Source organism: Homo sapiens, chromosome 6 (assembly GCF_000001405.40).
Source record: "Homo sapiens chromosome 6, GRCh38.p14 Primary Assembly".
Taxonomy (NCBI): Eukaryota; Metazoa; Chordata; class Mammalia; order Primates; family Hominidae; genus Homo; species Homo sapiens.
Window position 1 is genome coordinate 137,395,578 of NC_000006.12, and position 72,089 is coordinate 137,467,666.

General features: G+C 38.4%; 1 long non-coding RNA gene across 7 annotated transcripts, besides 2 other annotated features; it reads left to right on the forward strand.

The window, feature by feature from the left end:
* Nucleotides 1-19,523: 19,523 nt before the first annotated feature.
* Nucleotides 19,524-55,369, forward strand: LOC102723633 (uncharacterized). Of its 7 annotated transcripts, none has more exons than XR_943047.1 (5): nucleotides 19,524-20,321; nucleotides 22,668-22,873; nucleotides 34,646-34,754; nucleotides 53,818-53,904; nucleotides 55,320-55,369. It is a non-coding gene; the product is annotated as an uncharacterized LOC102723633 (long non-coding RNA). The 7 variants fall into 7 exon arrangements; XR_943053.1 differs by having other exon boundaries at nucleotides 22,679-22,873; XR_007059787.1 differs by lacking the exons at nucleotides 53,818-53,904; nucleotides 55,320-55,369 and adding an exon at nucleotides 35,036-35,143.
* Nucleotides 27,757-28,602: an enhancer, noted in NCBI's record as "OCT4-NANOG hESC enhancer chr6:137744471-137745316 (GRCh37/hg19 assembly coordinates)". NCBI's record gives its function as "activates a minimal SCP1, AML or CMV promoter by ChIP-STARR-seq in naive and primed H9 embryonic stem cells {active_cell/tissue: H9 hESC(naive and primed)}" and the evidence as "EXISTENCE:reporter gene assay evidence [ECO:0000049][PMID:30033119]".
* Nucleotides 35,394-35,483: an enhancer, noted in NCBI's record as "active region_25140". NCBI's record gives its function as "activates an Ori minimal core promoter by ATAC-STARR-seq in GM12878 lymphoblastoid cells {active_cell/tissue: GM12878}" and the evidence as "EXISTENCE:reporter gene assay evidence [ECO:0000049][PMID:35858748]".
* Nucleotides 55,370-72,089: the final 16,720 nt, after the last annotated feature.

The following is a 72,089-nucleotide window of genomic DNA, read 5'->3' on the forward strand; positions in this document are numbered from 1 at the left end:
ACCATCTGACCCACGTTATTATCCTGAGCCTAGTCTGGCTGGCTTTTGCTGTCTGTTCTTGACTGTAAGTGTCTTCAGGATGAAGATTGTTTGCTTCATTCTCGTATTGCCAGAGGCCATAGCAAATGCTCAGTCCATATATTTTTAAAAAATAAATTAAGCCACCTAGTTTTAGCTTGACATCATCCCTCTTGGGCTCTGGCTTGACTTTCCCTTTTTCCATGATCCACAGCATCTATGAGGCCTGGCTACATTCTCCCAGTAGTACTCATGCCTTCAGAGGGACTTTCCCAGCAAATGGTTGCAATTCTCTGCAGCCCTCCTTCCATTCTACTTTTTAAAGAGTTGATGGTGTAACAGTATTTTCCTCTAATTCTGGAATTCAGAACAAGTTCAGGATTCAGGGGATGATGAAGAAGCCCAGACTCAAGTGAGCATAAGTTGTAGTCATTATGTCAACAATTTCCATTTTAAAATCCAGACCCAGTTAAAGGATATCTACTGCTCCACTCTTCACAGAGGAAAAATTTCTTTTCTTTTTTTTTTAGAGACAGGGTTTTGTTTTGTCACCCAGACTGGAGTGCAGTGAGTGGTGGGATCATAGGTCACTGCAGACTTGACCTCCCAGGCTCCAGCGATCCTACCACCTCAGCCTCCCAAGTAGCTGGGACTACAGTTATGTGCCACTACGCCCAACTAATTTTTGTATTTTTGGTAGAGACAGGGTTTCACCATGTTGCCCAGGCTGGTTTCGAACTCCTGAGCTCAAGCAATACACTGCCTCTGCCTCCCAAAGTGTTGGGATTACAGGCGTGAGTCACTGCATCTGGCCAAAATTTCTTGTTTTTTTGTCTTTTTTTCCCTGCCCCACAAGAGTGCTCCACCACTTCATGGTGTGAGATGACAAGCTATCCCAGCATTGTGGCATGGTGAATTCTCACCCACTGGTGATATACAATAAAGTCAATGGGAATTTTCTTTAAAGAAAGATCAGATTTTGGTTGATATGTAAATTTTCAGATTTCAATTCAGGTTTCAGCAAACTTGTAGAGACCAGAGTCCTGTCGATCTACAATTCCTTGTGAAATTCCATGGACAAGTTTATAATATTAAATTTAAAAAAAGATTTTCAGAGCCTAAGAGTCCACAAAGAATAATGCATAGTTCTCTTACTTAAAATGTAAAAGATATTAAAATTGGAATCATTTTATCTTCTCCTGCATGCTTGTTTCTTCAGAGGGTAGAAATAGAGAAAATATCTGTATATTCAATGTCATTCCTTTGGAAATTCAACTTGGAAGCATGTAACAACCCACAAGTCACTTAATTTCAAATTCTGGTTCCAGTTCAGCCTTGATGGCTTGCCCAGACTCGTATAACTTTATGGACTCTCGTTTGTTCCACATTGTGTCCTCTTCTTGTCTTTGGAGAAAATCAGAAGTAAAAGGAAGATATGGTCTCAAGAAGTGGCAAGCTTTAATGGAGAACGCCACCTCTCCATGCTGCTGCAGACAGTAAGAGACAAAAGCAATTATCTTTCCAAATTCTGATTGCAACTAGTGTTCATAACCTTCTTTCCCTTTAAGTCTGTTACTAAATCTAAATATAGCAAAACTGGTTTCCTTAATTCTAGTCTACTCTTAGTTCCCCCTGACCTTAAAAGGCAACTGGAATAGGAGAATTCATCTAATTATTATTTGTGAAAGTGAATAATGGAGGGGAAAGTAAATAAATGGAAGGGAATGAGGTGGCCGAGGAGCACAGAGTTCAGGCACTAACAGGAGAGGCCATTTCACAAATAATTATCTGCAATTTCATGTTAAAATTCCATGGGCAATTTCATAACATTAAATTTAAAAAAGAATTTCAGATTCTAGGAGTCTAGAAAGAGTAATGCATAGCTCCGTCAATTGTTTGTAAAAGTGAATAATTATTTGTGAAAGTAAGTAATGAGAAAATAAGACATCCCCTTTTCCATTAACAGAAAATTCACCAAATATGAGTTTTGGCTATTATTTAATGCTACTAAAAAATATGACTTATTTCCCTAGGTCCTGCCACTGAAGGTGACTGTAAGAATTTTTTTTTTTCGAGACAGAGTCTCTGTTGCCCAGGCTGGAGTGCAGTGGTGCAATCTCGGCTCACTACAACCTTCACCTCCTGGATTCAAATGATTCTCCTACCTCAGCCTCCTGAGTAGCTGGGACTACAGGCATGTGCCACCACGCCCAGCTAATTTTTTTTATTTTTAGTAGAGACAGGGTTTCACTGTGTTACCCAGGATGGTCTCGATCTCCTGACCAGGAGGCCTGCCCTGGCCTCCCAAAGTGCTGGGATTACAGGCATGAGCCACCACACCCGGCCAACTGTAAGATATCTTTAACATCTGACCTCATCTTGCATCACACTGTCCATCACTCAGGGTGCTTCAGTCATGTTGGTCTTCCTTAGGTCACTTTAACATGCTGCACTTGTGCTACCCACAGCCTTTGCATCTGCTCTTCCCTTGCTTGGGACACCATCCCCCAACATTGTCACACGGTTGCTTCTTCCTCACCATTCTGATATCTCTCAGAGAGGCCTTCCCTAACAACCTACGTAAGGTATCTCGTCCCCTTCAACCCCTTCCCAGCAATCTCGTTAACTTTCTACACTCTCTTCACAGCATTTGCTTTTCTGAAATGACTTCATATGTATGTTTATGTATAAGCTGCATTGTCTGGGTCCTGCCTTTATAATATGTTATCTGGGGTCAGAGCCTTGGTCAGCTTTGTCCACCTCTCTATCCCCAGTGCTTGGTAAAACCATGCAACAGGGAGCAGGCTCTGGATCAATACTCGTGAATAAACTAACAAAAGAATGAATGAATAAAACCCTGGGCAGGTTGCTTAAGCTTCTTCAGTTTCTTCATTGGTAAAACAAGGATAAATAGCACTGACTTCATGGTGGTATCGTACAAATGAAAGAAGAAAATGGCTATAAGATCTAGAACAGTGTCTAGCACATAACAGCTGTTCAATAAATGTTTGTTTCTTTCCCACCTTCTCTCTTGATTTTTCCCACAGTGAACCTCATAGCTTAGCATGGAATGGAAGTATTCCTCCCTCACCACAGCCCAAAGTTGCTCTTGTAGTAAATATAAACCTCATTCCACAAGTTTCAGTATGCAAGGATATAACCGTAGTTTTTACAATTCAATTTAATTTTTGCTGTGAGCCTAGATTTCTGCTAGGTAACAGATTTATCTCAGTCAACTGAGGTTTTAAACTCTCCTTTTCCCCTTGGCTGTCTGTAAATTCCGAAGGACTTACAGAGTGCAAAAACTGGCAGAGGGCAGTCAGTCGCTGGTGATGTTGATGTATACTCTGACACTCAAATCAAATAACGTAAAGATTGCTATAATTTTTACATGCCAAATTACTGAAGTCTGTTATGCTAGGCCCTCTTCAAAGGGGTAAATCAGGAATTATCCTCCACACATGTTCTCTGAAGGTCAAAGTGAGAAGAAAATGGAGGGAACCTCTAAACCCCCAGGGCCTGGCTCCCCTCAAGAGTTAAACTCAGAAAAATCCTCCCGACAGCCCACAGCACAAGGTCAAAAACTGTCCCACTCAGTTGAAACCTGTAGGTCAAAGAAATGGGCAGGTTGTGCATAAACTAAGAAACATGCATATATGATGGGTGGCCTAAGAGTCTCTGGATCATAACAAACTGGGTCCTCAGACAAAGCCATCATGGCCTTTTCCAGGTCATATGACCCTGCCCCTTTCTAAAAGAAGTGATACCACCTTCCTGGACTTACTTGGGACACTAGAGTGACCCAGGTTTGTGCCCTGGTAAGTACTACAAATGGAATCCTGGTGCCAAGAGTACATAGGTGAGCATTTGTCTTCTAATTTGTCCCAGCAGATAAAACTAAGATGAAAATTATAAAAAATGGAAGACAAAATACATTGGTTTACAGTCAATTCAGATGCAATCTGTTAGTATAAATAATGGCTACAATGTGGTGGAAAAGCCATCTGTCACTTTAAGGCAAAAATGCAGTTACTTTTAAGAAAAGAAGCTCAGGAAGAGTAAATTTATCCCAAGGCTCTTGAGCTTGGAATGCATTTGAAGAAAAGTGGATGAGTTTTTCTCACCCAGAAAATAAATCACGTTGTCATGATTCCAGGTTTTCACTTTGTTTTGTTTTTTATATCACGCAGCATCGTTCTGTTTAGGGCTTACATCCTGGTGATTTTTCTGGTTCCACCAGGATATTTGAGCAAGTATCATTTTTAGTGAGGCAGCATATGGCAAGGCACTTAGTTTGCTGTTGTGCACCTATGCATATGTGTGTTTGCTATACGTAATACACACGCGCGCACGCACACACTCATCTCTTCAGTTCTAAATCCAAACCTTCTTTGTAAATTAAGTGAGCCTAGAGAGTTGGAAACACAACAGCAGCAAAAGGCTGGGGCTGGCAGCCACTGCTAAAAGCTGCGTATGACACAAAACTGGATTATAATGTCATTCACTAAATGACAGATCATTTAGTGTCTTGGAAGAGACTGTTTTCACACTGCTGAAGCTCTCACAGGGGAATTCCATGTGGGCTCCTTATTGTCAGAGCTATTTTTCACCCAATTTGTTTCCAAATGATGTCTAACCTGAGGTCTCCCCACTGAGAGAGGTTTAAGCCATGATTAATGAGGAGTGCTTGGCCAGGCCCACCTGGGAAATGGCCCATCTGCAAACTCAGGTAAGACGCAGAGGCCTACAAGGCATCAGCTTGTGAACGGCAGGCAGCTTCCTGCAGCTCGAGGCTCCCACACTGCAAAGGCAAGGTGTTCAGAATTAGCAGGATAATGTTTCAGGAGGCGCTGGAGACGTGTCGCTCCTGCTGTTTTTTCCCTGAGATGTTCATGGGCGAGGTGCTCTCCATCTTGGTATTAAAAGATATATTTTCTGTTCCTCAAGCTTATTTACTCTCTTCAAAGCTTTCACACATATGTGTGGCAAAACAAGCAAATAGACTTACACATGTACACAGAGACTTGGCTTTGTCTCAAAGGACGAGATCACTGAGCAAGCAGGAATTAGATTTATAACACCATGGTCTGTTTTGACTTTGTACATGAACCTATATGATCATTTTTATTTCCAGTGCCTAAACTGCTGTTTGTTATATTCAAATGTATCCATATTTCCATGCATAAAATGTATGTTAAAATAAATTCTCTTTTCTGTAAATTAAATGTTGGAAATATTGGAATACACTTTTTTAAATACCAGGTCAGTGAGTAGTATAGGTCTTCTAATAATTTGAAATCTTTGGAAATGGATAGCCTTTCACTAAAGGAATAGAACATTTAAAATAAGCAGAATAGAATGCCACATTTGTTCCAAGATAAAATTATATAAGCACAAATTGGATAAGGAATTCCATGTTCTTTTAAAATACCTAGCTGGAAAACAAAAACAAAAACAAAAACAAACAAACAAACAAAAAAACGAGGAAATAGGTCATTCTTCATAGCAAAGTCCATTCCTTCCCTTATTCAAGATGCACATTCTAGGCTTTCTCTCTAGGCTGCCATTAACGATGACATCCCACAATTCCGTCTGTCAGGACTAAAACCTAACAGATCCAACTGTCTCCAAATAAAACAGATTGTTTGCTGGGAACATTTATGACCCATAAAGAGTGAGAGTTTATCCTGGCGAAACATTTCTTCTTGTAAACAACCAACATTCCCTGAATCTCACCAGCTGACTTTGAATCCATCCATTTCTCACTTGGCATTTGGCTTCATCCGAAGCTTCTTTGATGGCATTTTGTTCCCAACTGTTGTGCAAAAGATGCTTTCCATTGAATTGCTTCTGTATCCAGACACCAAAATGATCCCACACTTTCTTTAACTACTCTGTTGCCAGCAACATGTTTACCATGATTTAGATGTCTATTATACGCATGAATGACTTGTCTACTTAATTTCATCAAAAAATGAACCCTCATAAGTGGCACAGATGCTGGTATGATGGTAATCAAATTAGTTTTTGGACAGGTTTATGGCCACTTGCTGTCAGTTAAGCTCTCTTTGGCTATCTTCACTCCTAATACAGTTTTGATGGTGATTAATGGCTCCATTAATACACAGTTTGTGTTATGATAGACCTAATATTATAGTCTTGTTTGCTGACCACAGATGACAATACACTTGGTAAGATTCAGGTCCGCAAAGTATTAGCTGTACATCTAGTGTTAGATTTTTACTTCCTTGGTCCTAGTGTATGTATATTTAGACCCAACCACAGTGAACACTCTATTTGTGCCAAAACTTTGTTTTAAGTTAAAGTTCCTTTCATGATCCCTTTCTTTGTTACAGGAATGTTGTTGCCTTAAATTATTCTTGTTAATGCTATGTTTCATTCACAGTCTTTTCAGTCCTAGTCTTATTTGCTTCCACCTCTAAATTCTTGAAATCTTTGCTGTATACAAAGTTTTTCTGTTTTTTTCTTAAATTTTTCATTTATTTGACTGCTTGAATAATTTTCAAAAAAAATCTCTAATTATATCTTCTTATAATCCTTGTCTTTATTTTTTTCTTCCAAATGGTGCACATCATTCCATTCATGGCTATTCTATCCTATTTCTTAGACTTCTCTGGGAGTAAATTTTTAATTGAAATCTCTTGTGAGCAGCACACATTTATTTGCGTTCATTCAACAGGGCTGCTAAAAGGATGAGAACAAAATGGGAGCCTTGTAGGCTAAACTATGGTAAACACATTTGGATTGTTTACACAGCTTTTTTTATGTTTAAACAAACACGGTTTTTTTTAATAATGAAATTGAGTTTCCTCCTGCACATATTTGATTTTTATGTTCATCTGTGCACTTGCCTAAACTCCACCCACTTACTGCTATGCAAATACAGATTATGCAAATTTTTGTTTTGAATTGGGTGAGCTGAGCAGATGCCCATTTTAGCATAAACAGTTCAGAAAAAAAGGTTTGAATAGACAAGCACTATTGTAAAAATACCTAAATGGACATAAAGATGAATGTTTGTTTTCACACAAACAAAAATGTTAAAGACATCTTTTCACTCTTATGAGAAAAATCTAAGGTCATTTTCTAATAAGGGTAAATGCTGAAATTCAATTCCTCATTTAATAGCAAGACTCCAGACTAGACCCAATCTACTGTGGTGGATCTTTGAACCTATTAATTTATTGTAATCCTCCCTTCACTTAAGTCAATATGATCCCAGCTGTCTAGTAAATTATCTTTATCTAAGGCTGGCATCTCTGCTGACTGGTTTTTCTTTTATTTTCTTGGATTTTTTTTTTATTTTTAGTTGTTACCACATAAATTTACTAATACATAAATGGTTTTATCTGTGTGTGTTGTTAACACAACCCCATAAAAAGGGAAGCTTTACAAAAAGCTTAGCAAAACTTAAGGCATGCAGGAGAAACCTAAATGAAAGGGAGTTTAAAATCTGATTCTTACATACAGTTACCATTTTTCCTCGAAATTTTTAAGGAAGGCATCTGATTAAGTTGTGTCTTTGCCATCTGCTGAGCAATCTCTCTGAGAAGCAGTGCTGATTCAATATTGTGAGCGTTGCAGCCTCAAGAGTTGGTTAGAGGATTATGAGTGACTTAACAGTCAGCCGCAGTGCATCAGAAAGAAGCATCTCAGCATACTATGGCAAACTTTACTTACTATATACTATGAATCATGACGTTTTCCTTTTTTTCTAATTTGTTAAGGTTATTAACAAGTTCCTGAAAAATTCTGGAAGATTGGTGCCTTTGGCACTTTCCTGATTTGGATGGCGCATTTGGATGCCTCTGTGACAATGGGCCTGTATCTCTTGTATATCCATGTACAGTAGTGGACCACAGTAGATGCTCAGTGAGTGTTTTGGGGTAATTCTCCAAAGGATATTTGAATATCAGAAAACACATTTGATGCACAAGGTAAAGTCTCCAGCGGGTGGAGGTCCAGGGTCCACGTCACTAACAGCAGCGACTGTTGCCATGCCAAAGATCCCTCAGGCTGTTAATATCATAGAATAGGGTGTGACACGGTCCTTGCTCATGGTCACTCAAGAGCCTCTAAGACTTTCATGACTGCTTCAGGTGGTCGATCTGGTTTGGGTACATCTTCTAGTGCCCTATTGGTCTGGAGCCAAAAGTTCTTCTCCAGGGTGACCTGGCCCTGGTTTAAGAACTTGGTCATTTATCAAGCGGAACCTATTCTGGTTTCCTGAGGATCCTTACAAATACATCTTCAGTCTCATGTTCATTCAGTCATTTAGTCATCCATTTAACTAATAACCAAGCATTAGGCACTGTGCTATGGACTGGGGATTTAAAAAGGAACAGGGCACAGTTTCTGTCCTACCAGGATTCCGTGCTGGGAGGAAACTTAACAAGCAAGCAAATATTGTAATGGGGTCAATGTTGTACCGGAGTTGTGTGCCAGGTGCTAGGGGAAGGGAAAAACAAATAAATTCAACTCTCTTTGGCAGACAAGGTACTTTTCCTGGGGGAGGTACCTTTGGGTGGAGAGTGAGTAGGGTAGGAGTTCTCCAAGTAAGAAAGGCAAAAAAGGATATTCCATTCCTCAGCACTCCTTTCCCCTAAACAAACTTGAAGATCTGAATTCATTCAGTCAAACAGTTGGAGATTCTGGGGAAGTGAGGGACTTGATCCAATATTAACATGTGTTCTTTACGTTGCACGATATGGTCAAAACCCACTTTTTATAGACTGCTCTTGCCTGCATCTATCTCTCTGGCCTGCCTGGGGAGTATAAGCTGATGATGCTTCACAAGCTGAGAGCAATGCTGCAAAGTGAACCAGGGAAGTGCTTGCTTACAGGCTTGCTGCCATACCATGAACCAGGTAACAACTCAAGGATGGGAACTGTGGCTTCAGTGTCTCACTTACCCTACAAATCCCTTTACTATGCCTTAATAGGAACTCGCTGATTTGACTAAGAGTTCCCAATGCTTCACGATTAGAATAAGCCTATTAAAACAACTGAACAATAGTTTACTAAATGATATCTTAGTGGCCTGAAATTGATAATGCATTTTCCAGTTTTGTTTCTCTTAAATTATACAGAAGGCATAATTAAAGTAGACCCAGTGAGAATAAATTGAAAACTGAAGTGAAAAATTTCTTTTCATTTTAGAAGCCCATTTATTTAAAGTACTATGGTTACAAGTAAGAGGTCTAATAACCTAGGGAAAAAATCATGCTAGAAGAGTTAGTAGGTTGTGAATCAGTGGGTTATGAAGAAACTGCTGCTTCCTTTTTAAATAAAGGGATAAATGCCATAACTTATAATATATGTGATTAACTCCGTATGTTTCATCAAAAGATACAATCATCAGGGTTAAAATAATATACCACATTTTCATCTCACCTGGACATCAAATTGAATTCTTCTTTTCTATTTTATTTTTCTGAGATGGAGTTTCACTCTTGTCCCCCAGGCTGTAGTGCAGTGGCGCAATCTCTGCTCACTGCAACCTCCGCCTCCCAGGTTCAAGCCATTCTCCTACCTCAGCCTCCCAAGTAACTGGGATTAGAGGCATGCACCACCATGCCCAGCTAATTTTTTTTTTTTTTTGTATTTTTAGTAGAGACTGGTCTCACCATGTTGGCCAGGCTGGTCTCAAACTCCTGACCTCAGGTGATCTGCCTGCCTCGGTCTCCTGAATTCTTCTTAAAATCTGTAGTGCAGTAGAACAATCTGTCAAGATGTCATAAAAATTGACTTTAGACCAATTATTCTAAGGAAAGTTGGGCAAGAGTCAGTACCAATCAAGAATGAGAAAACCTTGCCATCTTCTGATACATTCACTGGTTCCAAACACTCTAATGAGATAGCTACACTATGAAATATTAAGGGACTGCCACTGTTGTAATCTGATGTCTCACTTAAGCTAAGGCAACGGTGAATAATGGATTAAATAATGGACTCTCATGCATTGTGCCTTTAATGATCTAATCCAATATTTACCACTGCCTTAGCTTAAGTGAGACATCAGATTAATCTCTAACAGTGGCAGTTCCTCAACACTTTATAGTGTAGCTACCTCAGTGAGGTTTTTGGAATCAGTGAATAGCTGTGCCTGCAGGTGGTATGCAAATGTGATAAAGCTAATCTAATAATAACCTGAAAAATAAACCAACTCAGCAAGACTCCTAGGATTTCCTTGAAGAATAATCAGCAACCATCTTAAAGATGGGTGTCTAGCCTACAGGAACATAAAGGTGGCAAAGGGGTTCTCTGGCCCCTAAGAGAAGCAAATAGCATCTTGCAATCTCTCAAGCACACAAGAAAGGCTTTGTGATGACAGAGCAAATATGACACTATCATGGCCTAAGATTAGAGGACAAAAAAGAGGAAATTTCCCTTATCAACAAGGAAGTGGAGAGTTCATGAGAAGCTAAAGCCTCTAAGAGGTGATGTTTCCTTTAGTTCTTCATACTTGTGGTAGTTCACCCACACCTGTGACCACCCAGTAAGGAAATCTAAGTGAAAGTAACTGGAGTAAGATAAATTTTTTTAAAACTTTTATTTTAGGTTTGGGGGTACATGTGAAGGTTTGTTATGCAGGTACACTCATGTCATGGGAGTTTGTTGTACAGATTATTTCATCACCCAGATATTAAGCCTGGTACCCAATAGTTATTTTTTCTCCTCCTCTCCCTCCTCCCACCCCCCATCCTCAAGTAGACCCCAGTGTCTGTAGTTCCTTTCTTTGTGTTCATGAGTTCTCATCAATTAGCTCCCACTTATAAGTGAGAACATGCTGTATTTGATTTTTTGTTCCTGAATTAGTTTGCTAAGGATAATGGCCTGCAGCTCCATCCACGTTCCCACAGAAGACATGATCTCATTCTTTTTTTGAGCTGCATAGTATTCCATCATGTACATATACCACATTTTCTTTATTCAATCCATCATTTACGGGCATTTAGGTTGATTCCATGTCTTTGCTACTGTGAACAGTATTGCAATGAATATTCGCATTTATGGTAGAATGATTTATATTCCTCTGGGTATATACCCAGTAATGGGATTGCTGGATCAAATGGTAGTTCTGCTTTTAGCTCTTTGAGGAATTGCCATACTGCTTTTCACAATGGTTGAACTAATTTACACTCCTGCCAACATTGTATAAGTGTTCCCTTTTCTCTGCAACCTCAGAAGCATCTGTTATTTTTTGACTTTTTAGTAATAGCCATTGTGACTGGTTTGAGATTGCGGTTTTGATTTGCATTTCTCATTGTGGTTTTGATTGGCATTTCTCTAATGATCAGTGATATTGAGCTTTTTTTCATATGATTGTTAGCCACATGTATGTCTTCTTTTGAGAAGTGTCTGTTCATGTCCTTTGCCCATTTTTTAATGGGGTTGTTTTTCTCTTGAAAATTTGTTTAAGTTCCTTATGGATGCTGGGTATTGGACCTTTGTCAGATGCATAGTAGGCAAATATTTTCTCCCATTCTGTATGTTATCTGTTCACTTTGTTGATAGCTTCTTTTGCTGAGCAGAAGCTCTTAAGTTTAATTAAACCTTATTTGTCAATTTTTTGCTTTTGTTGCTATTGCTTTTGGTGTCTTTGTCATGAAATCTTTGCTCATTCATATGTCCAGGATGGTATTGCCTAGGTTATCTTCCAGGGTTTTTATAGTTTGGGGTTTTACATTTAAGTCTTTAATCCATCATGAGTTGATTTTTGTATATGGTGTGAAGAAGGGGCCCAACCTCAATCTTCTGCATATGGCTAGCCAGTTATCTCAGCACCATCTATTGAATAGAGCCTTTTCCCCATTGCTTGTTTTTGTCAGCTTTGTCAAAGAGCAGACGGTTATAGGTGTGTGGCCTTCTTTCTGGGCTCTCTATTCTGTTCCATTGGTCTATGTGTCTGTTTTTGTACCATGCTCTTTTGGTTACTATAGCCCTGTAGTATAGTTTGAAGTCAGGTACCTTGATGACTTCAGCTTTGTTCTTTTTGCTAAGGATTGCCTTGGCTGTTTGGGCTCTTTTTTGGTTTCGTATCAATTTTAAAATAGCCTTTTCTAGTTCTGTGAAGAATATTGTTGGTAGTTTGATAGGAATAGCCCTTGAATCTGTAGATTGCTTTGGGCAGTATGATCATTTTAATAATATTGATTCTTTCTATCAATGAGCATGGGCTGTTTTTCCAATTGTTTGTTTCTTCTCTGATTTCTTTGAGTAGTGTTTTGTAACTCTCATTGTAGAGATCTTTCACCTCCCTGGTTAGCTGTATTCCTAGGTAATTTATTCTTTCTGTGGCAGTTGTAAAGGGGGTTGCCTTCCTGATTTGGTTCTTGTCTCGGCTGTTGTTGTTGTATAGGAACTAGTAATTTTTGCACATTGATTTTGAATCTGAAACTTTGCTGAAGTTGTTTATCAGCTGGAGGAGCATTTGAGTCAAGGCTATGGGATTTTCTAGACACAGAATCATGTTGTCTGCAAACAGGGTTAATTTAACTTCCTCTCTTTCTGTTTGGATGCCCTTTCTTTCTCTTGCCTGGAGTAAGATAAATGTTTAATTCATTATAACTTATATCAATACTCCTTCCTTGATGATGGAATAGTCCTGTCATGCTTACCACCACTCTATTTTAAAGACATCAGGATCATTATCTTTCCCAGAAGAATGATAGAGGACTGAACATAGTCACCTCAAAATAATCATACTCTTGTATCAAGGGCAGCAGCTCAACCCATCTAAGAGTCTGCTTCCAAATCCCAAGACATGGCACATGGTACAGGCACAAGCTTTATTATTCATGGGTACCTAGGGTATTGCAGAGAAATAACTCTAGTATCTTGACAGTTGGAAAGGATCTAGAATAAAAAGCAGCAAGAGTTGTTCAATTAAAAGATGCATGGATTCTAATTCACACAGTTCTTTTTTTTATTATTATACTTTAAGTTCTAGGGTACATGTGCACAACGTGCAGGTTTGTTACATACGTATACATGTGCCATGTTGGTGTGCTGCACCCGTTAACTCTTCATTTACATTAGGTATATCGCTTAATGCTATCCCTCCCCCCTCCCCCCACCCCATGACAGTCCCCAGTGTGTGATGTTCCCCACCCTGTGTCCAAGTGTTCTCATTGTTCAATTCCTACCTATGAGTGTGAACATGCGGTGTTTGGTTTTCTGTCCTTGTGATAGTTTGCTCAGAATGATGATTTCCAGCTTCATCCATGTCCCTACAAAGGACATGAACTCATCCTTTTTTATGGCTGCATAGTATTCCGTGGTGTATATGTGCCACATTTTCTTAATCCAGTCTATCACTGATGGACATTTGGGTTGGTTCCAAGTCTTTGCTATTGTGAATAGTGCCACAATACACATATGTGTGCATGTGTCTTTATAGCAGCATGATTTATAATCCTTTGGGTATATACCCAGTAATGGGATGGCTGGGTCACTTAAGGCCAGAGAGCAACCAAAACTAGGTTGTTTCTGCCAATTAGCATCCCATGTAGGTAGATAGCAGTGGATCTGCTTTGGAGTTGGCAAGTCCTGTGTCTTAATCCTTAGTTCTCTGCCCTTCTCTCTATATCTTGCCTATCATCTTCCAAACAGCTCTACTCTTTCACCAGCAGGGCCCTCTATATTCCTCTACCTACCAAATCCCTTCCACCATTCAGGACCCAATTGAAACCTCACCTATTCTGTGAAGATTTCCTTGGCCTCTCTCACTAGACCTCTCACCTTTCAGAACTCATGACATGTTGTTTCTGTGCTACCATTTGATGCTTATCATACAACCTTTGACCATTTTTATGATTTATGGTTTCTAGAGTGCTTTATGTTTTGTGCTTATTCTTCTCAACAATATGGTGAATTTTTTGAGGTCGAGACTAAATCTACTGTATCTTTTTTCCATGAGCAATGATTATCTCTTGCCACAGAACTTCCACCCTAGGCAAAGTTCAAACTACATGTTGATTGGCATTTTCTATGGCCACATGTGTATAGTTCAACTTCCAAAAGCATTTAATAACATTAGTAGGTTGGTCTCTGGCAGCTTTTAAGGAAATTTGGCAGCCCAAGGAGATTGATGCAGAGCCTAAGACTGTTCCTTCGATGATGTGCCAATTGTGTCAGAATTGATGTTCTATTTAATTCATTCTCTGTCACCAAAAATTACTTCTGGGCTATGGATTAGATTCAGTTTTATTAAATCTGTTTTACAAAGCCTGGCTCTAGGATACGACAAGGGAGCTGGAAGCTGGAAGCTGGAAGCTGGTATTGAACTCCTCCAGGAAAGTTCCTGGACTCTCTAAAGACCCAGTCAATAAGTCATGTTAGAGATTATAGAGAAGTTTCAAACCCAGAACTGTTATGAGCTGGTGATTCACCTAAATAAATTAGCCTGCAATTAGGGAAACCTTTATTCAATAAAAGTTTTACCTTTGGAATAGTGAACTAAACCTGTTACTTTGGCAGTAATTTGCCAAATGATGCCAATATCAACCAACAAGTAAGAAACAAAATTCAAAGTAAGGCCATTTGGTTTGGTCAAGTGCCAAAGCAACTGTTAGGGCTCAGAAAGCAATACTCCAAAGCATGGAGCTTTACATGTTGAGTGTTTTGAACTAAGAAGCAGCCTTACAAGCAAGGTCTCTCTCTGACCTTCTCCCAACCCCTGTCTCCCAGCCCTCTGTCTCTTCCAAAGCACAGGGAGAGTCTTTTCTCTAAAGTTTCTTTACCTATCTAAAGATTGGATCCACTAAAGAGGAACACAATAGACTTCAGTCTTCTAACTGAAATTTCATTAACCAAGGAAGATTAAATTTATATCACAGAGGAAGAGACTGAAAAATCAAATGCCATAACTGGAGCCCAGACAAACATTACCCCAGGCCATTGTCTGTTCTATGGGCCCATTCTTTTCCCCTAAAAATCATTTACTACCCCTCTAAAATTGCCTACACCTCCATTTCCTTCTCTCCTATGAAGAAGGGTATATAAACTTCTAGACCTCATGGGGTATTGGGCATTCACTTTCTTATGATGCCCCCATGCATGTAAATAAATTTATATACTTTTTCTCTTGTTAATCAATCTATTGTCACTCTATTTCTCAAACTCAGATATCAAACGTCAAGAGGTGAAGGAGGGGGTTCTTTCACTCCTTCACAAAAATAGAACAGCGAGCAATAGACTGAACAAAAAAACATATCAAACAATGGCAGTGGCCTCTTTCTATTGTGGAGACCATGTCTTAGATCTACCAAAATGTCATGCATAACTGAAACTTGCAATGTGAAGGGCAAAGAATATAATCTACCAACACTCAAGTGATGGCTGCTAACCTGAATGTGTCTAGGTAATAGCAGGAAACCCGAGGAAGTATTTTCTGGGGTCCCTAAGTGAGGAGAGGGCAAATAGGGAGGACCTTTTAGCAAACATTGTTCCAGCAACCTTATTACAAAGGACAAACTTTGTAAGATTTTGACAACTACAAACGATCTAAGTTCTCCTCTTGGGCAAGCAGCCACCAGCCAGTTTTTAGCATTAAAACATTGCTGGTTCTAAGGTTGAATAGTGGAGTCAAGTGAATTTGGAAAGATCAAATTAAAAAATGAAACTGGGGATTGGGGAAAGCAAGCGGGTACTAATGAGTGGGTAGCAGTGGGCTTGAGCCATTCCCTGAGACTCTAGAATGTAGACCCAAGCACCTTTTATGGGTACCCAGTTATGTATTCATGGATGAAAAGGAAAGTATTAAAGGTACTTAGTCAATGTGGACACACATATTGACTTTGTCATCTTACATATTTCCAATTCTCTGTTCATATCCCTTCTTTTTCTTCTGTGCAATACTCAAATTTAGAGATTCATTTGGATCCTAATTCTTTCTCTGATCTCCTTAGGGGTACATATTCCTTTATTTTCTTGTAGATGTTGCCAAGCAAAGTCACTCATAATTTAATCTTCGGGAAAAAAGACATTTTTCTTCAAATTTATCAAATTTTTTTATTTTCTTAATATGTGATTATTACTTCATTCATCTACTCTTTCCAAAGCACTTATTAAGTATCTTCTAGTTCTTATGTTTGCAGAGTAAAGTATTTTGGCAAGATCTGAAATGGACTGTTGACCAATAATACTTTAAGGAGTCTATGTGCATAGTATTTTGTAGAACATTTTGTTGGTCTTAGTCCTAAAATTTCCTCCTCCTGCATTAAAATTATGCTATATGCCACATGAGAAATTATCTATTAACTTAGTTCTCTTACAGTTTTCTTTACTATTGCTAAAATCAGTTCTTAATCATACAATTCAAACATGCAGCTCCATTGTCATTATTTAGAAATACCTCTTTAAAAACTCTGGTTCTTTCAGAACATGAATTACCTAAGTTTTCATTATTTAATCCACTATTCATTCCAGCTTTTAAAAACTGTCTTTTACTTTTAAATTCCTCTTTTTTCTTCAAGTTAGCAATAACATATAATTCTGTAATCTGTCTATGATGATTTGCTTCAAAAGCATTATCAATGATGTTATTTTAATCTATGTAACAGTGTTACTCTTAAAACAAGTAACTTGTTTAGAAAGCACGCCTGTTGTAAATTTACTTTTAATTAAAATATTAAGCACTTCACTTACATTATGTTTACTGAGTTTTGGATTAAGAACTTTTTAATTTTTATCTATGTTCACTAGTCAGAAAAAGCGGATGTTTTTGGAAACACTACTTGCTTAAAACATCTTTTTTCAAGCTCCCTAGGCTTCATTGTTTTGTGGTTAGCTGCCTTAAGCGGCCTAAAGTGTAACAGTCTTTCCTGAATTATTTCCAAAGATATTACTGAGAATTCTGTTGTCTTCAAAAAGCCCGTAGAAGTGTCTGCTGGTCTTTTACATTAGTTTAGTTTTCTATGGAGGAGAATCATCATCTGAGTAATACTCGGGAATGTGAATTCTCTCCAGTGTTATTAAAAAGTCAGCATGCATTGTTTTGAAGGCCTATGAGTACATGCACGTTCTGTCAAAGCTGATCTCTTAGCAGTATCAATGATTCCCATATCTTGGTCTTGGTTCAGGAGTGGGAGCTGCTGAAGGTGGATTTAGGAAAATGTCGCAGGCTCCCTGGCTCAGACCTCACTTCCACTGGACTAATGCCCTGAAGCCAGGCTTCCAGGCTGGCTGGGGCTTGCTGGCTCAGAAAAGGAGGCAAGGAAACAGAACCAGAGGAACACGGCAGGAGAGGAAAAGTCTTCAAGATTTTCTGGTACCTGTTGGGGTGATCTACAAAGGACTTTTTCATTCATTTTTAGCAAAGTTTAATGTGTCCTATAATATCCATATTTGGAATGCATGTTTTAAGTTTTGCCTTCTATAAAAGCTTTCCCTTCTAATATATTTGTTTACCTTTCCAATGTCTGTAAACATACTTGAATAATGATGACCCTAAAATGAAAAAAAAAGAAAAAAGCTTTTCTGCATCCTCTACCTGTTTTGTTCTTTTTTTAAAACAGGTCTCAAAAAGTAAAGAAAGCCATTCTCCAAATGACTAAAACAGATCTCATGTTTGTTACCATCCTTTATTATTTTTCTTCTAAACATGTAATCTAACATTACATAGTCATGAACAGCAAATTATATTATCTACTCATACTTGCGGAGGTAAAAGGTGAGGGAAATTCATGTGTTTAGACTTGGGTCTTTACTGAGTTGTCTCCTGTCCTAAGGATGATGATTGCTAAGGAATCGGATTCTAAAATGTATTTTGATATACTGTCCATGTTCAGATCGGTTTATAATCATATGAAACAAAACACTTATTATTAAACTCCGAGAAAACCTCTCTCAAATTGCATCTGACAACAAAAACTTTAACTTTTGGCACCCCAAATATTAGTTTTTGCTTCTTCCATTGTTGGTCCTAGTGGTTTCTTCTGTAATATGTATACTGACTGTTTGCAGCCTGGCAACAGCTCCAAGGAGTGAGGGGGGCTAGAAAACTATAGCCCCTTGTTAGCTGCAGTCCAAACTTCAAAGGCTTTGAGAACACTGAGCAGACAGGTTTCAGCAGCCGATAAAGCAGCCAGGCAAACAAAAGGCAGCTCCCCTCTCACCGAGGTGTCTCCTGATCCAGGGTGATTTTCAGCCCACTTTTTTCTTTTATTTGTGATGAAACTTCTGGCAATGAGAGACTCATTCTGCCCACAGTTGTGTGCCCCCTTGATTCGGCATCAGAGGGAGAGATGGGCATTTATGGCACCATAAATCAAGGGATTAAACCATACACGAGCAGCTGGCACATGTGCTAATAACTATAATTATTAATCATGTCAATTTCACACCCTTCAAATTTATGCTATGTGCTTTCTGTAGGAAAGCCATCCCTGGCGCCTTGAGCTGTTTATGGTATGAAAATATGATGTGCTGATGGTCTTTGATAATTGTCTTATGACAGTATTGATCTGCCTACAATTGGGTTTGTGGGGCATCGAAGCCCTGCAAAGTGGTTGTCCTTGTCTCCTGGTATACATCATTGTCACACATCCCCCATTGTTAGTGAGTGGCGTGAATTACTTTCAGCATTTGGCCAAGTCTCTAGCTGCTAGGTCACCATTATTCTATCCTTATGTCACTGCGAGGACATTTACTTTGATGTTTCCTTTGTACCTCTTCGAAGGCAAAATCCTTTAACTTCAGGACGGGAGCCTGCAGCAGAGTTTCAGAAAGAAAAGACACTACAGGTTTGGGGTGGGCAGAGGCCAAAAAATATGGAAAAATGTGCTCCCTCAAGGGCCATTTTTTACTTGCCCTTGTCAAGGCTTGTCTATATCCGAAGAGGTGTGGCAAACGGGGAGCTGGAGATGCCAACCAATTGCCAAGTCTTGTGCTCATTCAGTAGCCCTTTCCAGAACACCCCAAAGTTGCTGCCACACACCAAATTATGCAAATTATTCTGCTTGTGGCACAGATGGTCAAGCTAAGAAATCAGACTGGCCAGGAGCAAGCAGTTAACCGTGGCCAAAGTGGTCTTTTTAACTCCAAGCGATTCATCCATTTGAAACCATAATGTCTCTTAAAGACAAACCTGTTCAAGACCAAAAGCAGAGCAGCACCTTGCTGGTTAATCTGCATGTTCATTTGACCTTGCAGCCAATCGTCTGGGAGAGGCCAGGAGAGAGCAGAGTGCATGGGACTCTGCCCACTTGTTGGGAACGCTGCATGGCCCTCACTGGGCAGTGTCAAAACCGCTCCTGCTGTCTCTACAGCTGCTCTGTTCCAATGACCCCCGGAAGGTTCTGGGGATTGTTAGAAGAGATTTCTATTAATCAACTACAAACCGACTGTTACAATTTCACACTTTTTTCCCATCATTTCACACATTTAATGAATTTGGGTGTCTTTTACATTCAAAACACTTACAATCAGGCCAAAAAAAAAAAAAAAAAACTCACCCAAAAAAAAAAAAACCCTTTCTTTAACACAATAGGCAGTAGCAAGACAGCAAACGCCACTTCAAGACTGAATTTCTGAAACTGGCCCTTTAGCTGAGAGTGGCCATCCTTGCCGGGGCGGGCGATTTACTAGTTTACTAACATTGTTACCAGGCAGCAGCCCTGGCAGCATTTTACTAAATCCTCAACAAGAAAACTCGCAACTCGTCTGAAGTTTCAGTTTGTTTGTTGTTACTGGAGTTATATCAGGGAGTTCTTTTCTATGCCAGACTGGAGTTCAGATTTAAATCTTGCCCAACTCAAAAGCAAGCGCACAGGAAACACGAACCTCGCCGCCGTGAGAGCAGCCTGAGTGAGCCAGCACTCACCAAGGAAAGGGCTGCAGGTTCGCTTGAGAGTGAGGATCAGCCGAATTCCTCACGCTGCTCACTGAGACTTCCCCTCACTGAGACTTCACGCTCCTCACTGTCGGCTATCGGCCGACAGAAGATCTCACATCCAAGTCACAAAGACTCAGAACCTTCTTCAACAAGAAACGTCACTTACAACGTGTTTGCTTCTCCATCTCTAAGCTCAAAGTGCCCCGTTTCTCTACAGCAAATTAGACTTTTTGCCTACTTTGGTGCTGAGAAGCCCAAACTACCAACCAAAGCTTTGGTTTTCTCTGAGGGCTGTCGGTACAGACGAGAGGCCGGGATTGTTCTCTAGCAACCCCTGCCGGTTGACAATAAATGCCAGAAACTGACCCAGAGGCATTAGTTCATCCCCACGTTGGAGGGAAGTAAAAAATGTCAGGCTGAGGGAGAGCAGGTAGCACCTGAACGGGTAGGTGATTTCGTGTCAGTTCATCTTACATCAGCAAGAAAAGTAGGGTCGGATTTGATTTATATCAATATTTGGAGTGATGAAAATAATAGTCTATCAATTGGGGGAAATCTATACTGTATTCCATAGAAGTAATTAGATTTTATTATTGATGACAGACTACTGAATAATTAAAGTTTGCTAATTTTCTCTCTCTTCATTTGTATATTCTTTCTGTTTTTAAACTTTGGCTTCTCTTCACATTATTACTTTGGTGGACTGTGGGCACTTTTGCCTTCGTGGGCCCCTTCCACCATAACGATAACAACATATTATTACATAATTTTAAATATGTCAACATTTTTTTCCTCTTTTAGATAAGGTGTAACAGATTGTTGTGGGCCCTTAAAATTATCGTGGGCACCATGCCTTGGGGCCCAGTGGAGAAGGCGGCTCTGCTCTCTGAAATGTTCCCCTAAGGGGCCTGGAATACTTTTCTTCTTCAAGTTGCCTTTGAGTTTGAAGATGTTTTAGTGCTGCTTTACTCATTAGCTAAGATACTGGTCCTAACATATCTTTACATCTATTTTCTGATATACCGTGCCATATGTCTTTTAAACAAAACACTGCTTCCTGGCAAAGAAGCCACTGAGAGGCCAGTTGTTTGTTTGTGCACAGCTGGGTTTCGTCTTGCCTCTTGAAGGCCTAGGCTTAATTTCCTGAGTGCATTTCACCATACCTGGAGACATTTGGACAAAGCCTCAGACACAACTCGCACGCTCACACCCAGTGCCCATACATCACCAACTTACATTCATCTATTCATTTGTTCAGAAAAAAACCCACCCAGTTTATGTTTTTAAAATTTCCCCCAATTAAACTGCCACTTCTAGGGCTTAAGAAACAAACCCAGGAATTTAATTTCTTGGGAAATTTTTCCAGAGGCAAATCAAGAACGCAGCCTGTCTAGTTCCCTGAGCTACTGACGTTCTAGGAGGAGGGATGATAACGGTTGAAGGGAAAGCCTGTAAAGTGATTGTACTCCCAAGAGCCTGGATGATTCAGCAAAAGCAGGCTAGGAGGCTGTGAGCGCAGAACTATTTTGCCCCTGGAAATGAGACATCCAAATTCAACAGGGACTTTTTTTTTTTTTGTCCTTTTGAGGATGGTTCTCCCTGACAAGAAATACCGGAGAAAAGCACAGCTCCCTTCAGCTGTCCCCTTCTGTGGGTTTTCCCATACGAAACTGTGCCCAGCCTGCCACCCTGCACTTTGTTATTATGACAGGAAAAAATGAATTTCTAATGTGCTACCTCTACCAGCTGCAAGGAGCTTGTGGATCTTCAGTCACTAGGCTCCCCGAGGGGAATCAGCCTGAATCAGGGTGGAAGGCCAGGACAAGGAAGAGCATCTCTAGGTTTAAAAAAAAAAAAAAATCTCTTTCCCTCTGATATTGGCATGAAGATGTTCTTAAGAACAAAGGTAAATTTACAAGCACATGTTGGACAGGAAGGGACAAGCACCAATGTCCCTTGCTGAGCACCTGCCTGTCACATAGATGATTTCATTAATTCTCACAATACTTTCAGAGAGTATTAGTTCCATGTTTATATACTAAGAAACTGAAGGGCAGAGGGAGCCCCAAGTATCCTCCCCAAAACTACACAGTTAGTAAGTGGCTGAACTCCGGCTTTTCCCTCCCTGACTCACTATTTAATAATGTATTGCATTGTAATAAGCAGAAATGAGTTGCTCTCTACCCTGTTGTATGATAGAAACAGCTCAGTCCGTGCTCCTGACAGCATTTGGTGTTTTACTAACATCCACTGAGTCCATGTGTGTGGGTAGGCTCATTTTAGAAACATGCCTAGACCTTTCCAGAATTGGTGACCCATGGAAGTGAGCAGCTACTTAGAAGTCTGATATGAAGAGGAGAAAAAAGGTCTTAGAGGGCACGTATTTCAACTCTTTTATTTTATCTCCAAGGAGACCTTAGTTCAGGCCTTCAACATTTCACATTTGAATGATTCTTAAGTGGTGATTCTGTCTCACTTTAGCTTCTTTTCACACTCAAGGAATATCTCTTAAACTCAAATGGGATCATCTCATTCTACTCCTTTGTTTACTGAATAATTCTACCAGAGTTTTATCATCCATGGCAAATTGCTCTTTGCCCTAAAATCTGTTCTTCCCTTCATCCTGGACATACCCATTCCACCCCCAGCTAGAGACTACATTTCTCAGCCTCCTTTGTGGCTAGGTGGCCATTGACTAAGTTCTCATCCACGGAATGGGACGATGTAATATGTACGCTTATTTAAAAAGAAATTGCTACTCTGACCTTCGTCTCTTTCTTCTTCCCATGAGCTAAAACGTAGATACGTCCGTGACCCAACTTCAACCAACCACGCAACGTCAATGACCCAGGGGATGCTGGAGCAACAGGAAGGAAGGAATTGATTGAACAATCACGTGGAGCAAAGCCACGTTGTTATTTAGGGCTACTACTTAAATCAGAGATCATCTCTGTCTTCTTTAAGCCACTTCAGTTTGGAGGCTTTTTGTTCTAACAGGTTAGTGTTTACCTAAACTAGTGCGACATCGCCCTTCTCATTAGCATTCCTGCCTCCCTTTCAATCTTATCAGTAGTCACATCTCCAAATGCTCCCTGTCCTCCAAATATAAATTATAAATCTTCCAATTCTGTAGTAAGACCACACATAAAAACACTTTCCTGCCTTTTTACAGATGGTGTTGTTAACTGCCTCCCCGCCATTCATTCTCCCTTCTCCTGGCAACAATATTTTGATACCCCTTGGAGGAACTTACCTCTCTCTCATTCTTTGCCATGTGATTAGAATGGGAATGAACCCCTTCCAGTTCTGGGGATAGTTCTTGACTGGCTGAAGCCATTGAAATAGCTTTTTCCTGTGGAGGCTCGGAAGACAATACTCCAAAGGACTGCATTTTGCCAAGTGAGTACTTTGTACTCAAGGAAATTGGAAGGGCCTCAGAAGCAGGAAATCCTCTCTGATCTTTCTCACCTCTTTTTTCCTTCCCCCATTTCTTCCCCAAAACAGGGCATAGAAACTAGAACTCCTCTCCCTCAAAGCAAGCCATAAAACCTAGAAATGTCACTCTCTGACCTTCTCCCTGAAGACCCTGACCCTCATGTGACAGGTATCCTGTCTATACCCAGAGGAAGAAATTGCTACACAGAGAGGCTGAGAAGAAGCTGGACAAACAGGCCTTGCTGGGTTTCCCTCTCAATTATTTACCATTAGATCACGCCTTTTTGGTCCAATCATATTTCTACATGGCTGTCCATTGTTCATCAAGCCTAAGTATGAAAATAGTTTTCCCTGGGTCTTTGAGTCTTTGTTTCTGAAGGCTGTCATCTCACATAAAAAACTCTGTTGGCCGGGCGCGGTGGCTCACGCTTGTAATCCCAGCACTTTGGGAGGCCAGGGCGGGCAGATCACGAGGTCAGGAGATCGAGACCATCTGATCACGAGGTCAGGAGATCGAGACCATCTGGTGAAACCCCGTCTCTACTAAAAATACAAAAAAATTAGCCGGGTGTGGTGGAGGGCACCTGTGGTCCCAGCTGCTCGGGAGACTGAGGCAGGAGAATGGCATGAACCGGGGAGGTGGAGCTTGCAGTGAGCCGAGATTGTGCCACTGCACTCCAGCCTTGGCAACAGAGCGAGACTCTGTCTCAAAAAAAACCAAAGAACTCTGTCAAGTAAATTTGTTATTTTTTCTCTTGCTAACCTGTCTTTTATTAGAGGAGTGTCAACTATGACCTTATACTCCCCCATTAACTACAGTGATAAATTCAGAGATGTGTACATAACCCAGTTAGATCTCATGAGCAAAAATGAATCCTAAGACTTTTGCAACATTTTCCCTGGAGAGTGTTGGATGCAGATGTGAGTTCTGGAACTGTGATGGTCATTTTGTTACCACGAGCAGACCCTGCCTGAAGACGAAGGAATGTAGAACTGACAAAGACACAGAAAGATGGAGCCAGAATCCTGATAAGATTGTTTGAATCTTAAGTCGAACTATATGTAAGACAAACCTACTCATATTTTGACTTCAACCAATTTGAGTTGGGGAGTCTGTCACCTTCATCATAAAGAATTCTAACATGCTTTGGAGATGATCTTCCCTTGGAGCAATTTGTTTTTAATACTCTTCCATGTCAGCAAAACTCCTATTCATTCTTCAAGTATTAGGCAATCTCTCACCTTTCCTGTAAAACCTTGCATGATTCTGCCAACCTCATATCCCTCAGCCAGAGTTAGCTGCTTCTTTCAGTGATCTTAAAAAGCTTTGCATAGATTTTATCATTTTTATTACATGTTGTAATAGTAGATCATGTATATTTTCAAATAGCTGAAAGAGAGAGTTTTGAGTGTTCTCAACACAAAGAAATGATAAATGTTTGAGGTGGTGGATTTGCTAATTACCCAGATTTGATCATCACACGTTGTATACGTGTATCAAAATATCACACTGTACCCCATAATTATGTGCAATTATTATGTGTCAATTAAAAATAATAATTGTTAAAAAGAAGCCGGGCACGGTGGCTCATGCCTGCAATCCCAGCACTTTGGGAGGCCAAGGCAGGCAGATCGCTTGAGGTCAAGAGTTCAAGAACAGCCTGGCCAACAAGGTAAAACCCTGTCTTTACAAAAATACAAAAATTAGCTGAGTATGGTGGTGCATGCCTGTGATCCCAGCTACTGGGGAGGCTGAGGCAGGAGAATTGCTTGAACCCAGGAGGTGGAGATTGTAGTGAGCCAAGATTGCGCCACTGCCCTCCAGCCTGGGTGACAGAGTAAGACTCCATGTCAAAAAAAAAAAAAAGAAAGAAAAAAAATTGTTAAAAAGAGTATATCTTCCTCAGAAGGCCTAATGACTGTGAGTAACTTGAGGTCAAAGAACACGTTTATTTTTTGCCATAAATTTTAGCCTAGCAGAATGACTACAATATAAATATTCAACATCTAACACATTTGTTATTTTTTACTAAAGCATGAAGGAAACAACAAAGTTTATTTCTACTCATACTAAGAAAACAATGACTTAAAATTAGATCACAATTAGAATTTGTTGCTTTGTGAGGTAGTGAGCTACCTATAACTGGAGGTGATGAAGCACTGGTTGTGAGCCAGATCAAAACCCTGTCCTGGGGAGACAATTGGGTATGTCCAGGTGCAGTTGTTCAATGTGATTTAGTCCCTACCAGGAGGTCTGGTTGCCTGGGTTCAGAACAGCAGAGGAAAAATTAGACAAAAGACACATTCAGAAGTCAAGGTGCTCTGACAGTTCAGCAGACATATGACCTAACTTCAACCAGCAGACAGGATCTGACCTAGGAAAGATGAAGACAAAAACCAGATCTCAAACAGATGTATTGTAGTTCAAGGTAGGGCAATCAGACCTGTAGGAAGACTGAGCAGGCCACTGAATTGGGCCCCCGAAAGAGAAGCCCAGACATGAGGACTGGACCCACCCAGGAACTGGGAGTAAAGCAATTTGGGGACAGTTGGGTCCTAGGCCTCGCCTCTAGGAAACCTGGATTGCCCAGTCGGTGCTGAAGGTGTCTCAGATCTGCTTGGATCTATAATATTGGACCTGGTAAATATAACTTGATTCAGACTCCTTTGGACTCTGGAGTGAAGGCTATTGCATGTGCTGCAGTGTTGTTAAAGTGAACTAAATATGGCCTGAGAAGGACTCCGTACTTCTATAGTTGAGTTCTTGTGGAGGAACTGTAACCTAGCTTAATAGGCAAGATTGAAAACCTAACTTAGGAGTATGCCTCTGTAACAATAGCTGAGTGTTGGCCAATCCCAGCAGCCATACTTTAACCACTCATAGGCTGCTGAGTGTTCAAATAAGGCAAACAGGGAGCTGTAACTAATCCCACTGTTTCTGTACCTCACTGCTGATTTCCTTACGTCATTTTACTTTTTTTGTCTATAAATTTGTTGTGCCCACAAGGTTCCCCAGGAGTCTCTCTGAATCTGCTTTGATTCTGGAGGCTGCCTGATTTGCAAATAATTTCTTTTTTTTTTGCTCAATTATACTCCTTCAAATTTAACTTGTCTGAAGTTTTTTTTTAAACAATGTCTTTCAAGACTAGCTTGAAAAATAAGATGGGCCTCCTTCCACATGGGAGTTATGAGGGTAGATACCATTTTATGGAACTTTGTTAAGACCAAGGAAGAAGAAATGAAAGCAGAGATAGAAAAGAACTATTCTACTGGAGAAATATAAAACTTTCCTAAAAATCAATTAATAGGGACATTTGGCAATCAACTGAGTACACTTTATGGGGTTTGGGTCCATCTCGTTACTGGCAATGATTTTAAATTTACTAGTCTCCATCCAGGGACTAAGTTTTGATATGCCATGACCAAAGTGTTCATACATAAAATTAAAATCAATATGCAGATTTCTTACTTCTGCCTTTCCTTCAGTGTTGGGCTAGCAGTATTTGTATTGCAATGACCTCTCTATGGAATAGAAGAGTAAATCAGACTCCATTAAAATTTGGCTAACACACAATTCAAATATGTCTAGGATTTTTTGTTGTCTTGTAATAATCTCTCATATAAATTCTTACACTCCTCTCTCTGTAAGACTGGACAATCATTTCTCCATTAGAATATAAACTCCATGAGGGCAGAGATTTGTTCACTGATTATTGTGAGAACATAGAGCCTGTACCTAGCACTTCCTCAAAAAATATTTGCTGATGGAAACTAAATGTTGGCAATTGGGAAGTGGGGAGGCTTTCTTTTATTCCATTTTCTTGTATTTTCTTCTTTCATTGGCTTCCTGTTTGTTAAGGCCATACTAGGTACATGAGATATTTTTAAAGACCTACTCTGACTTCAAAATTACATAGATAATTTTTCATCAATTTTAAAAAAGTGAAACACCTGCTATAAGCCATATGTCATGCCAGGGACTGCAGGAACTACAAGTATGAAAAAGACTAGGACCTTGTCTTTTGTTTACAATTCAATGAAAGAGATAAAAATATACATAAGTTACTGTAATGTGAGGTGTTATGAGTTATGTGATTGGAAAAGAAGCATATAATCTATATTGTGATCTGGGAGATGGTTATAGTGATGTGTACATGTGCAAAAAGTCATAGCACTGTACACTTGAGATTATAAACTTTATTTTATATTAAGGTATAATTGATAAACCTCAACTTAAAAAAAGAGGCACTAATTAGGGGTTCAGAGGAAGAGTCAGTTTATGACAAAGAGAAAGCCTTAACTCATTAGTACCTTGTCTAATTAGGCAGCCATGATTTAGTCTAGACTTGCTTAATATGAAAATCTAACACTACAGTAAACATTATAGTTTGCCATGCATGAAAGTGCCTACTGTTCTTGCCTTAACTGCCCAATATTTGATTTTAAGTGATGATCCACCATAATTTTAGGTAAATACAGAGCGAATCTTCCCATTGACTCGCCTGACTCTGACCAGTTGTCACAGAGGCGAGTAAAATCACAAATATGTTTAATAATTCTGAAGGTGGAGACCTTCCTAGAACCCACAGGTCTTAGCAAAAAGAGCCTCCCCAGTAGCTAATACCTTGAAAGCTTTGACATATCCCCCACCTGGGACTGATGGCCAGCTGTCAGGCCTGAGTGACTGACTGCCCATTGGCTGGGTCTCTGCAGGTGGTGGTGACATTGATGGAGGATGATGGATGACTCTGACATAGCCCCACCCCACCCACTTACCCATATGCATGACAGAAGGGCTCCCAGCCTGCATGCCCTGGCTGACAATACCTCCAAGTAGGCATGTAGATGTGTAAAAACAATGCATTCAGAGCCAGCTACAAATACGGAGGCATTTAATGAGTTGCTAATGTGAAAATAATTTTCTTTTCTGACTTTTGAATTGTTGGAATAAAGACACATAGAGGGAAGCCATACAACTGGTAATGATTCTGCTGAAAAAAGAAAATAGCTTTCAGAAAATGCAAAACAGTTGCCGTCAGAGGTTGATAGGAGTTTACTGAGGCATCATTCCTTTATTTTTCTACTTCCTCTTCTCACCCCAGCCCACCTTGTTTTGAGCATGTGTTTTCACTATCTCCTCTTTCTTCCTTTTATGTGAGCTGAATTCTCTTTGCCTCTTTCGTGCATTTTTTCTCTCCCTTCCCTCCTCCACTATTCTTTTCTCCCCTTGCTTCTCCTCTCCTTTTGTCTCCTCTACTCCTCTCTCCCTGTTTCTTAATCCCTATTTCTTAATCTCACATGAGTTTTTTTTCCTTTTTTTATTATTTTGTTATCGTTTTTGTAAGGATTTCAGGGGAAGTGTGTATCTGGAAATAAAAATCAGAAAATTTGGAGAATAAAAGAACAAGGAAAATTAAGGAAGGATTTTTTTCAACCTTAAAAGCCACCTTGAGAAATGAGAGAAGAGAGGATTGGCTACTCGGTATTGTGCTTTCTGCTGTCTACCTAGAAGACTTGAGGAAGAAGCCCCTTCACATTCATCAGTCACTTGAATGACATGAAAGACAGGATGTTTCTTGCACTAACACCCGTGTGTTCAAATGGAAAACCTCATGTAACAGGAAGCCTCGCTAGCAAAAGACTAATTTTCTGTGAAGTTCTGGCTAAACTAAGGAAAAGTCTGATTAAGAAAGCACTTCTAAAGAAATAAGCCTTTATTACTTTCAAATATACACAGTAAAAGAACTAGAGGCTTCTCTCCTGGGAGCTTCTAAGAAACTACTTTTATTGGCTGGGGGGTAATATGTTAGCAATAGATGAAATCTGATTGTGACATATCAATTGTATGTAAATTAGCATTTCTGCTAAGATTGTTTGAGAACAGTTTACTTTCATAATTGACTGAAAAATGCTTCTTTCAATTTTGCTGACACTAGTAATGCATCTGGCAAACTTTCCCTTCAGAGAAGTGTCAGGTTAAGCTTTATCCCAGGTACTGTTTCAAACAAACATAAACTCTAATTTTGTGAGGCCCATATTAATAAGTCTTTTTTAACTTTTTTTTTTTTTTGAGACAAGGTCTCACTCTCTCCCCCAGGCTGGAGTGCAGGGGTACAATCATGGTTCCACTGCAGGCTTGACATCCCAGGCTCCAGTGATCTTCCCACCTCAGCCTCTTGCATATCTGGGACCACACCCACAATGCCCAGCTAATTTTTTTTTTTTAAGTTTTTTGTAGAAACAGGTTTTACATGTTGCCCAGGCTGGTCTCAAACTCCTGGGCTCAAGCGATCCTCCCACCTAGGCCTCTCAAAATGTTGAGATTAGAGGTGTGAGCCACTGCACCCAGCCAGGCTTTACAATTTTTAAATAACTTTCAGCACAAATACTTGTGAACCAGAAACATTGGTTGAAAATATCTGTAACTTCTTTCTCAGCTCTAAATTACTGAGAAGCAAATGGAACCACATGTTACAAATATTTCACAAGAACCAGTACCATACTTTTAAACATCTTGATTATGATCTACTTGACAGTCATATTTGAGTTGTTGCTCTGTGTAACATAAGAGTTGGGCTACACCTTCAGAATAACTGGCAAAGCACCACCAACTGGCTGTGTCCTGAGAGGCTACCCAGCAACCTGGCTTTTTGTCTGAGTATCAGACGCCCACTCTTCATTGGACCATAGAGGTTTTTCTCCCTAGTCCTCACCTCCAGCTCACTCCACCAAGTTATTAGGAGTCTCTGAAAGAAACACGGAACACCCAGAGCAGAAAGCCAATTTCTAATTGGGCCATCAGATAGGGAAGAAATGACAACTTCAACAAGATTTCTTGTGATCCTTGAGAGGTAATTTTAAACCCTTTCCTGTTGGTTGTAGGAGAGAAAAAGTAACTTGTTTTCCTTACTCATTGCAAGGTTCATGGCTGACACTGCTATAGCAAAAGTCAACAAGAGAAAAGCATAACCAAATTTAATTCATATAAGTTTTTTGTGACACGGAACCTTTAGAAATGAAGACCCAAAGATCCAGGGAAAACTATTTTTATGAACAATCTTGCAGAAGTGTGATTGGAGGACAAAGGGGTATGATTTAATGGTAATAAACGTGGGGGAACTTAGCAAGGCCTGTTTGTTCAGATTCTTCTTGACCTCCAGGACTGCTCTGGATGGAGGGTCTTATGACCTACTTTCAGGGGAGTAGGCCAGAGAATTTTTTTGTGACCTTCTTCAGGGGAGGAAGGTGGAATAAGGTCAGAGATAAAGAAAGAGGGTCAGAGAGTGCTCTTCTGCTTTTGTGGTTTTCTCGATTTCTTTCAGCCGTAAATACTCAGTATGCCCAGGTGTCATTGTAGAAGATGAGAATGGAAGGCACAGAAAGAATGTGGCATGAGTAAGAAGGAGGAACTCAAGGCTTTTCTTATTTTACAACCTGAAGAAAGGAACCCATAGAAATAATCCTTTATTTCACTGGTTATTTGTTGCTGAGGGTCTCCCTGGCTTGGCCCACCTAGATCTACAGCATATAGAGACCCTTGGTGCAATCCAAGAGGAGGGGAGAAATGCCAATTGCTGTATCAGCATAAATGCACAAACTCAGAAAGCTACTGGCAGCAAGCCATGGGTTCAAATCTGAGCTCTACCAGTTACTTTCTATGTGACCTCAGACAAATTGCTTAGCTTCCAAACTATTTCCCTGCCTCCTGTATTGCACCCCTTTTAATGCAGCCAAGGCAGGACAGAAAGTGCAAGGCAAAGAGCTTGAGAGAACACCATGAGGAAGATATCTTCATGAGGTTGGCATGGCTGGAGCTGAGGATGTATGTAGGGATGCGAAGCTAATGAGAAATCCAAAAATCAAGGGCAGGAGAGAGACCAGAATCAAGGCCATTTTGGAGGTTACAGTAATACCCTACAAATGAGATGAAGAGAAACTGAACTTGGATAGTGGCTGTGAGAAGGGAAAGGACTCTACCTTTAGGAGACAGACTCAGCGAAGGGCAGTACAAGGTGACTTCCAAGTTTAGGTCTAGATAAATGGGGGGGTGGTGCGGGGTGATGGCTTTCATGTAAGTAGGACCGTAAGTGAAATTGGGAGGGCTTGAAGGGAAAAGATGGGTTTAGTTTTCCTAATAAGCTAAATTTGTAGTGCTAAATATCCATGGAGAAGTCAGGAAGGCCGGTAGAAATGAGAATTTGTTTCATCATTTTTCTTTTTTTTCTTTTTTTTGTTTGAGACAGGGTCTTCTTCTGTCAACCAGGCTGGAGTGCAGTAGTGCAATGGTGTGATTTCAGCTCACTGCAACCTCAAGCATCTGAGGCTCCAGCAATCCTCACACCTCAGTCCCTGAGTAGCTGGGACTATAGACACATGTCACCATGCCTGGCCAATTTATGTACACACACACACACACACACACACACATGCACACACATACACACACACACACACACATGCACGTATATGTATATATATATATTTGGTAGAGACAGGGTTTCGCCATGTTGCCTCGGCCAGTCCTTTTTTCCATTTGTATCACGTAATGTGTTAAAAATATACAATCTTCTTAAAGTTGAGGGTAATTAGGATAAATAAAATAAATACTTAATTAAGAGAGTCCTCAGTATACCAATGCTGAATATAACTGATTCAAGAAAAAAATTTAATTCTGGGAAGCATGCTTATAGATAGTAAATTGAATTTTATGTGTACATGTGTGATAGACACATCCAGATTCACACACACACACACACACACACACACACACCACACACAGAAACTGTTTCCCTATTCATTAACAGAGCAGAAGGAAACCATGGCATTGAGGAAGGAGTAGATGATCACACCCAGCCTCCTGGCTTGATTAATAAGCGACAGAATCATGTTCCTGTTTTGAGGAAGCTTTCCTATCATGGCTGTCGTCTCTGGAGAGCTCCAGCCTACAAAGCGATAACATCTGGTGCCCATTATTTCCCCAGATCTGTTGTGATTAGTCCATATGATAAGCCTGGCCAATTGCTGTGGGCAAGGTATTGCTACATTCTCCCCATCAGGGTACTGGAGCTGTCACTTCTGGTTTGTGGCCCCTGCTAATTTGCCACCAAAATTTCCAATATCTGCTAGAATTCCACAAGGAAATCTCAGTGCCTTGGAGGGGCAATAGGCTGTGTGGCTGTAGACAGAAGGCCAGCGCTGATAATAAAGAGGCGAGGTTTATCAATTAACTCAAGCAGCACTGTGTGGACAGTGACCAGCGGTCCACTCCCACTTCCGTTGTGTCAGGTTGATGAAATGGTCCAGGAAAACTTCAGATTTGCTGATGACAGAAACAGTGAAGCATCTGAAAGTTAGAAGAAAAAAATGGTTTAGAAGCTCTTTACTATTTGACCAAAGTGAATTTTCTGGCCTTCCAGATGCCTTTTCCTTCTCCATTCCTCCCCCTCCCTCTCACACTATGATACATGAGGATAATAGTTGGAACCCATCCAGGTGGCAGAATGGCTTGTCATTTCAGATGGTAGAAAAAGATTCAAGCCCCTAAAAAGGGCAGTTGCACTATCTGATAGGACTCATTAATATTGGAGCTGGATATTATGTTTTATGTTCCTTTAAAAACTGACCTAGAGCTTACTTTTATGAGAGTTCTTCAGATTTACTTGGAACAACCAATACACTGATGGCAAAAAGTAAAAAAAAAAAAAAAATGCAGCCAATCAAACAATTATAATTTTAAAGAACTGACATTCATTGAATATGTTTTTTACTGAAATTAATGTGCATTTTGTCACTAAATAATTTCTGAAGATGAAATGTGGGACATTTTACCAAATTGATATTTGAAAGGTTAGAGAGCAAATTAGCGCTTTCTGTATGTTTTTTGTGATTTTAATAAACATTTAAAATTATTTGGTTCAAAAACAGTCTTAGAAACATATACTTGTTTTGATACTTTGGAAAATAATTTCAGCAAATAATTCAGAATTTAAAATATATGATAATTTATCACTTATTCAATTGAACCTATAATTTCTTACTAATCACATGTCAAGTGTTATGACTAAAAGTTGTCATAAATAACTTGCCACTTAAATCTGCATAAAGGAAGTAAAATTAACTATTAACTACATGAGAAGTTACTATGTGAGAAGAAGATCATGTGATGGATGCCTGAATTTCTCCTCTGTTATCTAGATGTTTTGCTGTTGTGCAAACATGGACCTGAAATCCAGAATGGAGAAAGGTTATTTTGTGACTAAAGTCAAAGATGTTAGAAGCAACAGATAGCCAGATAGCCAAAATCCAGATGCTGAATTTTGTAAGCAAACATCAGATTTGTACAGCCAGAATCATTCCAGCAAATGTAAATATGGGTGAAACAAAATAGTGGTGTAAAGATAGAAGGAATGGTTTGTCCTGAACTATCAAGTAATTTTGTCTAACTTTTTTTTCTATTAACAGAAAAAAAAAATAGAAATGTTGATTTAAGGCAAAAATGCAAACAGTCTTCCAATCTTACTCTGCCTGAGTCAAAATAGCCTTTTTACTTTTTCTTCTTTATATTAATCCCATTTTAATCTTGCTCCTGCTGCCCAGAGAACCTTTAACCATGGAATGCTGGTCTGGCTTTAGTAGACTTTCATTCCCCTAGTTCCACTTCCAGCTGAGCTCTGCTTCTCCCCTCCCAGTCCCTGGCCTGTCTCCAGGGCTCAGAGATCCCTTCTCATACAAGGACCATGTTTACCTGGTGAGGACAACCAAGCTAGTGATGAAGCTGTTATCCTCTGAAGTGTGGTACCTAATAATTTAGGCTCCAGCTGGATTTGGAAAGGCCTGAATGCTATCAATTAGTTGTGTGCAAGCAGCATTCCCTCAGTAATGAGCTCTTCGTCACTTCACTTTGAACGCTGGTGTCTTGACCAAGAGGTCTCCTATAGGCAAGTCACTGAAGAAAACAGAATGAAAAATCTGTCATTAATGAATTTGCCCCCCAGGTAGATCTAAGAAGACAGACTTTGGCTCCATCTAGGTCAAAGCTGAAGTCCAGTGAGTATGCAACCCTGGGCCATGACTTTGGATAATGGAAGCCCAAAAGTCTTCCCTCAATCATTAGCCTCCTTCAATTGTTTTTGAATTACATATTAATTAATCATTTCCTTCAAAGAGAAACTATCTGGGAAAAAAAGTTTGCTATTGACAGGGGTAAATCAAAGTGTAAAATTGATCTATAGAACTATATAAATGATATCAGTAATAATGTAATGAAAATGCTTCATTTTATTTCCTTTATGTTTTTCTAAAGTTGATAACTACTGCTTCAATATTGCATTTCAGATTTTCTATGCAGGTACAGTCACATTTATGTCTTTTAATAATAGAGTTCATCCATCATACAAGATTGATGATCCCTGCAGAAGTTAAAAGTCTAGGAATAAGAAATTTGGTAAGTTTTTATAATCAAAAAACAAAGTCTGGTAAGGGTCAAACCTCCAAAAGTAAAAGGCTATGCTAATCTCTTAGAGATGAATGAATTCCTTGTGGATGTTATCAGTAGTTAAGTTTTTGGCTTTGCAAAATCTCTTTCCTTTTCTTTAATATTTTCCTTTTATTACCCATAGTTTTCCCTTAGAACAATTAATTTAGTAAATTTAAACAGAGTAAAAAATCTAAAAACCTACAAGTTGTTTTCATAATGACTCCAAATAATATCTCCCATTTTTCCAGTGAATGTGTTTTGCCACTTCAATTGCCTCTACTGATCAAGAAAGCAAAGACCCCCTAAACTTCAGGGCAAAAAGTGAAGAATAAATTTGATTTGTGTTAGTGCCAATACAGTTTTGAGTATGTGTGTAGCTTTGATGTGATTAAAAACATGGTCATTCTTCTGGTTTAAAACAATGAAAATTAATAAATAGACTACTTACAACAATTTTTTAAAATCATGAGCATTTGGGTGTGTTAAAGTACTTATTCAACTTTGCTAAATGTATTCATCCCGAACTGAAAGTAGAATTACTCCTGCTTTTGCATTTAATGCATAATAACATAGGGTAAAATCTCCTGGGGTAGAGAGGCAGGCATAGTCTTCAAGTCTAAGCACAAACCCAGAAGTTCCACTTGACTAGGCTTACAGAGGAGCCCTCTCCTCTGTGAGAGGTCAGACCCTCTCCATTGACACTAATGGACCGTTTTATGCAAAACTGTTCATTTTCCGGAAGGGACCATGTTTGACTGGTGGAGTGATTCACAAAAATCACTTCATTAAAAGAATACTCTTCATGCATGGCCTTACTCCCTTTAGTGGGACAGAAACTGTGAGCCATGCATGGGTACCCAAGAAAGGGGAAGCTCATCTCCACAGTGTGAATCCAACCCCGAGTTCCAGTCCCTGTGTTCAGACAATGACATCCTGTCGCTGGCACACAGGCTAATGCAAACCTTGCAACTCCATTTATCCCTGGAATGCCTAATTCCATGCAACTGAGCATTACACACAACATTAGGGGATCCAAATCCACAGGAGAGCCCCCCAGAACCCCAAGTCCCCACACCAATGCTAGGTTTCTTTTCCCCTAGTTCTCCATGGAGCAGCAAATGGTGCTGTTCATGACAGGTATGGCCAATGGAGCTTCAAGTTTTCCTTCTCTGACCAGGCCCACGAGAGCTCTGTTCCCTGTGAACCTACGAAACCAACACAAGCTGCATGTGCTGTCTCCTCTTGAAAGAGCACTTGCTCCCAGGAATTCTCTCACAGTCTCCAATAGCAGAAGTCCAAAGACATGACAATATCAGAGAGGAAGGTGCTGTCATTTGCAAAAGGAGAAGGAATAGGGCCTACTGAGGTTTGGAAGGCAGAAAGGAAGCAAAAGGCTGAGATGTTGGTGAGACCATGGTGAAAATGCCAAAAGATTCTGGTACAATGTCTCTAAACCTTTTGAAGCTTCAGCAGCCTACATTGTTCTTCCGAAGTTGCCTTGCTTGGTCTGTCAATGCACCTAGCTGCAAATGCCACCACTTTGCATCCATCTGAAGGGTGATTCTGCTTCTCTCATCAGGACGTCTCTCTGTCTCTCTCTTATTACTTCTTGACTTCTGCATTGGATGTGGTAATAGCAGATTTCATTTAAGTTTGGAGTCTATACCCTTCAACCTTTCAAAATACTAAAAAGCGAGTTCGTTGCCTTTAAGATTGCAGTGACCAGCAGGCTGTGAAAGGTCGGTTTTGCTGTGATTTGCACAACCCAGGACTGCTCAGAGCTCAGCTGCACCAGGCTAATTTCCATAAGCATCATGTGGTGTTACAGAAACCACATTTTGCCAAGCTGTCAACTATACAGCCTTCTCTTTGCTAAACAGACTCCCATTAAAACTGTCTGCACAATTTGTCAGTTAAATGAGGTACAAGAGGGACGCTCTATTTGCCCCTAATTAGCTGCACAGACTACCTTTGTCTGTTTGATTAAGCATTCACATTATCAATTTTGTTTAATCTGATTCATTTCACACACCTCCCCTGGGACTCAGCCCATATGGTTAACTAATCTCTGATATCATCTCTCATATCAGGCAGCTATCATCCCCCCCAGAACACATTCTACCCACAGGCATCATGCTCATCAAGCTCAGCAGAGGGGAGTTGGTCTGGTGAGAGGCAGAAATGGAGCCCAGGAACTGAAGCTGAACCCTGACATGCTTGACTTAAAGCAGAGAGCAAATTCTTCCTTGGTGCCATCTGTCCGCCGTCATCCATCCACTCGTTTATTCATATTCACTCATTCACTCATTCCGGCAGTATACATATTGTCTGCCTACTATGCACCAGGGGCTGTGGTGGGAGGTGGGAGGGATACAAAGTGTACAAGATAAGGTTCCTGCTCTTGGATTGCTTATTATCTCAGCCCTGGAGAGTACTATGGAAACCGCCAACTAGTGTGCAAAGCACACTCCTTCCCTGAGGCCAGTTTACCTAATATCTGTCACACATGGCCTATTTGGCTGGGCTACCAAACAACTCGCTGAAGAAAGCTTTTAGATAAAGGCATTAAAGCAAGTGGTCATGGCTTCATGAAATAATCTCCCCTCCCACTCCCAACTTGGACAATGATTGGCAATGGGAAGGAGGAGTTTTAGGAATTGGAATTAACAAATTACTTGATCTTTCACAGTTATGAAATTTCAATGCATCTCATGCATGATTGAAGCTATTCCTTAATTAAATCAAACTAGTTGTATTCAACCTGATATCTTCAGTATATTGACAGAGAGACTATTAAACAGTAGTAGAGCACAAATAAAAATGTTGAGAGAAAAAGTAATTCATTTAATTTAGATGAAAGTATAAAACTAATCTGAAAATGGGTGTAGTTGAAAAATATACAGGCATTCTTGGCTCATGAAATACATGTGTTTGTAAAAATCAATATCAAAACCTTATGCTGAATAGATTGCAATCTCAGAAACATATTCTCCGTGGGTATTAGGGCAAATACAGACTTATGAGACCCGAATAAAAGCAACATGTGAAGAAAAAACCCAAGGGTTTTAGGACAACATGAATCCATAGAGCAATGAGGTTGTCAAAAGAGTCAACGTGTGTTTAGATTACATCCATAGAGTCAGGCAGAGTCCTGCTCCAATTTCCACAAGTCAGGACGTTGTTCTAGGGATCATGCTAGAAGGTTCTTGGGTCCTGGCAGGTGATAAACACTTGGAAATGAATATTGAAAATTCAGCATTGGAATTGGAGGGCCCTAGAAGTTATCCAGTGCCATCCTCTACTTTTTCTGGGAATCTCCTGGATGACATTCCTAGGTAAGGGAATTGTCAGATTCTGTATAGGTGCCTTCACGAATGGTTCCACTGTTCTGCTGAGTTGCCCCCTCCAGTCTGTCAGTGCTGGCAACTGAAAATGTAGTTATTACGCTGAGCTGAAATCTGCCCCTGTAAAACTCCATTCGCTGACTCCAGTGAGTGGATCCCTGCAGTAAGTCTGATCCCGTCTTAATAATTTTGAAGACACCTTTAGTGCTTAACCTCAGCTTTCCTTCACCAAGCACAGCACCCTCGATTCTTTCAGCATTTCTTCATTTTGGGGTTTCCAGTCCTCCCACCCTCCCTTCTCCCTTTCTTCCAAATATTCTTTCGTTGGTTACCCTTCCTCTCAGAGTGTGATCCCTGGAACAAATTCCTCACATGTGGAAATTAAAGCAGGACTCTACCTAACTCTATGGATGTAATCTAAGCACATGTGGACTCTTTCAACAGCAACCTCATTGCTCTGTGGATTCATGTTGTCCTAAAACCCTTGAGTACTTATTTTTTTAAGTGTTGCTTTTATTCAGTTCTCATCATTCTGGATTAGATCTAATACTCAACTTTATGTTAATCCCTATTATGTATTATCTTATTGACATCAGTTCATCATTTTAGTTTGTGGGTTGAAATCTGATTCTGCCATTTCAATTTTGTGTTGTCTCCCAGTTCGACAGGGATGGCATGACTGTCTTTATCCAAGTCATTGATCAAAATGTTAAAAGAGAGAAGAATAAAAATGGGTAACCAGAAGTCACTGAGTTTTCTAGAATGAAAAAAAAAAAAAACTAGTACCAACACGTGTTGGGCAATTATTGATACCAGAGACTACAGTGAATGAATGCTTTATATGTCTTCTCCAATTTAGTACTCACAAAACTCTTATTCAGTATCATTAACACCAGATTATAGATGAGACAACTGAGGATAGGTGCCTAAGAAAATAACTGCCCGAAAGAAGGTAGTTAATAATTATTTGGAGTTAGAATTTTGACCAAGGACTGACTAATGCCTGAGCCTGACTTATGAAGCACTTTGCTGTATTTGCTACCTCTTTACTGCATCATTAAGAGAAAGGAATCAGACCATAGGCAACAACAATGACAGAAATGGAAAGTAAGATTTCCTGAACCCTCGTTATCTCACCCATGTTTGTTAGCATGCCACACATCCCACTCGGGTGAAAAGGGTTGAATTAACCACATCTCTCTATGAAAGTCACACTATCACCCTTGTTGGGCTCCTTTCATGATTTATTTATTTATTCTTTTGATTGTCCTTTCCATTTTCCATTCTTCTCCTGTCACAGAAAACTTTTCTAATATGCGTGGTCTATAACCTTGAATTTGTATATATCCTTGGGAAATGTGTAGTGTTATTGATTTGGATGTATTTATTTGTATAAAATACAATGGGCTATGGACTTCTTTCTGTGTTTTATTCTTCTTCCAGAGTACTAAGGTAAAAATCTTAGTCCTGCTTATATCTAGCTCATTGCCCCTAATGGCTGCATGGTAGAATCTGATGCACATCCACCACATCTTATTTTGTCCATTCCTGCAGTGATGGAGAGCTGGATTGCCTCCACCTCTCTGCTATCACAAACAACGCTAAAGTGAACTTAGAGGTCATTATGGTAAGTGAAACAAAACAGACAGAAGGAAGTAGTGCATGATCTCGCTCATATATGGAATCTAAAAAAGTTGAATTCATAGAAGCAGAGAGTAGGATGGTGGTTGCAAGCAACTAAGGGTGGGGAAAATGGGAAGATGTTGGTGGAAGCGTACAAAGTTTTTATAGGCAGGATGATAATTTCTGCAGATCTAATATACAACCAAGTGACTATGACTTTAGTTAATAATACTGTATTGTATACTTGAAATTTGCAGAGTAGGTATAAGTGTTCTCACTGCACACACTCATATACACACAAAAAGGTGACTATATGAAGGCATGGATATGTTAATTAGCTTGAGTGTGGTGATCATCTCATAATGTATACAGACATTAAAACATCACACTGTGGCCCGGCGCCATGGCTCAGGCCTGTAATCCCAGCACTTTGGGAGGCCGAGGCAGCCCAATCACTTGAGATCAGGAGTTCTAGACCAGCCTGACCAATATAACATGGTGAAACCCTGTCTCTACTAGAAATACGAAAATTAGCCGGGCATGGTGGTGGGCTAGTGTAGTCCCAGCTAGTTGGGAGGCTGAGGCAGGCAAATCCCTTGAACCCGGAGGCAGAGTTTGCAGTGAGCCGAGATTGCTCGATTGCACTCCAGCCTGGATGGCAGAGCAAGACTCCATCTCAAAAAAAAAAAATTCACATTGTATACTTTAAATATATAAAATTTTGATTTGTCAATTATACTTCAGTAAAGCTGGAAAAAATAAAAAGAAGAAATATAATTACAATGTATGGAAATGTAATCTAATGGTTAAAATAAAATATGAAGATATATGTAATGATTAAAAATCTCATTCTAGAAATATAGATACCAAATATACTTTACTATAGGAAAAGTAAAGTAAAATAGAATATAGAACAGTCTTCAAATTTTGATAGCAAATTTGCTTTTAAAAATTAAAATAGTATGAAAGTAACCAGAGAACTCTAAAAGAAGATAACCCAAAATGTTAATAATATGTTTTTGTGAATTTTAAATATTTTCATGTCGTATAGTAGTAGTTCTTTAATGATATTTTTTAAATGTTAAAAAAAGAAATGGGAAGGCCCAAAACATTCTAGTACATGAGCCTTATCATCTCGAATGAGAATTTCTCTGGATTATAGACCGGGAGTAAAGGTTCTAGGGCATAGTCAGATGATTACTCAGTGGTCCCTAGCAAGATAGGATTTCTGTTTTTCTGCATACTCCATTTGGCACTTAAAAACTTTTAATGAATGTGATGTCGCTTCTCATTACTGTAGTAACATGTACTTATCTCATTATTAGTGAATTTGAGCATCTGTTCAAATACTTGTTAACCATTTTAGTTTCCTATTCTGTAAAATGCCTTTTCACTTCTTCACACATTTTTCTATTTGGTTTTTTCTACTCAAAGTATACAAAGTTCCACTTAGACAGAAAGAATAATTTTTGAGATCTATTGCACAGCAAGGTGAGTATAGTTAATAATAGCATGTTATATATTTGAAAACTGACAAGAGAATAAATTTTTTGTTATTATTTTTAATTGACACATAATTGTACATATTCATAAGGTAGAGTGTGACATTTCAATACATGCATATAATGTGTAATAATCATATCAAGGTACTTAGCATATCCATTATCTCAAACATTTATCATTTCTTTGTGTTGAGAACAGTTAAAATCCTCTCTTCTAGCTATTGGAACATGTACAAAAAATTATTGGTAACTATAGTCACTGCGCAGTACTATAGAATACTAGAGCTTATTCCTCCGATCTCGGTGTAATTTTGTATCCATTAACCAGCCTCTCTCTATACCCCACCCCCTTCTCCCCTTTCCAATTTCTAATAACCACTATTCTCTCTACTTTCATGCGATCACCTTTTTCAGCTCCCACATGTGAGTGAGAACATACGGCATTTAACTTTGTGCCTGTCTTATTTCACTTAACATAATGTCCTCGAGGCTTATCCACGTTGCTGTGAATGACAGGATTTCATTCTTTGTGTGGCTGAATAGTATTCCCTTGTGTATGTAAACCACATTTTCTTTATCCATTCATTTGTTGATGGGCACTTAGGTTGGTTCCATAACATGGTGATTATGAATAGTGTTGCAATAAATATGGGGGTGCAGATGTCTTTCCACATACTGATTTTCTTTCCTTTGGGTATATACCCAGTAGTAGGATTGCTGGATCACATGGTAGTTCTGTTTTTAGTCTTTTGAGGAAACTCCATACTGTTTTTCATAATGGCTAGACTAATTCACATTCCCACCAACAGTACATAAGAATTCCCCTTTTGCTGCATCCTTACCAACATTTGTTATTTTTGTCTTTTTGATAATAGCCATTCTAAGGCAAGGTGATATCTCACTGTGGTTTTGATTTTTATTTCCCTGATAGTGATGTTGAACTTTTTTTTATATACCTGTTGATCATTCATATGTCTTCTTTTGATAAATGTCTATTCAAATCTTTTGCCCATTTTTAAATATTTTTCGCTGTTGTTGAGTTCCTTATATATTCTAGATATTAATCCCTTATCAAATGAATAGTTTGTACATGTTTTCCCCCATTCCGCAGGTGGTCTTTTCACTTGGTTGATTGTTTCCTTTGCTATGCAGAAGGTTTTTAGCTTGATATAAACCCATTTATCTATTTTTGCTTTCGTTGCCTGTGTTTTTGAGGACTTATTCAAAAAATCTTTGCTCAGGCCAATGTTTTGAAGTGTTTCCCCTTTGCTTTCTTCTAGTAGTTTCACAATTTTGGATTTTACATTTAAGCCTTCAATCAATTTTAAGTTGATTTTTCTATATGTTGAGAGACAAGGGTCTAGTTTTATTCTTCTGCATATGAACATCCAGTTTCCCCAGCACCATTTACCGAAGAGACTGTTCTTTCACAATGCATGTTCTTAATGCCTTTGTCAAAAATCAGTTTGCTGTAAATACATGGATTTATTTCTGGGTTTTCTATTTTGTTTCATTGGTTTATATGTCTGTTTTTTATGCTAGTGCTATGCTGTTCTGGTTATTATGGCTTTGTGGTATATTTTGAAGTCTGGTAGTGTGATGCCTCCAGCTTTGTTCTTTTTTGCTCAGGATTGATTGGCTTTTTTTTGTTCTTTTGTGGTTTCATGCAAATTTTGGGATTTTTTTTTCTATTTCTGTGAGAATGTTATTGGAATTTTGATAGGAATTGCATGGAATGTGTAGATCACTTTGGGTAATTTGTATTTTAACAATACAAATTATTCCAGTCAATGAACATGGAATTTCTTTCCTTTGTTTGTTTTCTCCTATGAACAGCCTAAAATGGAAAAAGTCAGCTCTAGTGTTACATAACAGACTCTCTTGTTATCACAATCACCAACCAACCCAAGTTTCTACCCAGTCAAATTTCTTAGTTATTGGCTTATATAAAATACATACAGGACAAATTTTCACAATGAACTAAAAATACATGACATCATAAAAGGTAAAATTAAATTATTGGACTAGGTAAATATCTCTTATGATACAAAATAACTCAACATTAAATCACTTTTTAGAGACAAACATGGCAACTGATGCACCTATTAATTTGTGAGGAAAAAATAGTATTAAACTGTGATGACACTGAAAATGGAAACTTAAGTTCTCTCTTCCAAGTTCTAGCCTTGGTCTGCTTCTCCTTTTCGTCATTTTGATTTTACTGGTCATTTCTTCTAATGTGTGGCTACTACTATTGCTATATGAAAACAGTTCATATTTCCATCATTAATTTCTACACTAAACTCCAGTGCCGTATCGCCAGTTGTTGACTGGATACTGCCAGCTGATGTTCTACTATCTACAAATAATCCAATTTAAATTTTACTGAGCCCAACAGTTCTAAGCACTTTAACTTTGTGTATTAACTCGTTCCATCTTAAACAAAACTCTGAGGATGGCACTATTATTATCTTCATCTTATATATGAAAGTTAAATAAGTAGCCCAAACTCACACATTTAGTCAGAAAGGGAACCAACGCTTGAGCCTAGGCATTTTTGCCCAGAACTGGTTCACTTAATCTTTACTGCACTGCAATAATACCTCAGTTCTGTACTTAAAATCAATAGATACAAAACAAAATTCATCATCATCTCTCTCTTAGATCTCACTGTCCTACTTCTAGTGGAATGCAACTTAAATTTCAGTCACCTGGCCCCCAAACTCAAGTCATCTCCTATGCCTCCCACAGGCAATCCATCCCTGGGGTAGCTTATCCTGTCTTTGTGCCAAAATTTCACTGGGCACAGGCCATATGGATCAGGCCCAAGGAAAGCCTGCCTCCCAAATGCAGGGTGTGTGTCAGTGCACTTTCCCCAGGTGCCCTCTCAGAAGCTGGCATTCTACTCTGGCCATTTGCTCTCAGAAAGCAACTTTCACAGCCTTACCCCACCCTGCCCTGCCCTAGGCCCACCTTGCCTTCCAGCAGCTTCGAATCTCCACACATTCCTTTCCACAACCCCCCATACACCTCACCCTTGTCTTCCCTTTATTGTGTCCTGAACTAGGGGTCACAGGCTTTACAACCTCCTCTCATCTTTCCATTTTGTGTGTGTCCTCTCCTATTTCTTTCTTCAGTGTTTTATAGTTTTTATTGTATAGATCTTTTACTTCCTTGGTGAAATTTATTCCCAGCTATTTTTTGTAGCTATTGTAAATGGGATTGCCTTCTTGATTTCTTTCTCAGCTAGTTCATTATTGGTGTATAGAAAAAGTACACCAATAACACTGTACTATTTTTGTATGTTGATTGTGTATCCTATAAATTTACTGAATTTATTTATGGGATTTAAGAGTTTTTTAAGGGAATCTTTAGGTTTTTGTAGTTATAAGATCATATTATCAGCAAAGAGGGATAATTTGACTTTCTCTTTTCTACTTTAGATGCCTTTTATTTCTTATTCTTGCCTGGTTGCTTAGGCTAGGGCTTCCATTACTATGCTGAATAGGAGTGGTAAATGTGGGCATTCTTGTCTTGTTCCAGTTTTTAAAGGAAAGGCTTTCAGCTTTTCCCCATACAGTATGATGCTGCCTGTGGGTCTGTCACATAAAGGCCATATTTGGACTTTATTATTTTGATGTATGTTCCTTCTGTGTCTAGTTTGTTAAGAGTTTTTATCATGAAGAGACGTTGAATTTTATCAAAGCTTTTCATGTGTCTATTGAGATGATTACATGGTTTTTGTCCTTCATTCTGTTGATGTGATATAGCATATTTATTGTGGTTTTTTTTTTTTTTTTTTGAGATGGAGTCTCACTCTGTCTTGCCCAGGATGGAGTTCAGTGGCATGATCTTGGCTCACTGCAGCCTCTGCCTCCCGGGTTCAAGCGATTCTTCTGCCTCAGCCTCCTGAGGAGCTGGGACTACAGGCGTGAGCCTCCACATCCTGCTAATTTTGTACTTTTAGTAGAGATGGGGTTTCACCATGTTGGCCAGGCTGGTCTTGAACTCCTGACCTCAGGTGATCCACCCACCTCGGCCTCCCAAAATGTTGGGATTACAGGAGTGAGCCACTGCACCCGGCCTATTGATTTCAATATGTTAAACCATCCTTGCATCCCTGGAATAAATCCCACTTGAACATGACATCAATATTTTGATGTGCTGCTGGATTTATTTTGTTAGCATTTTGTTGAGAATTTTTGCATCTGTGTTCATCAGGGACATCAATCTCTAGTTTTGTTGTTTGTTGTGTCTTTATCTGGTTTTGGTATCAGGGTAATGCTGGCCTCATAGAATGAGTTATGGAACATTCCTCCTTCTTCAATTTTTTGGAATAGTTTGAGGAGAATTGGTGTTAGTGCTTGTTTGTAACCCTGGTAGAATTTGGCAGTGAAATAATCTGGACTCTTTTTCTTGGGATACTTTTTAGTAATAATTCAATCTCATTACTCATTATTTGTGTGTTCAAGTTTTCTATTTCTATTTCTTCTTGATTCAATCTTGGTAGGCTGTAGGTATTCAAGAATTTATCCACTTCCTCTAGGATTTCCAATGCATTAGTGTATAGTTCTTCTTAATAGTCTGATTATCTTTCATATGTCTGTGGTATCAGCTGTAATGTCTTTTTCATTTCTGATTTTATTTATTTTGGTCTATTTTCTTTTTTCTTGGTTAATCCAGCAAGTGATTTATTGATTTTGTTAATCTTTGCTAAAAATCAACTATTTCTTTTGTTGATTGTTTATAGTTTTTCAGTCTTTATGTCATTTAGTTCTGCTCTGATCTTTATTATTTTTTTATTTCTACTAATTTTGGATTTGGTTTGTTCTTGCCTTTCTAGTTCCCTGAGGTGCATTGTTAGATTGTTTATTTGAAATCTTTTCATATTTTTGATGTAGGCGTTTACTGCTATAAACTTCCCTCTTAGTGCTCTTTTGGCTGTATTGCTTAGGTTTTGGTATGTGGTGCTTCAGTTTTCTCATTTCAATAAATTTTTTTATTTCCTGCTTAATTTCTTCTTGGCCCAGTGTTCATTCATTCAGAAGCTTGTTGCTTAATTTTTATGCATTTGTACACTTTTCAGTGTTCCTCTTGTTATTGATTTCTAGTTTTATTCTATTGTGGTCTGAGAAGATACTTGATAGGATTTTCATTTTTAAAATATTTATTGAGATTTGTTTTGTGTTGTAACACGTGATCTATTCTGGAGAATGTTTCATGTGCTGATTAGAAGAATGCCTACTTTGTAGCTACTGGACAATGTGTTCCGTAAGTGTCTGTTAGGTCCATTTGGTGTAATGCGCAGTTTAAATTCAGTGTTTCTTCGTTGATTTTCTGCCTGGATGATCTGTATAATACTGAGAGTGGGTTGTTAAAGTCTCCAATTATTATTGTATTGGAGTCGATCTCTCTCTTTAGATCTAATAATATTTGCCTTATATATCTGGGTGCTCTGGTGTTGGGTGCATATATGTTCAACTCTTGTTGAATTGATCCCTTTATCATTATATAATAACTGTCTCTTTTTACTGTTTTTGACTTAAAGTCTGCTTTATCTGATATAAGTATAGATACTCCTGCTAACTTTCGGTTTCTATTTGCATGGAATATATTTTTCCATCTCTTTACTTTCAGTCTATATGTGTCTTTGCAGGTGAGATGAATATCTTGTAGGCAGCATATAGTTTAAAATCCACTCAACCAGTCTATATCTTTTAAGTGAAAAAGTTTAATCCAGTTATATTCAAGGTATTACTGATATGTGAGGGGCTATCCTTCTATTATTTGATTTTGGGTTTGTATTGTTCATTTCTTACTCTCTGATTGTTCATTATTGTGGCTTGGTGGCTTTTTGTAGTGGTAATATTTGAGTCTATTCCTTGTTTCTGTGTTTGCTCCACCAGTGGTTTTTATATTTTCATGCATTTTCATGATGATAGATACCATTAGGGCCAGTCTCGTAATGATAAATTGCTTCAGCTTTTGCTTGTTTGGGAAAGACTTTATTTCTTCTTCATTTTACTGTGTATGGTATCCTCGGCTGACAGTTTTTCCTTTTAACACTTTAAATATATCATCCCATTCTCTCTTGTCCTGGTGAGTTTTCTGCTGAGAAATTTACTGTTAGCCTGTTGGAGGTTTCTTTACAAGTGACTAGACTTTCTTTTTTTCTTGCTGTTTTTATAATTCTTTTTGTCTTTTATTTTTAACAGTTTTACTGTAATGTGCCATAGAAAAGATCTTTTTGAATTGTATCTATCTGGGGATCTCTGAGCCTCCTGTATGTGAATGTATAAATATCTTGCTAGACTTGGGGAAGTTTTCATCTATTATTTCATTAAATAGGTTTTCCAACTCTTTTGTTTTCTCTTTACCTTCTGAGACACAGAGAATTTGAAAATTGGGTCACTTTATGGTACCCCTTATGTCACATAGGCTTTGCTCATTGTTCTTTATTCTTTAAAATTTTTTTGTCTGAACGGTTTATTTCAAAAGACCCGTCTTCAAGTTCTGAGATTCTTTCTTCACTTGGTCTAATCTGTTGTTACAGCTATTGAATGTATTTTGTACTTCATTCAATGAATGCTTCAGGTCCAGAATTCCTATTTGTTTGTTTGTTTGTTAATGATATTTATCTCTTAGATAAATTTCTCATTCATACCCTGAATTGTTTTTCTGATTTCTTTGTACTTTTTTTTGGAATTCTCTTGTATCTCACCAAGCTTCTTTAATATGATTATTTTGAAATTTTTCTGGGATTTTATAAATTTCTTTTTGATAGAAATCTGTTACTGGAGAATTATTTTGTTTCTTTGGAGGTATCATATTTTCTTGCTTTTTCATGTTTCCTGTGTTCTGATGTTGATATCTGCATGACTGGTGTAACAGTTGTTTCTAATTTTTTGAATTTGCTTTCACAGGGGAGGACTTTTCCCTGAAGATGTGTCTATGGTGTGGCTGGGTAAGGCACTTTGGCTTTTATTCTGGTTGCCTGTAGTATTGTAGTCTCTGCACAATTTATTCAGCCATAAACTGCATTAGTGATGTCTATGATTTTCTTGGTGGTTTGGGGTGTGGTTGTTAGTGGAGGCCTGTGATAATATTTTGCTAGTGACTGGAATGCCAGGTGGCCCAGTCTTTGGGATTTAGTGGTGGCAGCAGCAGGCTGAGAATGTCTGTCCTTGGGCCCCAGGGTCCCATGTGCTGGCACCAGTGTTAGCTGGTCTAGATAGGTCAATTCTTGGGCCTCCAAGTGGCTGACTTGGGTACTGGGAATGGCAGTGGTGGGCTGGGAAAATGGGCAGGTTCTCAGGTCCCTGGTCAGAGCTCTGGCATGACTAATGGCAGTAGCATTGGTTGAACAACTCTCCAGGACCTAAGCAGTTTTCACTGGTGGTGGTGGTGGCTGTGTTAGTCTTAGGGCCAATGTGATCAAGAGGCTCTCCCGTGGCTAGAATCTCAGGAGTCTATGGTGGAAATGTGGACCACTGGGAGTCACCCACTTACCTTTCCCTTACATTAGGGAGCTTTTCCAAGCTCCCAGCTGCTCCAGGCTGTGGAGACTGCCTTACATCTCTCTCCTTCCCTGATTTTGGTGTTTCCTGTCACTTCCCTGTTGAATTACATGCTTTCTCTTAGTTGATCTATTTGAAATGTGATTATCTACTGACTATTTTGGTTCTTCTTTGTGAAAGAGGTGAGGACTAGATGCCTCTAGTCAGCCACCTTAAAGCCCCTCCTTCATTATATTTCTTTTTTTGTTGTTATTTTTCTTAATTTATATCCATTTCCATATATTAAATAATGATAGAATCCTCCAAAAGATCCAATCCATCGTATTTATGGTAATGGCTCTTAAATCCATCATCATCCTTTACCTCTCTACCTAGATGGCCTCTCTACCTTGATGGCTTTAAGGCCCCGGAAATTCAGTGTATCCTACACTCATTATTTTTATCCTATTACCCATCTTTCTGCATTCTGAGTATCTGACTTAATGACTCTGCCTTCTACCCAGTTGTCCAACCTATGATTAAAAATATCACAGATATCTTTGACCACTGCTGCTTCTTTATTCACTACTATCAGTAGCAACATCATGTCAATTCCACCTCAAAAATATGTCTCATTCTCCTCCCCTTATCTGATTATTTGTTACCCTGTACCAATGCTCATTACTCATTGTCCCAGCTCTCATATAAACTTCCAAACTGGTCTGTATCTATGATCCCCCTACTTAACACAATCCCTATACTACCGTCAAACTTCATTACAAAAAAAAAAAAAAAAAAAAGCAGATGTAGAAGTTTCACGTGGGGAAGATGAGTAAGTTCTGGAGATAGATGGTGGTGATGGTTGCAGAACAATGTGAATTTATTTAATGCCACTTAAAAGGGGTTGAAATGATAAGTTTTACATTATGTATACTTTAACCACAGTCAAATATAAATATATGGTCATGTCATTCCTAGGCTTATAATACTCTTTCATAATTACCATTGGTTTCTCACCGGCTACTACAGAAAAAAGTTCAAACGTCTTTGCAACCTGACCCTAACCATCCTCTCCAGGCCATCCTAGCCATTACATTCCATATCTTAAACACACTCTCTAGTCCTCAAAGATTCATCAGTTATACATACTTTTCCCAACAATTTATTCTGTCTGTAAAGTTTTTTCTTTATTGAGATAATTTATATACAGTAAAATTTACCTCCATTTAAGTAGGTATTTAATGTCTTTCAATATTTAATGTCTTTTATGGCCCAATGCGGTGGCTCATGTCTATAATCCCAGCACTTTGGGAGGCCAAGGCGAGTGGATCACCTGAGGTCAGGAGGTCGAGACCAGCCTGGCCAACACGGAGAAACGCCCCATCTCTACTAAAATTACAACAATTAGCTGGGTGAGGTGGCTTACGCCTGTAATCCCATATACTTGGGAGGCTGAGGCAAGAGAATCACTTGAACCCAGGAGGCTCAGGTTGCTGTGAGCCAAGATGGTACCACTGCACTCCAGCCTGGGTGACAGAGTGAGATTCTGTCTCAAAACAAAACAAACAAACATCGAATGTCTTTTACATTTAATGTCTTTTTACAAATCATCATCAAGATATAGAACATTCCTATAACCCTGAACATTTCTTCATACCACTTTTCAGTGTATCCCGTCTTTTCACCCCCACTCCCTGTCAGCCACTGATCTGTTTTCTATTTTTTATAGTTTTATCTGTTCTAGAAATTCACACAAATGATTAATAGAGCATGTAGTCTTTGTGTCCAACTCCTTTTATTTAATATACTGCTCTTCAGATTTCTTTTACTATTGAATAATACTTCTTTATTTGAATATATTGCAACTTATACAATCACCATATGATGGACACTTGGTGTTTCCAGTTTGGAGATATTAATGAATAAAGCTACTATGAACATGTGCATACTAAGCTTTGTGTGGACATGTGTTCCTGTTCAGATTGGGTAAATATCTAGGAGTAGAATTGCTGGGTCATGTGACAAGTATATATTTGACATGATAAGAAAGTGCCAAACTAGTTTCCACTGGTTGTACTATTGTACCTTTCCACAAGAAATGTTATCAGAATTCCAGTTGCTTCACATCCTCACCAACACTTATTACTTATTGTCAGAATTTTTTATTTCAGCCATTGTAGTGTAAGTGTGTAGTAGTGTCTCATGATGGTTTTAATTTAAATTTGCCTGAAGACTACTTATGTGGAACATTTTTTCATGTAGTCAACTATATATCTTTTTTGGTGAAGTGTCTATTCAAACTTTTGCCCATTTAAAAATTTCAGTTGTTTGTCTTCTTGTAATTGAGTAGTAATAATTCTTTATATATTATGAAGAGAAGTTCTTTATCATATATGTATTCTGCCAATATTTTCTCCTAGTATTTGGTTTGTCTTTTCATTTTCTTAATCGTGTTTTTAGAATAACAAATGTTCTAAATTTTGATGCAGTTCGATTTATCCATTTTTCTAAATGATCTGTCCGTTTTGTGTTCTACTGAAGAAGTAAAGTAAATGAAGACATAGTGAGATCATAGATTGGAAGAGTAAACATTATTAAGATGCCATTTCTGCCCAATTGATCTACAGATTCAGTGCAGTCCAATTTGAAATGTCAGCTGATTTTTCAAAAATAAAAATTGGTAATTAATTCAAGGGCACAAAGATTTCCTCCTGTGTTTTCTTCAAGCAGTTCCATAGTTTTAGCTCTTACATTCAGGTATATAATACATTAGAGTTAGTTTTTGTGTATGATGTGAGGTGACCATTAAAATTTATTTTTTTCATGTGGGAAAAGTCCATCCTTTTACGATCAAATTGCCTTGGCACTTCAAACTGTTCTTATTACTCTAGCTTTAGAATAATTCTTGAAATCAGATAGTATTAGCCTTGCACTTCATTCTCGTTCAAATTTGTTTTGGTTATTCTAAGTCCTTTGCATTTCCGTATACATCTTAGAATGAGCTTGTCAATTTTTACAAAGGAAATTCTGTACAGATATTGATTAGGATGACGTTGAACCTGTAAATCGATTTGGATAGAATTGACATCATAACAATGAGTCTTCTAATTCATAAACTTTATGTAGCTCTCCATTTATTTTATTTGCTTTCAGTGATATTTTAAAATTATATAGTTTTAGGTGCAGCTTGTGAACATATTTTGTTTAGTTTATTTACATATATTTCATATTTTTGGATGTAAAATATTATTTTCTTAATTTTAATTTCTTTTTTCATTGGTAATACAAAAATTTTCAGACGTTCCATTCACTTAGAAAAAATGTCATTAACCTGTGTGATTCAAAGCCCCCAAACACCCATTTGTTCCCTAATATCTTTCTCACTACTATATTATCTTTGGAAAGTCCCTCTATTACTGAGGGCTAATAAATGGTCTAAAGAAAGTCTTTGCTAATTTATATTTTAGTTGGGAGAAGCAACACATTAAGTGATTTTTTTTCAGGGCCTAGTTAGTCTATAGATAACAGAAATAGTTCTTTGATCAGATGATTGAAGGATAAGTATAGTATAGGGGAACTTATGAGGGAGGAACAGACCCAAGTGGGACTCCACGGTGAAGAATCTTGAGAAATCAGCACAGTAAATCAGTTTTGGGTGCTTGATGGAGGAACAAATGAACAAAGTGAGGCAACTGAGGGGATAGAGGAGGAAAGGATAACTCTAACTTTTCTTCATGGACACATCTACAAAATAAATGTAAAATTGTCTTATTGATTCTTATTCTTGGAATAGACTCAACTCATTAAATTGTAGATTATTTCTTCGATCCCTGAATATCTGGAGACCAGAAATAACGAAGAGACAAACGAAGATGATGTATGTACATGATCACATTCAGTTATTCACCTTCATGTGGAAAAACAGAAACGTTTATAATATTAAATTAAAACTGTGGATAGTTTTATTGTTCTTGGGATTAATATTTAATACCAAATAATGAAGTACCATGGTGAGATCTTAAATAACAATGCATTGAAAAGTTTTCAGCAATGTATTTTGCCCTCTTTTTCCTGGATACTTCCTGCAGGCAAAAGACTACAGAGCTATCTTCCTGTAAAACTTATTTCCCTCTGGCTTACCTTCTCATGAACACTCACATTTTTTTTTTTAAGTAAGTAAACATATCCCCTACTCAAGGACTGTAGGTTATAATCACGGCACATTTCTGTGTCAACAGAATGTTACAGAAAGATTTAACATGGGTAAATCAAATTAGGCCGATAACTTGAGAATAATCAAGAGTTGACTATAACCTTCTAGTCTGCTGTATGTGCTTAATTGCGAGGCAAATAAAAAATAGTTATGACAAAGACAGCAGTCCAGATGTTGGGATACATGTTCAGTATTTAGATGGAAAACAAGACTGATGTGACTGTAATATCTGTCACTTCACTGGTCAATAGTAGTCATCTGGAATTCTCTGCCTAGATAAATCAACATCTTAAAGCTTTATGCTTAATTTACAAATTTAATCTTCCCAAATAAAGTATAGAGGCATTTTTAGGTCTAGAATATATAATGCTCATTTTTCTCACCCAGAAAAACTCTCTTTTAGTATTTCTTGAAGTACAGGTCTACTGATGACCAATTTTATCATTTTTTTTCTAAAAAAAACGTTGATTTTGTGCATGTGTGTATTATGTTTTTTGGTTTAAAAATTATGAGCATTTATTATCTCATATTTTCTGTGAGTCAGAAATTTGAAAGTTCAGTGATATGGCTCAGGGTCTCTTATAAGTTGCAACCAAGCTTTCAGCCAAGGCAATCGTCATCCAAAGGTTTCGCTGGGGCTGGAGGATCTTCATGACTGCTGCAAAAAGGCCTCAGTCCTTACTGGCTGTTGGCCAGAGGCTTCCATTCTTTTCCACATGGGCCTCTTCATAAGAAAATTGGAGCATATTCATGACATGGCACATAGCTTTCCCCTAACCAGGTGATCCAAAAAGATCTTTCTTTCTTGGAAGAAAAAATCCTTTTCTAAGATTGCAGGTTTTTCTCTTTCAGCACTTTAAAGAAGTCTTTCCTTTGTCTTACGGCTTCCAGAATTCCTGATGAGGAGTCTGCTATCAATCTTATCTTGTGGCTTTGAAGGTAATAAGTCATTTTTATTCTGTATCTATTTGAAGAGTTTTTCTTTGGCTATAATATGCCTGATATGGTTCTCTTTGAATCCTTCTTACTTGGCAGTTGTTAAAAAATTTTTTTTACATCTGTCCATTCAATTATGTCACCATTCTCAAGTCATTTTTCAACTATTGCTTTGATTCTATTTTCTGTCTTCTTTTCTATTGGGACTCTAATTACATGTTAGACATTTTTAGCACCTCTCATGTTTCTTACACTCTATTTGTTCTGTTTTGTCAATTTCTTTATTTTCTCCTTTCAATACTTTCGTTAAATAATTTCTGTTGATTATCTTCTTGTTCTTTCTGTCCTCAGTTTTCTCCAGTCTACTGTTAAAACTCAAATAATAAGGTCTTAATTAAATATACTGCATTTTAAGTTTTGGGATACTTATTTGGTTTTTGTTTGTTTGTTTGTTTTTTGGAGACAGAGTTTCGCTCTTGTTGCCCATGCTGGAGTGCAATGGCCCGGTCTCAGCTCACTGCAACCTCTGCCTCCCGGGTTCAAGCGATTTTCCTGCCTCAGCCTCCCAAGTAGCTGGGATTACAGGTGCCTGCTACCATGCCTGGCTAATTTTTGTATTTTTAGTAGAGACGAGGTTTCACCATTTTGGTCAGGCTGGTCTCAAACTCCTGACCTCAGGCAATCCGCCCGCTTCAGCCTCCCAAAGTGCTGGGGTTACAGGGGTAAGCCACCACGCCCAGCCTGGTTTTTAATATATTCTAATTTTCTCTTGAAATCCTCCAACACTTATTCATTTTGTCCATATTTTACTCTATTTTCTTTAACATATTAATCACAAATATTTTCCAGTCCTTCTCTGTTAACTCCAATATCTTGGTCATTTCTGTGTCTACTTCTATTTTATGTCTTCATTATTAGTAAATTTTCCTGTTTCTTTGAATTTTTCTATTTTTAGGATTGTACACTAGGGAATTTGAATGATACATTGTAGAGACTCTAGATTATTTCACCTTCCTATAAGGAGTATTATAATTTTTAAAATTTGACAGGCAATTAAATTATTGTTTTATTATCTTCATCTGTCAGATATTGTTGTCAGCCTTTACTAGGAAGGTTCTATATTAGTTTTGCTCTCTCTTCTAGAAGCATTACTCTTGTACAAGGTGTTTACCTAGGTCTCTCTCTTCTGAGCCCAAACTTCAAAATCTCCTGCAACTTTGAGGCCCCTAAAATCTCTGCCAAGCACTCCAACCTCATGTAGCTATACCCTGCTAGTTCTGCCAGAATCTAGCTCTGGGCATGTGTAGCTGAATGCATATTTGAGACTCCTTATGTGCAGCTCCTTCCTATAAGGGACTCTGCCTTAAATCCTAGAAACCTTGGCAACCCTGAATTCTGCTCTTGTTTCTTTCCCACAGTGATAATGTCATTCTCACCTGTAATCCCAGCACTTTGGGAGGCTGAGGCCCAGGAATTCAAGACCAACATGGCAAAACCCTGTCTCTACAAAGATACAAAAATTAGCTGGATGTGGTGGTGTGCACCTGTAGTCCCAGATACTTGGGAGGCTGAGGTGGGAGGATCGTTTGAGCCCAGGAGGTTGAGACTGCAGGGAGCTGTGTTTGTACCACTGCACTCCAGCCTGGGTGAAAGAGTGAGACCTTGTCTCCAAAAAAAAGAAAAAAAATGAAATAAATAAAAATATTTCTGTGTCATTTAGTTTTCTAAATATATAGATTAACTTTATATTCAGAACTTTAAAAACACTTTATATGATCATTTTTTAAAAATTATACTTCTACTTAAACTGTTTAAAGCTGACAGAGAGTAAAATACAAACATGTACCTACAAGTTAATGTTAGTGTCTACTACACAAGCTTCTAAATAGTGACAAAAAAAAAACTATCAGGATAATTACTTGATGTTATAAACTCAAACTACTATTTCATTCATTAATATTTAATTTTGAGCAGTTTTTTAACCTTTTTGAATATTAAAGAATCATCCAATTATTCAAAAAACTTTTGTTGAAAATCTAAATAACTTAAATAAAAGTAGACTTTTTATTTCTTGGTGGAAATGACTAAAAAAAAAGACAAGTTTAGTTAAAGGATTTAAGCTAGTAGTTACTTTAAAGATATGCTTTGAGATAAAGGCACCAAATGAAATGTTATTTCCATATTTACTTTACTCTCAGTGTTTGCCTAATGTCTACTTGTATAATTTTTTTTTTGAGATGGAGTCTTGCTCTGTTGCCCAGGCTGGAGTGCAGTGGCGCGATCTCAGCTCACTCTAACTTCTGCCTCCCAGGCTCAAACGATTCTCCTGCCTCAGCCTCCAGAGTCACTGGGATTACAGGCATATGCCACCGCCTGGCTAATTTTTGTATTTTTAGTAGTGACTGGGATTCAACATGCTGGCCAGGCTGGTCTTGAACTCCTGACCTCAAGTGATCCGTCCACCTCAGCCTCCCAAAGTGCTAGGATTACAGGCGTGAGCCACTGCACCTGGCCTATGTTTTAATTTTTAATTTAAGTATTTTAAGATTTCTTATTTTCCAATAAATAAACTGCCTAATTTACATTTAAGAATATTGCTAACTCAGAACTCCCACCTCATGAGTCACTTGATTGCTCTTCCTGGTATTAAACTTCTATGAATAAACATAACTTGGAACGCTGGTAAGCAGCCAAGAACATCTGGCTCCCAGTCTTAATAAAATAAACCTTAAGTTTTACAGTTTTTTTAGTGAATGCCAAAAAAATTTACTTCACAAGGGTCTTCTTTCCACCTCGCTTATAAAAATGAAAAAATCATAAGTAAAAAAATGAAATTTTTTTAAAACTAAACACAAAATTATTCTATATATTACAAAAAAAATGAGAAGTTAGATTAATGTAAATGAATCATTCCAAACTTTATAACAATGGCTTAATCAGTACCTCATTTACTTGATTAAGTTTTTCAATAGCTCTACGTTCTCTGCGTTGGGAATCATTCTGACTCATTAGTTTCTGTCATTCCATGCTATTAAGTATCAATACGTATGCTCATTGGCATTGCCGTCGGTTTTATAGCAATCTAATTAGTATCCCTATATGTAGTCATGTTAATTATAAAGGGTATCAAGTCTCAAAGACAAAAATACTATTCCCCTTTATAGCGTTTGGCTTAAGAATGACAAATAATTCTGAATAACCACAAGATTACAAATTCATCTTGCAAAGAGAAGCAAGCACTGGGAGGCAGCTAGCTTCTCTGACCTTTTGTAAGGGCAGTAATCTTATGAAAAGGACAGAGATTGATTCATTCGTTCACTTGATGAATAAATATATAATGAAAATTTACTCAAGAGGTAATATTTTCAAATGGCTAAGAACATGCACCATTGAATAAGACAACCTGGGTTTACATTCTGCCTCTACCACTTAATAGCGTTGTGTCTCAATGTCCTCATCTGTAAAATGAAGATGTCTTGGAAATTAATAATGGGGAAATAATAGTACCGTTATCCATGAGTTCATAATGTGAAGTGCTTAGTCTGCCATAGCCTGTCAGTGTCAGCCTGTCGCATTGTAAGCGCTTAATAAATATTAGCAATTACGACATGTGTTAAGTAACGTAGACTGACATAGAACTTAGTATTCAGTATTCAGTAAAAGAGTAATTCAAACTTTCAAAGCTATTTTTAATCTTCTCTCTACATTGTAAGCTTTATCAATATTTCACTGTAATTATTAATCATTCTCATGTTGTATTTCCCACATGAATTCATCTGTCTTTACCAATATGCTAGTAGTTACGATGATAATGTCATTTTCGCCTGTAATCCCAGCACTTTGGGAGGCTGAGGCCCAGGAGTTCAAAACCAACATGGCAAAACCCAATATGCATGGATTTGTTTTACGTGAGAATTTTTTCATCACTTTTTTCTACTAGATTGTGTATTTCTTTAATTTCTTTATTCTTGAGTTAATAAGGTAAGTGCCTCAATCCACTCTACGATTTAAATGAGCAGATAAAAATTTACTTGCCAGAGAATAAGCTTAAGCTATTGAAGGTTTTGGCTTCCTGATAGAGTGGAATTTCTTTTCTTTTTTTTTAACTTTTATATTAAGTTCAGGGGTACAAGTGCAGGTTTGTTACATAGATAAACTTGTATCATGGGGGTTTGTTGTACAGATTCTTTAAATACTCAGCTATGAAGCCTAGTACCCATTAGTTACTTTCCTTGATCCTCTCCCTCCTCCCACCAGCCACCCTCCAAAAGGACCCAGTGTGTGCTGCTCCCCTCTATGTATCCATGTATTCTCATCATTTAGCTCCCACTTACAAGTGAGAACATGTATTTGATTTTCTGTTCCTGTGTTAGTTTGCTAAGGATAATGGCCTCCAGCTCCATCCATGTCCCTGCAAAGGACATGATTTTATTTTGTTCTTTTTTATGGCTGCATAATATTCCATGCTGTATATGGAGCACATTTTCTTTAAAGAGTGGAACTTCTTTATCACAATACAGGTGTGAGGAGGAAGAAGGGATATCACCGGCCTCAAGGGTAACCATGTCACAACAGGTTTGTATTGCTGTATTGTATTGCTTCTGTGTGTAATTTATTAAATTTCAGGCTATGACAAAATATACAAATGGTATGCTGGAATATTAATTGGAAGACTACATTGACAGTTCTTTTAGCAGGAGAGTAATCCAGCCATGATCCAATAAAGTATTCAAAAACATCATCCAAGAACATTATTGTTGCCATCTTTGGCTTTGTTCTCTCTCATTTCCTTTTTTCTTTTGCTATGATTTTGAAACATCTAGATAACTTTTTAGTATATTTGGCATCAAGGAGATTCCATTTTGATAAATGCTTCTTAATTTGAAAATAAACTTAAAATCTATGTCACTCAATTGGACACCCAGTGGTATACTTTGAACTATAGAGTAAACCAAAGACAATAATTCAGGAACATTCTAAAGAGCCAACTAATACCAGACTGATACTATAATAGTTTATTCCACTCATCCTTCATGTTATATTCTAAAATGTAGTCATATTTGTCAAGGGTCTTGCTAGCTAGTAAGTTACACTGTAGAGCAGGTCTGTGTGAACCTTCCCAATTTTCTTATTAAAATATTGGTAGAGACATCATGAATAACAATTGCCATCATGCTGAGGTATTCATTACTATTTTCATGGAGGTACGCCATGATTCTGTCTCAAACATTCAGCCAACTAATAAACATGGTGTTAGATTTGGCTGACTAAAGAGTTTTACTTTTTGAAGAATAGTTTAAGGTCAGTAATGTATTTGTCAGGGTTCTCCAGAAAGACAGAACCAGAAGGATTATCTATCTATCATCTATCATCTATCTATCTATCTATCTATCTATCTATCTATCTATCTATCTACCTATCTATCTATCTAAATGTGTGTGTGTGTGTGTGTGTGTGTGTGTGTGTGTGTGTGTGTGTGGAGAGAGAAGGAAAGGGATTTATTATAAGGTATTTGTTCACACAATTACGAAGGCTGAGAAGTCTACCATATGTAAGATGAAGACCCAAGAAAGCCAGTGGTGTAGTTCCAGTCCAAGTCCAAAGGCCTGAGAACAAGGAACATAGATGATAAAAGTCCCAGTTCAATGGCAGAAGAAGCTCAATGTCCCAGCTTACACTATCAAGCAGAGAGCAAATTGTTCCTTCCTCTGCCTTTTTGTTGTGTTCCAGCCCTTAAGGGATTGGATAGCACCTACCCACACTGAGGAGGGCAAACTGCTTTACTCTGTCTACCAATTCAAATGTTACTCTCATCTAGAGACACCCAGAAATAATGTTTAGCCAAATAGCTGGGCGCTGCATGGCTTAGTCAAGTTGACACATAAAATTAACCATGACAGCTAGATAACAATAGTACCTTGACATTAGCAAATATCTAAGCTTTCCAACGGAAAGCTGTTTAGAAGGACATCAGACACTGAGTACATCTTATTTTTCATAATAACCTGATGGAAAAGATAGACTAAACTGATCATTTAATTAGATTAATTCTCACAGAGATGTTGGAAAGTGATTGAAGAATTATATAAAAGGGAATAGTCTCTCCAAATATACACCTTAAGAAAATTGTTCTTGAAGGTGGGAGATGGATCATTGAAAGGCCAGTTCTAGAGAGAAAGAAAGCAATTAGGTGATTCTTAAAGACTGCCCAGACAAGAAATGCTTGGATCATCACCCAAAAGCAGAGTTGGCATACTTTTCTGTAAAGAGGCAGATAGAGTAAATGTTCTAGATTTTGCAGGCCTTAGAGTCTCTGCTGCCAATTCTACCATTGTAGTGTGAACATAGCCACAGAAACATATAAATGAATGAGCATGGATATGTTTCAATAAAACTGTATTTACAGACCCTGAAATTTGAATTTCATATAATTGTATGTGTCACAAAATATTATTCAAAAAATTTTTTTCAACCACTTAAAATGTAAAATTTAAGCTTTCAGGCCATACAAAAATGAGCAGTAGGCCAGATTTGGCTTATGGCTATAGTTCCCCCTGATCTGAAATAGTGGCAGTGATACTAAAGAAGAGAGAAAGGAATTTCAGTGATGTTTAGTAGATAGAATGTATAGGATTTCGTGACTAATGTGATATCGGAGGCTGAGGAAGAGAGTATGGCCTTGGATGAGTTGTGGCTTTCTGGACTGGTTAAATGGTGTGTTACCCATTTATGCAGAAATGCAGAAGAGGTAAGGTTGACAGCAAGAGGGAGAGAAACCTGAGATTTAGACTTGCTAAATTGGTATGTCAATAGGATATACAAAGATAAACACTTGAAATTCTTCACCTTTTTTGATCATTGGCAGTGAAGTAAAGATGTGAAGTCTTAGGAAACAAACTTCATTTATGCATCATTTTATTAAAATGACTTACAACATGTAGATATAATCTAGAAGATTTTGAATACTATAATTGATATGCTTTTGCTGTTCTGTTGGGAGCAGGCCCCCCAAAATCTGGCCATAAACTGGCCCCAAAACTGGCCATAAACAAAATCTCTGCAGCACTGTAACAGGTTCATAATGGCCCTAACGCCCAAGCTGGAAGGTTGTGGGTTTACGGGAATGAGGGCAAGGAACACCTGGCCCGCCCAGGGCGGAAAACCACTTAAAGGCATTCTTAAGCCACAAACAATAGCATGAGCGATCTGTGCCTTAAGAATATGCTCCTGCTGCAGTTAACTAGCCCAACCTATTCCTTTAATTTGGCCCATCCCTTGGTTTCCCATAAGGGATACTTTTAGTTAATTTAGTATCTATAGAAACAATGCTAATGACTGGCTTGCTGTTAATAAATACTTGGATAAATCTCTGTTTGGGGCTCTCAGCTCTGAAGGCTGTGAGACCCCTGATTTCCCACTTCACACCTCTATATTTCTGTGTGTGTGTCTTTAATTTCTCTAGTGCCGCTGGGTTAGGGTCTCCCCGACCGAGGTGGTCTCGGCACTGTTCAATATCACAAACTGAAAATATTCATATTTGAGCTGATTAAAATTTTGATAACTAAATCACCAGATTTGAAGGCAGTAAAAATAATGTGAAATAGCATATGACACATTTCATCAGGAAAAAGCTGGAGGACAAACAAGGGAGAACAAGAGTGGCTCCCAAAGGTGGGAGACAGGACTGGCTGACTGTGATTGCCAAATCAGCTTTTGCTGAGTAACCAAGAGAGCCAGGCAGAGGTGGGTCAAGCAAAAAAATCACCCCAACACCCCAGATTAGAGCTGTCACAATCCTCTCTTAAGCAAGATTCACAGGGCAAGGTTGGTTAATAGCTGGCCTTTCACTGGTTCCAAGGGAGAGGTAGAGCTGCTGTCAGTCAACTGAGTACTTACTAGGTTAAACCATTCTTGTATGCCTGGGAAGAATTTGAATTGTTTTGTTTTAGATGAAATACAAATAAATATTTATTTATTTCCAGAATTTATATATCTGTGACTGAATTGGAAGAGAGCACGAGATTCTAGGAAGCTAGCTAGTTCAGTGATGTTTATATTTATCATCTATATTTACTGATACATATGCATATGTATCCTGCCTTCATATTCACATGGCATTCTCCATGTGTGCATGTCTGTCTCCAAATTTCTACTTTTTACATGACACAGGTCAAACTAGATTAGGAGCCCTCATGACTCCAGTATGGCCTTATGTTAACTAATTTCATCTGCAATATCCTTATTTCCAAATAGGGTCACATTCAAAGGTACTGTGGACAAGCGCTCCAACATATGAATTTTGGGGGCCTTATGCCAGGGTCTTAACATGGGTTCATAACTGGGCCTCAAGCCCATGTTTTTTTTTTTTTTTTTTTTCCTGAAGACATTTGCTGAATACTGAGGCTGCATTAAGAAGGGTTCTAAAAACTTTAGTAACACACTTATTAAATTCAAAACAAGATTCTTCTGTACCTTGTAGGACAAAGATTAGAATTTGGTTCTCACCAGGATATGGAGTCACAGAATACACCAGTCTTATACATAAATATACGTATGTATATGTATCAGTAAAAGTATATAATGCATATATAACAAATATATGTATTTTAAGTATAATAGATATATATGTATATTTATCAGTAAATTCAGCTTGCTAGTATTTTATTCAGTATTTTACATCTAAATTCGTAAGTGAAATAAATCTACACTTTTTCTTTCTAAGACTGTTATAATCTGGTTTTGCCATCAAGACTTACCTCCATCATAGAATTAATGGGGGAGGATTACATTTCACTCTAGTTGTGAAAGAGTTGTATACAACTAAAAATATATGTTATTTGAATATTTGGAACAATTTTCCAGTAAAAGCATTATGATTGAATTATTTTGTAAGTATATTTTAACTATTGATTGAAATAGTGATTATAAGGCTAGTCATTTATACTTTTTGAGTAAGCTGTGGTAAATTATACTTTCTACAAAATTAACCATTTGTCCAAGTTTTCAAGTTTATTGCAATGAAATTTTTATATTAATCTCATGTTATGTTTTAATCTCATGCTCTGTTATATTCTCTTTCAGAACATTTTAAAAGAATATTTTTATTCTCTTTTTTTATGTAGTCTTCATAAAAAATCGCCTATTTAATTAGTATTTTTAAAGAACCAAAGTTTTTGTTTTTGTTTTTGTTTTTGTTCTTGATCTCCTATTTATATGTTTTCTAATTCATTAATTTTTGCATTTTTTCCTTCTTGGAATTCACTTTTTATTCTTCTTGGTTTATGTCTCTTTTTTCAATTTGGGCACTAAAGTCTATAATTTTGGTATAAATATACTACTTTTGTAACATTTTAAGATATATGTTATTTTATAATAATTTAGTGTTCATTTTTTAAAATTTCCATTATGATATTTTTTGTTCCATGAAATATATAAAGGGATATCTTATAATCCAAAGTGTTTAAGGGGTATTTTCAGCTATTTTTAGTCATTATTTTTTATTTTCCAATTTAATTGTGCTGTGTTCAGAAGTTGTTAATTTGGTTATTCAATAATTTGTTTTCCCAAGTTATAACAATTACTGAAAGAAGTGTTTAAAATTTTCCACCAACAGTTCCTATCACAGATTGCTGCACATAGTACAAATTGCCTGAATATATTTACCAGTGATTTATATTCACAAAACTGGCTCAAGGTAGCTGGAAGTGATTCTAAGTGTGTGTTCAGTTGTTTGAAACTTAAGATTATTGTAGCGTATGCTAAAATGATTTGAGATGCCAGAAATTTGTTGGTATAATTTAGATCAGTGGTTCACAATCAGAAGGACTGAGAAAGATGTGGGGAAATTGTGTTTTATAAAATGAACGGGGGAGAACTACTTCTGTGGGTCTGATGGAGTAACTGTAAGTAGGGAAGCACTCTGATTTAGAACAAGTAGAAAAACCAAAGAAAATATAACAATCAACTTTCTTGAGGAAGCTAAGACCTTCTGAAGCCACAAGAAATGAAGAGGTTAAGGTTCCAGTGGGAGAAGAATCAGGGTGGTGAGCTGGGCTTCTGGAGCTGCTTCTGTCCTTGGGCCATTTGATGATTCTGGGCACATGCAGAAGAATGATAATCAAAAGAAAAGCCTGATGGGTACCCCCTGAGGGGATCAAAAAAACAAATTGAGATTTTAGAGAATGAGGGCCTGTATTAGTTCATCCTCATGCTGCTAATAAAGACATACCCAAGACTGGGTAATTTATAAAGGAAAGAGGTTTAATTGACTCACAGTTCAGCATGGTTGGGGAGGCCTCAGGAAACTTACAATCATGGCAGAAGGAGAAACAAACATGTTTTTCTTCACATTGTGGCAGCAAGGAGAAATGTGGAGCGAAAGAGGGGGAAAGCTCCTTATAAAACCATCAGATCTTGTGAGAACTCACTATCACATGAATAGCATGGAGGTAACTGCCCCCATGATTCAATTAGCTACCACCAGGTTGCTCCCATGACACATGGGGATTGTGGGAGCCACAGTTCATGATGAGATATGGGTGAGGACACAGCCAAACCATATTAAGGCCTGTATTAGTTTGCTAGAGCTACTGCAACAAAGTACTACAAACTGCATGGCTTTAAGGCAGAAATTTTTTGTCTAAGGGTTCTGGAGACTAAAGTCCAAGATCAAAGTGTTAGCAGGATTGAGTCCTTCTGATGGCTCTTAGGGAGAAAGCATTTCATGCCTCTCCTCTAGCTTTTGGTGATTTGCTTATTATCTGTAGCATTTCTTGCTTTGTAGAAGGCTTCGCCCAAATTCCTGCCTTCATATTCACATGGCATTCTCCACGTGTGCATGTCTGTCTCCAAATTTCTACTTTTTACATGGACACAAGTCATACTGGATTAGGGGCTGACGTGACTGTAGTATGGCCTCATTTTAACTAATTACATCTGCAATATTATTTCCAAATAGGGTCATGTTCGAAAGTACTGTGGAATAGCACTCCAACATATGAATTTTGGGGGCCTTATGCTGGGGCCTTAACACAGGTTCATAACAAGGCCTCAGGCCCATGGCTGTTTTTTGTTTGTTTGTTTGTTTGTTTTCTGAAGACATTTGCTAAATACTGAAGCTGCATTAAGAAGGGTTCTGGCCAGGTGCGGTGGCTCACGCCTGTAATCCCAGCACTTTGGGAGGCCAAGGCAGTTGGAACACGTGAGGTCAGGAGTTCAAGACCAGCCTGGCCAACATGGTGAAACCCCGTCCCTACCAAAAATATAAAAATTAGCCTGGCATGTTGGTGCATGCCTGTAATCCCAGCACTTTGGGAGGCCAAGGCAGTTGGAACACGTGAGGTCAGGAGTTCAAGACCAGCCTGGCCAACATGGTGAAACCCCGTCCCTACCAAAAATATAAAAATTAGCCTGGCATGGTGGTGCGTGCCTGTAATCCCAGCTACTCAGGAAGCTGAGGCAGAAGAATTGCTTGAACCTAGATGTAGGTTGCAGTGAGCTGAGATCACACCACTGCATTCCAGTCTGGGGAGAGAGCACGACTCCATCTCAAAAAAACAAAAAACCCAAAGGGTTCTAAAAGCTTTCATAACAAACTTACTAAATTCAAAACAAGATTCTTCTGTATCTTATAAGCCAAAGATTAGAATTTGGTTCACCAGGATAAGAGGCCACATAGAATACACCAATATTCTAATTGAAACTTAGGGAGGATAGGGGTGAACCAGATATAAACTGAGCCTTTCTAGAGCTGTAATTCAGTCTTGATTCAACTAAGTTGACGATTGAAGTGGCCAGCAACCCCAGTTAGTGATATTACACTACTTCACTTCTAGTACTTCCATTTCTTTTCCCTCAGCTATTGTGTTATTGTCTCATATTTTATTTCTGTTTAAAAACTTGCAATTCACTGTTATTATTTTTACTTTAAATATTTAATTATTTGTGTTAGTCTATTCATGTTGTTATAAAGTAATACCTAAGGCAGGGTGACTTATAACAAAAAGAGATTTGTTTGGGTAATAGTTCTGCAGGCTGTACAAGAGACACGGCACCAACATCTGCATCTGGGGAGGACTTCAGGCTACTTCATTCACAGCACAAAATGAAGGGGAGCAGTGTGTGCTGAGATCACGTGGTGGTGAGAGAGGAAGCAAGAGAGAGAGGTAAAGGAGGTACCAGGTTCTTTTCAACAACTAGCTCTCCTGGGAACTAATAGAGCAAAAACTCACTCCTTACCCAGAAGACACGGTAGCAAGATCAAACCATTCATGAGGGATCTGCCTGCATGACCCAAACACCTCCCATTAGGCCCCACCTCTAACACTGGAGACCAAAACTTCAACATGAGTTTGGGATGGGTCAAATATCCAAATCACAGCATGATTTAATAGATTTAAGTAATAAGAAAAAAATTCTGTAAACGCTAAAACAACCACTAAAAGAACACAGCAAAGTTGTAACTAACAAGAAAACAAGGAAGATAAAAAATCATCATTAAAAAATTCAATCCAAAAGAAGGCACACACACAAAAATGGAACAAAGAACATATAGTACAAATAAAAACAAATAGCTAAGTGAGGCTGGGCACAGTGGCTCCTGCCTGTAATCCTAGCACTTTGGGAGACCGTGGTGGGTGTATCACTTGAGATCAGGGATTCGAGACCAGCTTGGCCAACATGGGGAAACCCCACCTCTACTAAAAATACAAAAATTAACCGGGCATGGTGGCAAGTGCCTGTAGTCCCAGCTACTCAGGAGGCTGAGGCAGGAGAAGTGTTTGAACCCAGGAGACGGAGGTTGCAGAGGGATAAGATTGCACCTCTGTACTCCAGCCTGGGTGAAAGAGCAAGACTCCATCTCAAAATAAATAAATAAATAAATAAAACCAGCAAGGTGGTACACATAAATCAAACCATATTAGAAATCACATTAAATATGAATGGCCTACACACCCCTATTAAGAGGGAGAAATTGTCAACTGTGATTGCTTAAAAAAGGCAAGACCCCACTTTACACTGCCTATAAAAACTCACTTTTAATAATAAATCTTAAGTAGATTAACAGTAGAAAGTTGAAAAATATATACAGTGATAATACTAATCAAAAGAAACCTAGTGTGATTATATAAATATAAAAGTATATTTCAGAACAAAGAAAACTTCCAAGGTTAAAGAGGTTCATTTCATGACAAAAGGACCAATTAATGAAGAAGGCATAACAAACCCAAATATTTATGCTCTTAAAAATAGAATTCCAAAATACAAAAAAAAAAACTTTTATAGGACTGCAAAAATAAAAGGACAAATGCACAGCTATGGTTGGACATCACTCTTTCAATAATTGATAGAACAAATAGAAAATAAATAAAGGTTTATAATACTTGGACAACATTATCAACCAATTTGACCTCATTAAATTTTATAGAACTTTCCACACACTAACAGCAAAATTCACTGTCTTTTCAAGTGTACACAGAACATTCACCATAGATCACCTTCTGAACCATAAAACATATGTGTAGTTTCATGGAGAAGTTCTCTTTAAATGAACTGACTAAAGAGAAAATAGTTTTAGACTTGATTACAGAGGGATCTGCATCTTTTACTGATTGTCACTTAAAGTAGGCTGCCGGGGCACCCCGATTTTTTTAAGAGTTGTTCTTTAAGGACAATGGGGGAGGAAAATCCTCACTGGAAGGAATTGAAACTGTTTATCTAGAAGACCACTAAAAATAAGCAATAATATTCATGTGTTTTAACTACTGGCTTATGATTTGGCCAATCACTTGGAACTTGGAAAGAAAAGATTAAATCATTCATGACAACATTTGAGGAAGGGGTAGAGGATGAGCCTGTCAGAATTCGATCAGTGTGCAATTATGTTTATTTGCCATTGGAATGCTCACCCAAACTACTAATTGAGAAAGGCTCTCAATAATAAACAGATGACCTGTTCTGTAGATGTCAATCAGTCTCTTCTCCATCTATTCCAGAATGGACTCAATGGGCTCCTGAACAAAATTCTTACAATGGCAGGGATGGAGACCACACATCTACTCAACACAAAGACTTTGCCTCAGGAGGCTGACCTGGATAAGACCATGCTGTGTACCCAAATGGCCAGCAGAAGCCCACACTGAGCCCCATACATAGCACCATGCTCCAGGCATATTAGCCTCAATCTGAGGACAGACTGAGTATATTGGACCCCTTGCAGCATGGAGAGGTCAGTGATGTTTTTCTTCCTGGAATACTTAGTGTGAGTACCCACTTTCCTTCCCAAAAATACCATCTGTGGGACTAATAAATTGCCCATTTAAAACTATAACTGTGTCTCACTCAATATTGCTCTGAAAAAGAAATTCTTAAAGAAAAAAATAAGGGGAAATAGGTTAATGCCCATGAAATTTACTAATAATAACATGCACCCATTACTTAGAAGTAGCTGGCTTTATGTAACAATGGAATGTCCTATTGAAGATTCAGTATTAGCATCATCTGTGAGACAGCACTTAGCAAAGTTGAGGTACTCACTTACAGGATGCAGTGTATGCTCTGAATGAATGAACAATATACAGTGCTGTTTCTCAAATAGGCAGAATTCAATTGTGGAGGGCGAAAATTTCACCAAAATGTGAAAATAGGACTAACTTCCTCACCATGACATCCAGTGATGCCCTTCTTGCAACCCTTCCTCCATCTCTGGGCACTTCATGTTAATAAATCTTAGTTTCTAAAGAAAGAATATTTTCACTTGTAACAGTCCCATTAAATTAGAAGTTGGACATTTTGAATCTTCACACCAAAGGACAAATAGGAAAAAAAGAAGGTTCTAAGTTGGTTATGGTAATAATTCAGGCTCTCAGGAGTAAATAAAATTGGTGCTCAATAGTGCATCCAGGGAGAATATCTACAACTGACAGATGCTCCCAGTGATAAAAATTAATAGAAAACTCTAGTGCCATACAGGCAGAACCATTCTGAGTTAAGATGCCTCAAGAATGAAGATTTGCATCATCACACTAGGTAAAAAAATCTTTCCCAGGTAAGGTATTTACTATGTACAAAAATCATGGAATGAGAAATCGAAGAAGTAACTATGGATACTAACCATGGCCTTTGATCTTTTGCAGAAATGAGGACTGTGACATCCAACAGTATTTGCTTTCTTTCTTGCTATGTCATGTATATATATTCATTAATTTAAGGAACCCATTATTCAGGAATATATTTTTATATTCATTTGCTTTTGTTTTTCCTTTTTGTTCACTTTTTACTCTATGTTAATTCTTCATATGTTAACATCCATGAAATATGTGTATGTACATTTTTTCACATTGACCTCTCAGAAATTGAATCTTACAGTTGTAAATGCATCTTACAAGTAATGGCATGCTATGGTTTAGAGATAGTGTTTTTAATTTTTTTATGTGTAATAACATTGATAATGATGCATCTTACAAATGATAGTGTCTTAAATTTTTTCAAATTCATTAAATAAAGTGTATTGGCAGTGGTTAAGTTTATAACCTAGTATAAAAAATTACAGAAAATCAAGATGGAATTGTTACTGTAATGGAGAAGGAATAAACATCACCCAGAAATACTGGACTCAGCCAGTAGAAGAGACCAAGTCTGTCCATTTGGAAAGAATGTGAGGTGTTCTCATTTACGTGGCATAGTTGTGTTATGTTACACTGGTGTGTGTAGTTGATGTTGTTGAACTTGGAAGACTGAATATGGAAGAAGAGTAAATGTTGTTGAGCAGTCCGTAAGTGGACTACCCTGGACATCAGTCATATGAATATGTCTAAAATCATTTGCTTTTCCAGTTATTGTAAATCCTGCCTTTTTCAGGTGATACACTAAAATGACACTTTCCAAGCACTTGAGAGTAGACAGGCTTCCACTGAGAAGATGATATGATGCATCAAGAAACAGGGAGGTTAGAGGAGAGAAAACAAAACTCAAACAACTTATGTAGTAAGGGAAAAATACTGTAAATTACAAGCAGTAATGAAACAGGAGAGTTCCTTGACCCCCTTTGCAGGATGTGTGACAAGGGTGTGGCTTGTCTATTAAGTCACCACATGCTCAAACCCCTTATGAGATTGGGAGTACTCAGACTGGCAGGTGTGGGAACCAGGGTGAGCGCTTCTGGGCTCCTGCTCCACAGTAGCATCTAGGGGTGGGTACCTGTGACTCCCGAAGCCCCAGTGCTCTTTTTACTACAGTGCTCTTTCTGTTACAGTGCTCTTTTTGTTACAGTGCTCTTTTTGTTACAGTGCTCTTTTTGCTCTGCCATCCACAGACAGCTTAAGCATTAACCAGCTCAGTGCCCTCTTTGTACCCAGGTCCTTGTCCGGCGTCCAGAAAGAATCAGTTCACGTGGACAAATTGAAGGGTGGTGAATCCAGGGGATTTTATTGCTGGATAGAGGTGGCTCTCAGCAAGATGGATGGGGAGCTGGAAAGCGAATAGAGTGGGAAGATGATCTTTCCCTGGAGCTCAGTCATCCTGCGGCCAATCTCCCCTCTGACCGTCCCCAGCCAAACTCCTTTCAATATTCAGACACTCCTCTTCTCTTCTCTCTTTCTCTGCTCTGCTGGTCTTTTGCTCCTCTGCTCTTCTGCTTGCGGAGCCTGGGATTTGGGGTTTGTATGGTTACAAGATAGGGAGGCATGGCAGGCCAAAAAGCAACATTTGGGTGGGAAAACAGGAATGCCTGTTCCCATTTAGGCTTTAGGTTTCCAGGCTTGAGAGTAGGGCCTTTGCGGGGGAAACACCCTCTTCTACCCGGCATTTCCTTGCCTCCTGTCCATATCAGTAAAACTGATATAATTTTCAGAGCCATGCTAAAGAATGAAACCCCATTTCTTTGGATGTAGAATCATCTCAGTGATCCCTTGTTTGAAATTCACACTATTGATTCATACGATGGCGATTACTCCAAGCTGGAGATTAATGAGATAGACAAGGCAGAAAATCAGTAAGAAAATAAGTCTAGGGCTCTAGGAAAGCAATTTAAATTATTTATTTATAGGTTATAGGATAAACTTATGGTCTAGAAAGCTAGAAAGAAATGGAATGGTGAGGGGCTTAGGAAAGCTTAGAATGATAAGCAAACACTGTGAGAGGGAAAAAATATAAAACAAGAGAAACACATACACAGAAATACAAATGCTGCACAAAGCTTGTTTTAATGACACCCCAATTTTGATGATTAACCTTCCATCTGTTGTCCACTTCTTTGCTATTATGGCCAATGGGACCCGAAATTCATACCCTCAGGGCCAGATCAGCCCTGGGAATGAAAAGAAATTCAATGGCAAAATGTTCCTTTTCCGTTCTCATTTTGAAACTATCTCTTTTATCATTTCTGAGGGAAACTTTTGCCCATTGTTTTCTCCTCCTTTTGCATATTGAAGTTTAAATTGACCAAAGACTACTGAGGACATGTCCCTTGCAGTAGCTGGCTTCAGCTAGTGGATTCCTAGAAAAGCCCCCAAGAATTCATGCTCCCAGTTTTTGTGGTGTTCACATGGAACATGGCATTGTATAATGGTTGAAGTGCAAAGGTGTTTAGGTTAACAGAATGCCATCTTAGAATAAGATCAGAACAAAGTACAAAGATTGTCCTAATTTCTTTCTTCCCCAAACTGCTTTAATTCAACAAAAACTTGGCCAATTTTTTTAAAGACACTTTTCCCAAGGAGAGTTGGGATCTATGTCATCTTCCTTGATATCTAAGCGATTTGTGTCACCGCTTTTTGATCAATAGAATAGAGCGAAAGTGGTAGTTCTAGGCCCAGACTTTAAGAAGCTGACAGCTTCCATTCCTCTTTCTTGGATCACTTGGTCTTGGCTGCTATTGGCCACTTGAATCTCTGTATAAGTAGTTCAAGTATTCTACTGGAGAAACCACATGGTGAGGCCCTGACCATGAGGCAGACTCACTGTGCTCTGCCTACTGACTTATCTGAGTCTGGTGAATCAGAACACGCTCACATGCAACGACTTACATAAAGCAGGTTTTTTATGGACAGACAGGTAGCAAGAAACATAGAAGCTTAGGATCCATTGTGAGCCAGTGCTCAAGAAAGCTCCCCGAAATAGATGAAGTCTCAACTGTGAGCACTCAACTTGCATCACAGCTGAGGGGCCCTCGGGAAAGGCAGCCCACCTCA